Source organism: Adiantum capillus-veneris, chromosome 22 (assembly GCF_014529385.1).
Source record: "Adiantum capillus-veneris isolate H3 chromosome 22, ASM1452938v2, whole genome shotgun sequence".
NCBI classification, from domain to species: domain Eukaryota; kingdom Viridiplantae; phylum Streptophyta; class Polypodiopsida; order Polypodiales; family Pteridaceae; genus Adiantum; species Adiantum capillus-veneris.
In genome coordinates this window covers 37536202-37608290 of record NC_140952.1, presented here as the reverse complement: position 1 = coordinate 37608290, position 72089 = coordinate 37536202, and positions in this window count along the sequence as shown.

The window sequence follows — 72089 nt, the reverse complement described above, 5'->3', positions numbered from 1 at the left end:
TCCTCACCGCTAGGGGGACAGAGGCCTTGGACTCAACAGTTGGTTTCTCCTTCCCCCTCTGTGGTAGGACCAAGATAGAGTGGTCCCTCGACTCAGTGGTGGGATGGTTGCATACACAGGTTCTCGAGTTCTCTCACCACATGGGAGAACTTGGAGTTACAGATTTGGTGCAAACTTTGTGGCCACTGGCCAAGTTTGTGGTGACACCCCCAGACTCAGCAAGATGTAGGCACATTGTGGTGAACTTTTTTGTTGATAGGCAGTGTTTGCCTTGCTATGTATACATTCATGAGGACACCTAGACAGAGGAGGTTGAGTTACACACGGCTCGCTCTGCTTGGGCTTAGGCCAGGCACTCGCTGCAGTCTCGCCTATCTAGAGGACGCTCGGATGCCGATTACTCCCCATCCAAGCCCGCCTCGAAGATAGCCCGTCTTGCTGCTGCGGCAGCATCTATTCTCTCTCGCTCCCCATGAGGATCGTCTCGTGGAACGTGCAGGGACTACGTGGGCCCCAGTTTTAGCGACAGCAGGGCCGATTGCGTGAGGAGCTTTAGCATTGCCTTGTGGGAGGAGAGATTGATCTCCTTATGCTTCAGGAGCACCATTTGTCTGAGAGCTGCATTCGGCGATGTGGTCAGATTTTGCGTGGACGTTATGATACCTTTTGGTCAGCTGCTTTTAGACCTGAAGGCATCCAAGGTGGGGTATGTATGACTATTGCGGACTAATTGTAGCAGGCCATTGTGGGCAGAGGGATTATTGTACCAGGTAGGGCTCAGTGGATTACTATGCAGGTTCAGGGTGGCCTTTAAGGCTTCCTGAACATCTAAACGCCCAATGTGGCGAGTGCTCATGCAGAGTTTTGGTCACAGATTGTTGAGTCTTTGCCACAGGTTGACCATTGGTGTGTAGGAGGGGACTTCAACATGTTGGAGGACCCTTTTGACAGGATCGGAGGCAGCCATGCTACTGCATGCATGGAGTCGAGTTAGCAGCTTGGGAGAGGTTGTGTATGACTTTGAGGGTCTCGGATACATGGAAGCATTCTGGCTTTGTGAGGCCTCGAGAGAGTCTTGTCTTCTCTAGATCGGACCGCAGAGTGGAAGAAGTGAATCTATCGCGGTTAGATCCCTTCTACACTAGTGACCACTTCAGTGACTTGGGGGGATCAGTGGGCATCCTAGCAGGGACATCCTTCTCGGACCATGCACCAGTGATCCTCACAGTGGCAGACAGTCAGAGGAGTGGAAGCACGATGCCTCACATCCCAGAGCGGGTATTGTTGGACTTAGCACTCAGAGAGAGGGTAGAGGCTCTCTGGACAGAGGGCATGGACAGCCATGCTCTACATGCAGACAGAGTGTCCTTAGGCCTAGCTCAGCTAAGCCACTTTTTTCTCCAGGAGTCTATGGCTTGACGGGCTGCAGCGAGAGAGGAGGAGGAGCGTCTCAGACGAGGCATTGCTTCACTACAGAGGATGCAGGAGCAGCATCCAGACAGTCCATGGTTGGAGGAGCAGTTATAGCAGGCTGGACAGGAGCTTGCTTGCATGGAGGAGAGGCGCCATGAGTTTGCCTTTCACCGACAGGCTTCTCAGTGGACTCAGGTGGGTGACAGAGTGACGGTGCTTTCTTTGAGACAGTGGGACCTCAGCACTTGCATGCAAGGTTAATCAGTTGAGGAGACCCGATGGGTCAATTGTTTGTGAGCCCGAGGATATGCGTGCAGTTGCTACTGACTTTTACCGTGAGTTACTATCTGGCTGAGCCCCAGTCCGATAGTAACTCACGGTAAAAGTCAGTAGCAAATGCTTGCTTATCCTCGGGATCACAAAACTATTGACCCATCGGGTCTCCTCAACTGATTACTTTGGCATGCAAGTGCTGAGGTCCCACTGTCTCAAAGAAAGCACCGGTCCACTCTGTCACCCACCTGAGTCCACTGGAGAAGCCTGTCGGTGAAGGCAAACTCATGGCGCCTCTCCTCCATGCAAGCAAGCTCCTGTCCAGCCTGCTATAACTGCTCCTCCAACCATGGACTGTCTGGATGCTGCTCCTGCATCCTCTGTAGTGAAGCAATGCCTCGTCTGAGACGCTCCTCCTCCTCTCTCGCTGCAGCCGTCAAGCCATAGTTCCTGGAGAAAAAGTGGCTTAGCTGAGCTAGCCTAAGGACACTCTGTCTGCATGTAGAGCATGGCTGTCCATGCCCTCTGTCCAGAGAGCCTCTACCCTCTCTCTGAGTGCTAAGTCCAACAATACCCGCTCTGGGATGTGAGGCATCGTGCTTCCACTCCTCTGACTGTCTGCCACTGTGAGGATCACTCTGGTGCATGGTCCGAGAAGGATGTCCCTGCTAGGATGCCCACTGATCCCCCCAAGTCACTGAAGTGGTCACTAGTGTAGAAGGGATCTAACCGCGATAGATTCACTTCTTCCACTCTGCGTTCCGATCTAGAGAAGACAAGACTCTCTCGAGGCCTCACAAAGCCAGAATGCTTCCATGTATCCGAGACCTCAAAGTCATACACAACCTTCCCAAGCTGCTAACTCGACTCCATGCACAGTAGCATGGCTGCCTCCGATCCTGTCAAAAGGGTCCTCCAACATGTTGAAGTCCCCTCCTACACACCAATGGTCAACCTGTGGCAAAGACTCAACAATCTGTGACCAAAACTCTGCATGAGCACTCGCCACATTGGGCGTTTAGATGTTCAGGAAGCCTTAAAGGCCACCCTGAACCTGCATAGTAATCCACTGAGCCCTACCTGGTACAATAATCCCTCTGCCCACAATGGCCTGCTACAATTAGTCCGCAATAGTCATACATACCCACCTTGGATGCCTTCAGGTCTAAAAGCAGCTGACCAAAAGGTATCATAACGTCCACGCAAAATCTGACCACATCGCCGAATGCAGCTCTCAGACAAATGGTGCTCCTGAAGCATAAGGAGATCAATCTCTCCTCCCACAAGGCAATGCTAAAGCTCCTCACGCAATCGGCCCTGCTGTCGCTAAAACTGGGGCCCACGTAGTCCCTGCACGTTCCACGAGACGATCCTCATGGGGAGCGAGAGAGAATAGATGCTGCCGCAGCAGCAAGACGGGCTATCTTCGAGGCGGGCTTGGATGGGGAGTAATCGGCATCCGAGCGTCCTCTAGATAGGCGAGACTGCAGCGAGTGCCTGGCCTAAGCCCAAGCAGAGCGAGCCGTGTGTAACTCAACCTCCTCTGTCTAGGTGTCCTCATGAATGTATACATAGCAAGGCAAACACTGCCTATCAACAAAAAGTTCACCACAATGTGCCTACATCTTGCTGAGTCTGGGGGTGTCACCACAAACTTGGCCAGTGGCCACAAAGTTTGCACCAAATCTGTAACTCCAAGTTCTCCCATGTGGTGAGAGAACTCGAGAACCTGTGTATGCAACCATCCCACCACTGAGTCGAGGGACCACTCTATCTTGGTCCTACCACAGAGGGGAAGGAGAAACCAACTGTTGAGTCCAAGGCCTCTGTCCCCCTAGCGGGTGAGGAACAAAGCGTGGAACCTGAAGCAGGATGCCTCGTGGTTTGCTGCGGAATCGCTGAGAAAGCGAGTGAAACCGTAATCGAAGAAAATCCCAGCGGCGTTGGAGGTCAATGCTCATCAGAACACGAGGGATAGCTGCAAGGGAAGATGTCTGAATCTGCAGAGGGGGGCGCAAGAAGGGTTGACCCTCTCTCACTAGGCGACTCGTGGCAAAGGCGCTGCCAAGAGATCTCCTAGCCGCCAGCGAGGGACCAGTCTCCTGAGGTCGACTGTGGTACTGAAGCAGGAGGAGGGGAAGAAGGGGCTTGGGGGGGGGGGGGGGCGGAGGAGAAGAGAAAAGGGCGGGTAGACAGAGACAGCGGGACGAGGTGGGGAAGTGGGCGGGAGCAGAGGGCGGGGGAGGGGATGAGGAGGAGGAGGGAAAAACTGAAGGTGGGCGGCTGGCGAGGGTGAGCGGAGGTGGAGGCTGGCGTAGGGGGCTCCTCTACTCAAGAGGACCAAAGCGGTTCCCCGTGGGACCAAAGCGGTTCCCTGTGCCCCTCCTATTGCGCCATCGCTCCCCCTAACCCCCCCCCACCCCCCCCTAACCCCCCCCCCCCCACCCCCCCCCCCCCCCCCTCTCTCGCCCACGGGGAACCGCTTTGGTTCCCATACTCGTTAAGTCTTTGAGCTTTCCATTCTTTCCCCCTGGCAATTACAACTGCTTCTTCAAAAGTGGTAGGCTGCTTCAACTCAACTTTAAACTTCAAACTCTCCTTCAAGGTTGCCACAAAACGGTCCTTTTTAAACATGGCGGGAGAGGGTTTTCATTTCCCAATGCTCGGGCCCATTTATCCCAAAGGCGGGTAGAATCCATGACAAAATCATCCACACTTTGATTAGCCCTCTGAGTGTAGCCCAAAATCTCATGCCAAACTTCATCAGGTGCTTCGACATTCCTGTATTGTGCCAAAAATGCCAGCTGCACATAATTATAGTCCAACACAATCCTTGGCGTTTGTGCCTGTGCCGCCTCTCCATAATTTTGCAGCCAAGCTTTTGCTTCATCCTGTAAACTGTATTGCAACAGCCGTAACAGTATAGCCGGATCCTGTATGCCCCGATGCAAGCAAGTAACTTCCAATTTCTCAATAAAAGAGTGCGCATTTTCACTAAGCAATCAATGAAACCTAGGAAACTCGTTTACCATGTTTGATTGCCACACAAACACTTACATGTGACGTCGAAACTGCAAGGGATGTCGATGGATCGCCCCAGTACCTAATCCACCTCACATTAGGTAACCCGGCCCCTAGTGCTCGGCTTCACAAAACCTCACGACCCTCACAAAGGCTGCAATCCAAATTAAATGACCGTCTCACTTGCTGTCCACAAATAGCACATACATAGGCGGTTGTCCATAAGGACCCACATCCCATTTACATTTTCTGTCTGCATGGTATACGAAGTTCGTAAAAATTAGAGCACACGAGGATTTCTCCTCAGTGGGGGCACCAAAATGATGTTAGCATGCAAACGACAAGGAAAACAAGTGCCTCTATAGCTCTGCACGAGTCACACTGCTGGAAAGAAACCCTGTATGACGGTAGAAACCACCAAAGTCGAACACCTGTGAACATGAGCGAGAAACAGCTCTAACTCAAACCATGGCTAAAATTTTAGAAAACCAAGACCATGAACAGGAAGCTTGTGTTGTGGGGATCTCCGTAGAGAATCCATATGCTTGATTCTGATAACCGACGAGAAAGTTACAAGCTTTTGAATATGGAAGGTCTCTCAAAAGCTCCAAAAACCAAGTCTCTGTTAGCAAAAAAGGATGTGCAAGAAAATACAGCTATTAAATGGGGATTCTTTTGGTTCTTATCCCAAGGTATTTTCTCTCTCTTCTTAGACAACTTCATTTCCCTCTTTAGGCACCTTTTTATTGGTCCATTTTTGGCCTTTTTTGGGTAAAAAAATGAACTGTCGGCCACTTTTTGACCAAGGCAAGTAGGGAAAGGGAATGTCAGGTGGACCAAAAAAGTGGCCAGGCGCCTGGGCAGCTGGTGTGGACTAAAAATGGCCCCCTCTCTCCCCAAAGTCCACAAGCCCTCACAAGCATGGCCAAGAAGCTCCATTAGCTCCTTTGATACACCATTAGGGGTACCCACTCCCCCCCTTATACCCTCCAATTTTCACATGCTCCCCCCCATGTGGGGTTATTCCATTGCCACATGGCACCATCCTCCCACCTTCCCTATGTCCAAACCTCAAATTTCTGTTCTGCCCCCAACTTGAGCCATTTTCTCGGAGGCGTAGCGGGTGACCCCGACCACCAAATATAGCGATGTAAAGCATGGCTTGGAGCTTATTACCCTGGCTAACTCCAGAAATTTCTAAACATACCATTGCTAAAAAAAAACCATCAAGTCGGCCCACTTGCCGTCTTCCCACGTGCATCCGCCGCCACTTTTTAAGTGAAAAACCATCCACTTCTAGTGCATGTAACCCATGACGTCGGAGTCTGATTTGCAAGATATCAAGCTCGGCTAGGAATGCTCATTAAAAACTATTTTTTGAATGCTCAACCAACCCAAAACTCAACCAACAGCTTGACCAAAACCAAGCCTTTGTACAAGGTTTTTTACATGGACACTTTCAAAGCTGGAAGCACTATGTACATATATACATGAGGGTGGTCAGCAAGTTTTTTTGGCATCATTTATGGCTTTTGTACTGATCCAAAAATTGCCTGACAACGTCATAGTGATGGGTTGCACCCTACTTACCCATTGGCCATGCATTATAAGTGCGTAGTAGATTTAGTTACAATGCCATTAGGCTTATGGCAAATGAGATACTTAGTGCTTGCACGGGAAGATTCAACCAACCAAATTGAAGATCGTGCTCTAAGACCAAAAAGCACAGAAGGGATATGTAAGTTCCTTTTGGATTATTAATTAGCCGCTATGGCTGTGTTGGGAAAATAACAGCGGACAGGAGTGAATTGGATGCTGACAAAGAAAGGGAGTTTTTTCTCTAGGTTGGGAATTCAGCTTGCTCTCACTATTGCATATAATCCTGAGGGATATGGTAAATCAGAGCATGAGCATCCTCCTATTATTAAATCTTTGGCTAAGGCCTGCAAAGGTAAAGTGGGAGAGTGGCCTAGGTTATTGCCGTATGCTTTATGGGCTGATCTTACAACTCATATCTCAGTTATTGGTTATATGCCTTTTGAGTTGATGTATGGTCAGAAACATATAATGCCAATCGAGGATGTAATTCACACACGGAATGTTTTGCCTTGGGAAGATGGAATGAGTAGGGAAGACCATCTTGCTTTGCGCATACAATAGTTAGAAATAAGGCCTCAAGATATTGAGAATGCAGTAGCACGATTGAAAGATGCAAGGTTAAAGAATAAAGACAGATTTGGTAAGAGGCATAGGCTCAAACCTAAAGCTATTGAGGAAGGTGATTGAGTGTTGGTGTATGACAGTAGTCTTGACAACCAACATTCAACAATAAGAAAGCTTTCAAAGAGATGTTTTGGTCCTTATGTGGTTCAACATGTACATGGGAATGCGACTTACACCTTGCATGAACTAGATGGGACAAAAATAAAGATTCCGGCCATCGCAGGGAAAAGAGTCAAGTTATTCAAAAGAAGAGGTGATACAGATCCCTTTGATTCACAGGAAAGTCAGAAGGAAGGCTCTGATGAAACTGTTATGGATGTGGATGAAGAACGAGAGGATGATGCATTAGATTTCGTTGCAAGTGATGACGAAATTGATATGTATGTTGACTTAAATGAAGATTGAACCTGCAAAAGACATGTGTGGCACATGCCGAAGGATGTGAAAATTTAGAGGGGGTGGATGTCGTACCATGGCACATCCATAATGTGAAATCAAAATATCTACCTCACTGTCAATGCTTTTGTTATGTGGGACCAAATGCTATGATGTACATAGTGTGATATATGAGGAAACGGTTGTCATAATTGCACGCGTATACATACTTTGTCGGGTAGACGAGTCTGGGGACGTGGCACCGACACATGTTTTAACACATTAAAGCATGCCTATTTTGCTTTAGAAGTGTAAAAATGCAAGTGTTTCGAAGTGGCACACTCGTTTTGCCTAGAAAGTTCAATGTGGACAATCTCGGGAAAAAATAGAAGGTTTCATGCACGGGTGTAAAAGACGTGTCCAAAGTGCTTGCCAAGTGAAACAATGAGATTCAACATGAAATTTGAGCCCAATGGGATTTTTCCATATATTTAGGGATTTTTTTTTAGCTCGTTTGGACTTTTTACGGACAAAAAGAGGTATTTTTTGGCAAAAATGATTGAAATGCCCTTAAAATGGTCAAAAATAGCCTACAAATAGCTCAAAATTCCACATCAATGATGGTGTCATCGATGCTGAAGTTGTGTGGAAAATTTTAGGGCCAAGAATGAGCTCATTTGGGCACATGAGCAAGGAGATATAGCCATTCCTTTACAAGGTGCTATTGCAGTCCCGTGCTGCTTCCACTACATGGTTGAGGCTATATATGAGGCCTCCAATTAGGGTTTCCCCTCCTCAAATAACTACTTGGTCTTCTCCAATGAAGTACTGAAGCTTCCATGAAATGGTCACGACGAAGGGTCAAAGCATAAATGAGCACTGCATATGTGCAATTGGGAGAGAGGCTACACCTAATCTTCACACACATAAGAATTTCGAGTTGATCTTGGCTCATTTTCAAAGTGGAGCTTTCATGGCAGGAGTTTTGTTCTTTTTAAGTGTATTTTTGGCTTCAAATAATCTATGCCTTACTTCAATTGGCTACGAATCCTCACAGTCAGAGGCCCGACGCTTTCCTAGTCGCATTGCGCACTTCTTGACACGGCGTCCATAGCCGCGGTTATTCCCGCTCACGCAAATTTTTCTCTCTCCTTTTTCCTATGTTTTTTCGCGGCAATGCTAGCGGTTATAGACAACTCCTCTTATAGTGTAGAAAACTTGCTTGACAACTTCTTCAAATTTTAATTAATGGTATGCCTTGTTGAATGCCTTTTCCTAGCAACAGGTCTTGTCTGAACTTGCCTTACTATTGGGCAACCTTGCATATATGCATCATCTATGCTTAATTAAGTGATAAAAAATCAAATAAGTCACCTTGTTCCCGTCAGGCATATGTTAAGCCATTCAAGGTAGCAAATCTTCTTTTCTCAGTAGCTTCCCCCTCCCCTAAGCTCTGATACGAATGTAAGAACTAGGGACTAGAGCATGCCACTTTCCACCCAACCGTGCCCTATAAAGGCCCTGTCTTGCTAATAATAGGGACCCACTGTAGTGCATGTCTGCTCTCACCCTTGACTTGCCCGGCCTTACCCTAGGCCTGACATTCGCTACACACGCACACACACACACACACACACACAGAGAGAGAGAGAGAGAGAGAGAGAGAGAGAGAGAGAGAGAGAGAGAGAGAGAGAGAGAGAGAGAGAGAGATCTGCCTGCAATTAGCTTGTCCAGACTCCATTTGCAGTCTCCAAAGTCCCTGCAATTAGCCTGTGCAGACTCCATTTGCAGTCTCCAAAGTCTCTCTCTCTCTCTCTCTCTCTCTCTCTCTCTCTCTCTCTCTCTCTCTCTCTCTCTCTCTCTCTCTCTCTCTCTCTCTCTCTCTCCTTCTCCTCTAGAGATGGTTTTAAAAGGAACATTCATCTTCATTGCTTTTGACAGAATGTACCTCTTGAATGGGCGACAAGAGAACCTTGAACTAGAGACGTCAGTTGATGAGTGGAGCTCAAGTGGATGCTCCTCATCCATGGACGAGGAACAGAGTTCAAGTGAAGAGAGTGATAGCACTCTTGAAGTCATGGGCGTCACCATAAAGGAAACTACCTCATCAGAAGACAACCCAAGGATCCAAATGGAGAATGTGTGGGATGCCAGCCTAGAGGAGATATTATCCAAGGATATAAAGGAAGAAGAAAAGGAGGGTTATGTAAATGTTCTCAAGAAGCATGCATCATTGTTTATTTCTGATTACACTCACATTACAGGTGTCACTGCAGTGAAGCATCATATCCATCTAAAAGAAGGGAGCAAGCCAGTAGTACAAAAACTAAGAAGATTAGGAGTTGTGCAACAAAATGCACTGTTGTCTGAGGTGAAGAGACTCTTAGAAGCAGGATTCATATACCCAGTAGAAGATTCAGAATGGGTCTCCCAGTAGTGGTGAGGCCAAAGAAGAATGGTAAATGGCGAGTGTGCGTGGATTACAAGCCACTAAATGCTGCAACAAAGAGGGACCACTTCCCTCTCCCATTTCAAGATGAGATTCTAAATGAAGTAGCAGGCCATGAGAGATACACAGTGTGTGATGGCTACTCTGGCTACTTTCAAATACGCATTGCAGAGGAGGACCAGAAAAAGACTACTTTCATCACACCATGGGGATGTTTTGCATTTCGAGTCATGCCTTTTGGTCTCACCAACGCTCCAGCCACCTTTCAACGATTCATGAACATGGTCTTCCAACCTTACTTTGGTAAGTCCATAAGGGTTTTCATAGATGACTTTTGTATTTACAGCTCCAAACGTATGCTTCTCGGCAAGATTGATGAAGGATTTACTCGTTTAGCTAAGCTGGGTGGACAACTAAACAAGGACAAATGTCACATTGGGGAAAGCAAGGTTACACTATTAGGGCATGTAGTGTCCATTGATGGAATCGAGGTAGATCCTGAAAAGATAGAAACATTGCTAAATCTACCTTCCCCAACTTCCATCAAACAATTAATCTCCTTCTTGCAAAAGCTAAGATATTTGAGTAGATTCATACACTTACTCTCCCAAGTGATATTTCCTCTACAACAGCTGACTCGTCAAGAGACGCTTGTTTGGAGTGAAGAAAGTGAAGGGCATTTTAGAGAGATTAAAAAAATGTTAGGGTCACTCCCTGTAATCCTCCAACCTTGTTGGGAAGAAACAATCTTTGTAAACCCTAGTGTGGGAGAAGAAGCCATTGGTGCTTCCCTCCTACAAAAAGATCCAAAAACCTCCTTTATGAGGCCTGTGTATTTTGCTAGCCGCCTCATGGAAAACACAGAGAAGGCCTACACCCTGATGGAACAGCTAGTGTTAGCTCTCATGTTTGCGGTAACCAAATTTCGGCCATACTTGCTGCCGAAGAGGTTTGTAATTATCACTGTGGAGGATATGTTTCCCTATGCACTACAACATATGGAAATCTCTAACAAAATAGCAAAGTGGGTGGTGCGACTTCAAGAGTTTGATTATACAATACAGGTTGAAAGAACAACTCGAGCATGCTTAGCCGACATTTTAACAAACAAGTGCTATGAAAAAGTTTTCCATTTGAAGAGAAAGGAACTTCCACCACCTCCAGCTCTAGAGGTTTTGGTCAATGCTTATAGCCTCTACTTTGATGGAGCATACAAGAGAACCAAGGATAAGGCAGCTGCAGGCATCGTGGTCTTATCCCCATTGGGAGAGAGGATCCATGGTGAAGGGATCACTCTAGAAGATGTCCACTCCAACAATGAAGCAGAATATCATGCTCTAATTCATGGCCTTTGTTGGTGCCTCGATAATTTAATTAAGAGATTAAACGCTTTTGGTGACTCCATGCTTTTGGTAAGGCAAATGCAAGGTACATGGGCTTGCAAAAATGCCCGTCTCTCTACTAAAATGAGAGAAGCAAAAGCTCTTATGAGGAGATTTAGGGAGGCACAAATACATCATGTGCCAAGAGACCAGAACAAGGATGCAGACCACCTAGCATCATGAAAGTTAAATGAGTCAATAGTGGGAGCAGTGGCCATCAAACTTCCACTTCAGCAAGGCAAGGAGGACTTGGAAGATATTATGCACATTCTGGAGCAAGGAGAGGCTCCTAAACACTTGAATGCAGGGGAAAGGCGATGGTTAGCTAGGAAGGCTACCAGGTATCGCATAGTACATGATGACTTGTATTGTCTTGGTAAGGATGGTGTGCTTAGGAGAGTTCCTTTGAAGAGTGAAATTGAAGAGATTTTAAAAGCTTGTCACGATGATATGTGCGGAGGACACTTTGCACACGACGTCACTAGTAGAAAGGTTCTACAAGCTGGGTTTACTTGGCCAAGTCTTCATCGTGATGTCAAATACTGGTGTCAAACATGTGATGAATGTCAGAAAGCAGGACCACGATGGCTCATAGATGAACCTCAGAACCCAATAAAGGTATATGGGCCCTTTGAGAAGTGGGGAATTGATGCCATAGGGCCTCTACCACGCACTCAGTCAGGTAAAGAGTACATCATCATGGGAGTAGACTACATGACTAGATGGGCTGAGGCTATGCCGACCAATAGAATTACTGCTAAGGATGTGAGTCAGTTCATCTTTGACCACATCTGTTGCCGGTTTGGCACCCCTCTTGAAATACTATCTGATAGAGGACCAGGGTTTAGAGCAGACTTGGTAGGAGAACTCATGAAGAAGCTAAATATTCAGCATCAACACTCTACTCCTTACTACCCTCAGTGCAATGGTTTGGTGGAAAAAGTAAATGGAATCATTTGCAAAATTCTCACCAAACAGGTACATGCCAGGCGCCAAGATTGGGACAAACACCTGAATGGAGCTCTATGGGCCTATAGAACCTCCTTCAAAACCACATTAGGGTACACACCCTTTCATTTGGTTTATGGAAAGGAGGCGCTTTTGCCCATTGAAGTGAAGTTAACAAGTCTTCGAATATTGGGTAGCCAGGTAGGCTCTCAAAAGGAGAAAGTACATCAAAGGATCATGGATCTAGAGAGGCTGCAATTGGATCGTGAAGAAGCCATCAACCACTATTCTCAAGAAGCAGAGAAGCGCAGAGAAAAGTTCAACAAAAAGCTATCATCCAAAGACATCAAAAAGGGATCTCTAGTGCTTCGATATGACAATCGCTTCGACACTCGTAAGGATGGAAAGTTTCTTTTCCGATGGGAAGGCCCGTTCTTGGTCACCAAAAAGTTCAAAAATGGCTCTTACAGACTTCAAGACATTGATGGTAAAGTGCACAAGACCAGGACAAATGGATGGCGTCTAAAGCCTTATCACATAGGTTGAACTCCATAGGTTGAACTCCAGCCTCTATTTGGCTTTCCTCATTTTGGCCACCATTAACCTGTCCATGGACCACTCTTCCATACTCGTTAAGTCTTCTACAGCCCGTCGCATAGGTTGAACTCCAGCCTCTATTTGGCTTTTCTCATTTTGGCCACCATTAACCTGTCCATGGACCACTCTTCCATACTCGTTAAGTCTTTGAGCTTTCCATTCTTTCCCCTTGGCAATTACAACTGCTTCTTTAAAAGTGGTAGGCTGCTTCAACTCAACTTTAAACTTCAAACTCTCCTTCAAGGTTGCCACAAAACGGTCCTTTTTAAACATGGCGGGAGGGTTTTCATTTCCCAATGCTCGGGCCCATTTATCCCAAAGGCGGGTAAAATGCATGACAAAATCATCCACACTTTGATTAGCCCTCTGAGAGTAGCCCAAAATCTCATGCCAAACTTCATTAGGTGCTTCGACATTCCTGTATTGTGCCAAAAATGCCAGCTTCACATAATTATAGTCCAACACAATCCTTGGCGTTTGTGCCTGTGCCGCCTCTCCATAAGTTTGTAGCCAAGCTTTTTCTTCATCCTGTAAACTGTATTGCAACAGCCGTAACAGTATAGCCGGATCCTGTATGCCCCGATGCAAGCAAGTAACTTCCAAATTCTCAATAAAAGAGTGCGCATTTTCACTAGGCAATCAATGAAACTTAGGAAACTCGCCTGCCATGTTTGATTTCCACACAAACACTTACATGTGACATCGAAACTGCAAGGGATGTCGATGGATCGCTCCAGTACCTAATCCACCTCACACTAGGTAACCCGGCCCCCAGTGCTCGGCTTCACAAAACCTCACGACCCTCACAAAGGCTGCAATCCAAATTAAACGACCATCTCACTTGTTGTCCACAAATAGCACATACATAGGCTTTTGCCCATGAGGACCTACATCCCATTTACATTTTCTGTCTACATGGTATACGAATTTCGTAAAAATTAGAGCACACGAGGATTTCTCCTCAGTGGGGGCACCAAAATGATGTTAGCATGCAAACGACAAGGAAAACAAGTGCCTCTATAGCTCTGCACGAGTCACACCGCTGGAAAGAAACCTTGTATGACGGTAGAAACCACCAAAGTCGAACACCTGTGAACATGAGCGAGAAACAGCTCTAACTCAAACCATGGCTAAAATTTTAGAAAACCAAGACCATGAACACGAATCTTGTGTTGTGAGGATCTCCGTAGAGCATCCATATGCTTGATTCTGATAACCGACGAGAAAGTTACAAGCTTTTGAAGATGGAAGGTCTCTCAAAAGCTCCAAAAAACAAGTCTCTGTTAGCAAAAAAGGATGTGCAAGAAAATACAGCTATTAAAGGGGGATTCTTTTGGTTCTTATCCCAAGGGATTTTCTCTCTCTTCTTAGCCAACTTCATTTCCCTCTTTAGGCACCTTTTTATTGGTCCATTTTTGGCCTTTTTTGGGTAAAAAATGAACTGTCGGCCACTTTTTGACCAAGGCAAGTGGGGAAAGGGAATGTCCGGTGGACCAAAAAAGTGGCCAGGCGCCTGGGCAGCTGGTGTGGACTGAAAATGGCGCCCCCTCTCTCCCCCAAAGTCCACGATCCTTCACAAGCAAGGCCAAGAAGCTGCATTAGCTCGTTTGATACACCATTAGGGGTACCCACTCCCCCCCTTATACCCTCCAATTTTCACATGCTCCCCCCCATGTGGGGTTATTCTATTGCCACATAGCACCATCCTCCCACCTTCCCCATGTCCAAACCTGAAATTTCTGTTCTGCCCCCAACTTGAGCCATTTTCTCGGAGGCGTAGCGGGTGACCCCGACCACCAAATATAGCGCCGTAAAGCATGGCTTGGAGCTTATTACCCCGGCTAACTCCAGAAATTTCTAAACATACCATTGCTAAAAAAAACCATCAAGTCGGCCCACTTGCCGTCTTCCCACGTGCATCCACCGCCACTTTTTAAGTGAAAAACCATCCACTTCTAGTGCGTGTAACCCATGACGTCGGAGTCTGATTTGCAAGATATCAAGCACGGCTAGGAATGCTCATTAAAAACTATTTTTTGAATGCTCAACCAACCCAAAACTCAACCAACAGCTTGACCAAAACCAAGCCTTTGTACAAGGTTTTTTACATGGACACTTTCAAAGCTGGAAGCACTATGTACATATATACATGAGGGTGGTCAGCAAGTTTTTTTGGCATCATTTATGGCTTTTGTACTGATCCAAAAATTGCCTGACAACGTCATAGTGATGGGTTGCACCCTACTTACCCATTGGCCATGCATTATAAGTGCGTAGTAGATTTAGTTACAATGCCATTAGGCTTATGGCAAATGAGATACTTAGTGCTTGCACGGGAAGATTCAACCAACCAAATTGAAGATCGTGCTCTAAGACCAAAAAGCACAGAAGGGATATGTAAGTTCCTTTTGGATTATTAATTAGCCGCTATGGCTGTGTTGGGAAAATAACAGCGGACAGGAGTGAGTTGGATGCTGACAAAGAAAGGGAGTTTTTCTCTAGGTTGGGAATTCAGCTTGCTCTCACTATTGCATATAATCCTGAGGGATATGGTAAATCAGAGCATGAGCATCCTCCTATTATTAAATCTTTGGCTAAGGCCTGCAAAGGTAAAGTGGGAGAGTGGCCTAGGTTATTGCCGTATGCTTTATGGGCTGATCTTACAACTCATATCTCAGTTATTGGTTATATGCCTTTTGAGTTGATGTATGGTCAGAAACATATAATGCCAATCGAGGATGTAATTCACACACGGAATGTTTTGCCTTGGGAAGATGGAATGAGTAGGGAAGACCATCTTGCTTTGCGCATACAATAGTTAGAAATAAGGCCTCAAGATATTGAGAATGCAGTAGCACGATTGAAAGATGCAAGGTTAAAGAATAAAGACAGATTTGGTAAGAGGCATAGGCTCAAACCTAAAGCTATTGAGGAAGGTGATTGAGTGTTGGTGTATGACAGTTGTCTTGACAACCAACATTCAACAATAAGAAAGCTTTCAAAGAGATGTTTTGGTCCTTATGTGGTTCAACATGTACATGGGAATGCGACTTACACCTTGCATGAACTAGATGGGACAAAAATAAAGATTCCGGCCATCGCAGGGAAAAGAGTCAAGTTATTCAAAAGAAGAGGTGATACAGATCCCTTTGATTCACAGGAAAGTCAGAATGAAGGCTTTGATGAAACTGTTATGGATGTGGATGAAGAACGAGAGGATCATGCGTTAGATTTCGTTGCAAGTGATGACGAAATTGATATGTATGTTGACTTAAATGAAGATTGAACCTGCAAAAGACATGTGTGGCACATGTCGAAGGATGTGCAAATTTAGAGGGGGTGGATGTCGTACCATGGCACATCCATAATGTGAAATCAAAATATCTACCTCACTGTCAATGCTTTTGTTATGTGGGACCAAATGCTATGATGTACATAGTGTGATATATGGGGAAACGGTTGTCGTAATTGCACGCGTATACATACTTTGTCGGGTAGACGAGTCCGGGGACGTGGCATCGACACATGTTTTAACACATTAAAGCATGCCTATTTTGCTTTAGAAGTGTACAAATGCAAGTGTTTCGAAGTGGCACGCTCGTTTTTCCTAGAAAGTTCAATGTGGACAATCTCGGCAAAAAATAGAAGGTTTCATGCGCGGGTGTAAAAGACGTGTCCAAAGTGCTTACCAAGTGAAACAATGACATTCAACATGAAATTTGAGCCCAATGGGATTTTTCCATATATTTAGGGATTTTTCCTAGCTCGTTTGGACTTTCTACGGACAAAAAGAGGTATTTTTTGGCAAAAATGATTGAAATGCCCTTAAAATGGTCAAAAATAGCCTACAAATAGCTCAAAATTCCACATCAATGATGATGTCATCGATGCTGAAGTTGTGTGGAAAGTTTTAGGGCCAAGAATCATCTCATTTGGGCACATGAGCAAGGAGATATAGCCATTCCTTTACAGGGTGCTATTACAGTCCCGTGTTGCTTCCACTACATGGTTGAGGCTATGAGGCCTCCAATTAGGGTTTCCCCTCCTCAAATAACTACTTGGTCTTCTCCAATGAAGTACTGAAGCTTCCATGAAATGGTCACGACGAAGGGTCAAAGCATAAATGAGCACTGCATATGTGCAATTGGGAGAGAGGCTACACCTAATCTTCACACACATAAGAATTTTGAGTTGATCTTGGCTCATTTTCAAAGTGGAGCTTTCATGGCTGGAGTTTTGTTCTTTTTAAGTGTATTTTTGGCTTCAAATAATCTATAATGCCTTGCTTCAATTGGCTACGAATCCTCACAGTCAGAGGCCCGACGCTTTCCTAGTCGCATTGCGCACTTCTTGACACGGCGTCCATAGCCGCGGTTATTCCCGCTCATGCAAATTTTTCTCTCTCCTTTTTCCTATGTTTTTCCGCGGCAATGCTAGCGGTTATAGACAACTCCTCTTATAGTGTAGAAAACTTGCTTGACAACTTCTTCAAATTTTAATTAATGGTATGCCTTGTTGAATGCCTTTTCCTAGCAACAGGTCTTGTCTGAACTTGCCTTACTATTGGGCAACCTTGCATATATGCATCATCTATGCTTAATATATTAAGTGATAAAAAATCAAAGAAGTCACCTTGTTCCCGTCAGGCATATGTTAAGCCATTCAAGGTAGCAACTCTTCTTTTCTCAGTAGCTTCCCCCTCCCCTAAGCTCTGATACGAATGTAAGAACTAGGGACTAGAGCATGCCACTTTCCACCCAACCGTGCCCTATAAAGGCCCTGTCTTGCTAATAATAGGGACCCACTGTAGTGCATGTCTGCTCTCACCCTTGACTTGCCCGGCCTTACCCTAGGCCTGACATTCGCTACAAAGAAGGCCACGCGGTACATGGAGAACATGGAAGGCACCCAGCGGAATGGAACAGAGAAGGACCAAGAAGACGGCAGAAGCCACCCATGTGTGTTTGAAGCATTCGAAAAGAATAGATAAACCGAGGAGTCTGAAAAAAGCATAGGGAACATAGAATTCAAGATACCTAAAGAAAAGCACTCCGAGTAACACCCTCGTATAACAAAGCAGAGGAACAATGATGCAAACCTCATAAAAGAAGACAAATTTGCATCTAAATGGATTGCTTCCGTTGATCCACCTACCAAGAAGCCCTTCTTTTGTGATTGCAAGCCCTGCCTTCCATGGGAGCTGAAGGCGTTGGCAAGGGGGGGCTGACGAAGACATGATATCTTGCTAACTTTGTAAGCATTATCCTGTATGCACGCTTCATAAGCTAAAGGCTCGTACGCACCCTAAAGTTGTCCTTTTGGATGTTGTCATACTCTTAAAATGGCAATGGGGTCTAGTTTAGTGGTATCTATGTTCGTGGTTGAAAAACCAATTAAAAGAGAGGAAAAGGCGAAAACCCACTTGGAAAATTTAAGAAAACAGAGTTAAAATGCAAAACATGCCGGTTATTTTGAATGATATATCCTATAGGGAATTTTGTATGTGATTTTTCCCGAATCCTGGTCGGTATGGTCGACACTCGATAGGTCCCATAGAACAGTCAAAGCTATATAAAAGACGTATGTGCCAGATCATTTCCATGTCATTGTCCATGTGGACGAGCTTTCCACCTGGCAATCGCGGAGTCCGACACGAATCACGATCCTTGGGTGAGTCTGCGTTCTTGCGTTAGGACTTGAGAGAGAGAGAGAGAGAGAGAGAGAGAGAGAGACAGATGTGTGTCAGAATAGATTTACGTGTGTGAGAGAGAGAGAGACAGAGAAGGAGGGAGAGTGCAATGTGTCAGAATATTCTTGCGTTAGAGAGAGAGAGAGAGAGAGCAATGTGTGTCAGGATTATACTCTTGCGTTAAATACACACACACACACACACACACAGAGCGAGAGAGAGAGAGAGAGAGAGAGAGAGAGAGAGAGAGAGAGATCTGCCTGCAATTAGCCTGTCCAGACTCCATTTGCAGTCTCCAAAGTCCCTGCAATTAGCCTGTGCAGACTCCATTTGCAGTCTCCAAAGTCTCTCTCTCTCTCTCTCTCTCTCTCTCCTTCTCCTCTAGAGATGGTTTTAAAAGGAACATTCATCTTCATTGCTTTTGACAGAATGTACATCTTCTGCAGTGACAAATGGCCCCCGCTGCAAATTAATCTGCAATGCAGGGAGTTGAGATCAGATCCATGCAGTGATCAGTCACTGCAAACATCTGCAGGGCTGGATATTGAGCTGATAGTCGGATCAACGGCCAAGGACAGTGCAGAATTGTGGTCCGTTGAATCGATACTACAAATTAGAACATGAAGCTGCGCCCAAGACGTAGCAGGCCCCCTGCAAGCAATTCAGCCATGGCTCCTGCAATTTCAAAGCCAGGCCGGAAACGTCGTGGCCACAGCAAGAGGAAGCTGATTACTAGCTCGAAATGTGATTCAGACCGCGCAGTGAAGAGAAAGAGAAACCGCGTAGAATTTGCAAGCGAGAAAGAGGAGGTAATCGAGGGTGAAGTTATAATGGAAGCAACCAAGAAAGAGAAGAAGCAAGCAGGAGTAGCAGCAGATCAACGTCTTGAGAATAGTACTGGAGCTGCCATTGATGCATTGAATAAGGAGCAGACTGCAGTCGTCACGAACTGTACAAGAAGTCCCGAACGAAGCCTGCAAGGGCGGGGATCAGAAGGGAATATCTGCATGGCAGCGCCACATTCAGAAGTACCGATGTGTGGCAAAAGTGGGCGAGGGAAGGCAATATTTAGTCAAGGTGCTAGTGCAGATGCAGAAGAAGAAGCGGCCGAGGAAGCCAGTGTTACAGAAATATGTGCAGCATTAATTACTAGCTGCAATGCCATGTCGTCGACAAAGGAAGCATCTGCAGTTAAAGTTTCTCTATTGGAGTGCATGGAAGACAAGGCGCAGATACAGAAGCACGTGGGGCCTCTGCGAGCGAACGGTGACCCTCAGTCCATGTGCTCAGTGTGCGGCAAGGAGAAGTTGGAGTTTTCACCAAAACCAATGTTTTGCGACGAATGCAAGAGAGAGATAAGGGTGGGCGTTGAGTACTACACAGGGAACGCTGTGGCTTTGGATACTATCAATACAGCAACCAGCTCAGACAATCAGGGCAGCAGGTCAATATCGCGGGCGCCGCCGCAGATAGTTCTGTGCAAACGGTGTTTCAAGGCCGCAGGTCAGCGCAAAAAGAATGAGAATGAGGATGCGGATGCGGATGCCAGAACCACCGGCCTCCAGCTCAAAACGCTGGACAAGGCAACAGTGGTTAAAGAGGAAGCGGTACAATATTCTAACTATAGTTCATGGTCTTAATTTGTGTCGCTTATCTTTGCATTGCTGATATGAAGACGTCTTAATGTGTGCAGTGGGTAAAATGTGATGCCTGTCACTTCTGGCAGCATCAAATTTGTGTTCTGTTCAATCCGGAGCTGAATATTGAGAAGGAAACTCCTTACAATTGCCCTCACTGTTGTGTTGAGAAGCTGATCAGCGCCGAGCAGCGAGTGCTCGATGGCGGAGATCAATTAAGAGAGGAACGGCATGATCAGGGGATAGGGCCGATATTGCAATATTGGCCCCGTGCTAAACCATTGCCATGTTCATCCCTCAGTGCCCACATTGAGAATCGCCTCGCTTCTCGACTTGAGCAGGATCGCGCTGAACGGGCCGCCATGCAAGGCCGCTCCACTCTTCAAGTAGCTCCAATATACTCAAATTTACCGGTTTTCAACTGCATTTGTTTCTGATTTGACGCAGCAGCTGAATAATTTAACTGCATTTATATAACCGGGCTAATTCCAGGTAATTGTATTTTGTAACAACTTTTGCTTGAACTGCAGGTTCCCTCCGCAGAGGCCCTTGTAGTACGTGTCCTCTCATCAATAGACAAGATAGCCGAATTCAGCCCCAGGTTTTCTCAGGTTGTCCTGCGTCAGCTTAACATGGAAAAATTGCCAGATCTACCTTACAAGTCCAAGGTGAGCGGGCCACTGTATTTTAAATTTCAAATGAATGCTCTGACATGAATCATCTCCTCACGTACGTTAATTAACTCTTCGATGACGGGCGAGCTGGTTTAATTTTTGGTGCATAGTACAGATGGTGATGCTATTCCAGGACGTGGGTGGCGTAGACATTTGTCTATTCGCTATGTATGTGCAAGAATATGGAAAGGCAAGTATAACGGACAAACATCATCCACCTAACAACAAGGTCACGTACATTGCCTACCTGGATTCTGTACGGTACTTCGAACCAGCAGATGTTAGGACTGCACGCCATGGGGAGCCACTTCGAACCTACGTGTACCACCAGATATTGGTAATCAGGCTAATTTCCTTCATTGTTAAATTGCATCTGCAATTCTGTATGCATGTGAATTTTTTGCTGAGAAAGTCTTGCAGTCTAATTTCCTTCATTGTTAAATTGCATCTGTAATTCTGTATGCATGTACGTGTTGTTCTTCACAGATTGGCTATCTTGAGCATGCAAAGCTGAGGGGATTTGGTGCATGCTATATATGGGCAAGCCCTCCTACCAAAGGCGACAGCTACATATTCTTTTGCCACCCTTCCAGCCAAGGAATACCACAACAAAAGAAGCTTTGCAAATGGTACTTCTCAAAATTAACCATACAAATGCTAGTAGCTGCTACAATCTCTCTCTCTCTCTCTCTCTCTCTCTCTCTCTCTCTCTCTCTCTCACAAGAAGTTTTGGACAAATTCTCACAATAATTCCCACATTGTGACATACCTCAACATCATGAGCTTTTGTGAGGGAGGCACCGCATACCTAGCTAGGTACAACTGGGGGCAGGGGAACGCCGGCCCGGTCGGGGGGACCGGGCGGGTCCCCTGCCCCCAATCGTACCTAGCTAGGTATGCGGTGCCTCTCAAGCAGAAGCTCATAATGTTAGGCATTGCATGAAAAACACTAAAAAAGACTTTGGTTTCCTACATGAGAAAATTTCTAGATCTTCTTGTCTCTCTCTCTCTCTCTCTCTCTCTCTCTCTCTCTCTCTCTCTCTCTCTCTCTCTCTCTCTCTCGGACACACTCCCGCACGCACACATAGAAGCCGAGTTTCATTCTTTTGCAGGTACCAGAGAATGATAGAGCAGGCTAAAGAAGAGGGTGTCGTAGATGAAAGTTGGACTCTATCCAAGGACTGCTCCCAATTGAAGGGAATTGCAGACATCATGAAGCTTCCCTACTTTGATGGGGATTTTACACCACAGGTCATTGATGCCTTAATCTGCAACAAAGGCTTTAACGATCCGGATCAACTGACGGATGCGGTACACCCTGGAAATATCTGAAGCTCGACCCGTGGCTTGATTGTGAATCTGTTCACCACACAAATCCTTCAAACTAAAATCAATTTATAGGGTTTTTGAAGACTCTCATATAATAATCATAATGGGGATTATTATGTAGGTGATTCTGAAATTTGGATGTAAGAATTTGTGCCATTTCTAGAGACCCAAAAAAATGGTAGATATGGATCGTCAAAATCGTAATTAGTAATTTTAACATAAGCATGCAAGAAAGACTGATCAACACATTTTATCTCAATGAGGATAAATAACAATTGCTCACAAAATATGAATATACACTAACTATTTTATGTATGCAATTAATTTGGCAGCTAAAAAGGCCTAGGCTTTGCCCACCTCAGCCAACCAAGGATGCCCTGTGGGGCTCCAACACCGGCACCTCTTGTTACCATAGCCAGGAGTGGCGTTTTGATATGCTATCACACATAGAGATGCCGACTTGGAGCTTCGACTCCACCCACCATGCACCTACCATAGATAGGAGTGTCGTTTTGATATGCTATCACACATAGAGATGCCGCCTTCGAGCACTCCTGCTCTAATACTGCTGTAGGGTTGCGATGGCGATGGTAGGTGCCTGGTGGGTGGAGTCAAAGCAATGCCATCTCTAGAAGGACATGCAAAAACGTAAGAAACAAGAGAGAAGGAGAGAAGAGGATAAGGTTACATGGTAGGAGCAAATAAAAAGAGAGTTTTTTTTAGGTCTTTCATGGATTATATAGGCTTACATAGGGTTCACAATACTCACTGGACACTGAAGTGAGACAAATCTCCCCCAACAAGAATTCATTCTTTACTAATAACAAAATCTAGTCCTCTTGATGCTCCTAGTTATACAACATTAAGCTGCAAAGAAGTCATCAAAATACATAAGAGAGAGAATAAAACATTATAATGAATCATCAAAATTGTTAGGTACGAGAGAATAGGACCTGCGATGGGAGGATGAATCCACGATAGAATTTCACAATTCATATTTGTTTTGTCTTAACACCTTTTTCACATCTTCATATCAAAATTCTTCAAAAACCATCCTCCTCATGCATGTGCAAGACATCAAGACCTCAATGTTGAGTTTTCCTCACCCATCAATATGGAAAAAAACACTCTGCAATTCAATGTAGCTGAGATTCTGTGGACATCAAAATTAATTTGGAACAAAGAAGTGTGTTAATTGGCAATTATCACATAAAGGCTAATAAACAATGCTATAATTTCTTACCTTATTGCTAAACCAAGCAAAGTGACACTGCAAGAGAGAAAGTTTCATGATTAGAACTCAACCTTATACGCAAACTATCTTGTGATAAATTAAAAAATTAATTTCTTAAGACATTGATTTATCACTATAATTTATAAAACCCTCACAACACCCATGCAAGGTAGCAAGTTTTCATTTAGACTCCAACTAAACGTTCATAAGAAAAAAACATGCTTTCATTGTCAGCACAAGTAAGAATTACATTAGGAAATTTTGGAGGTCATTTGGAGGGCCTTCTAAGAAAATGTATTTTTTGCACTCTCTCTCTAGAAAAAATGGCAAATAAAAGAGCTGGGTCTTTCATAGTAAAACTTCAAAAAGTGTACTTTAAGTAGATTCCTTACTCTTCTGAACATTCGTTCGTAGTGATTGAGGGATAATCCTCTTTTCAGTTGCATTGAATGAACAACGTCAATATGGAGGGAATGAGGCTAACATGGAGGGACGAATCCGCAGCCGCTATTCACTTTCCATTAAACTTGCACATTTGGCTAATGGCGCACTCCTCAAATGGCACAAATCTTACCCAGAAACGAGCCAAGTATCACCTTCACATTGATTTGGACAATGAGTACCAACCATTGATTAAGCGCAGTAAAACAAACACACATATACCTCCCGCTTCCATAGACACGCTCAGAGCTCAAGGAGCTAAACATATAGATATCTGGACGAGAGGCTCTCTCTACCCTAAGAATCCAATAACTAATGCGTCTCCACCGTTTGTCAATCCTACAAGCTTATTGACCTTTGCTGGTGATGGAGAAAAGGGTCTTCTGGGTTATTGTAAATCACTTACAAGAGAAGCTGAAACTTACAAGAGCATTCTCCAAGCTCAACAATGTGAGATTGTTCGCCTTTCACATTTACATTCTATAGATCAGGTTACCATTTTGCAACATAAAACAGAGGTACAAGAACTAAAAGGAAAGGTGCGAAGTTGTCAAATGAAGGACACCATCTTGGGTGGTCGTATCCGAAAGAAGAAATTGCGCAATCTTGAAACATTGCAGGTTGCATCAGGAGGTCTCAAGAAAAGAATCCGAGCATTAAGGTGATGCTTCTTGGTTGGCTACATTGTCTTAGTTAAGTAATCTTTTTGTTTTTTCTTGTTATGCATTGTTTTCATGTGCCTAAATAATGTTAGTGAAGCAAATTTTTTGTTATTTACTTATGCATTGTCTTCATGTAGAGATTCAATCTATCCTGACAAGGAAAACATTGACCCCAAAGCCAATATAGGAAAGAGATTGAAGCCACTTATAAGTAGAAGCCTGGCAGCAGATATAGTACATGACAAGAAGTTTAAGGTTCTACAAAGAAATGTAGTGGACCGCTTTATTTCAGAGAACTCAGTGCGTGCAAAAGAGATACAAGGCACACTTGATTCACTTGGTGTAAGCAAAAGAGGATATTCGGCTATCCAAAAGTCTGTCTCATCCATCTTTGTTAGGAAGGGTATAAAATCCAAACTTCTACCATCAGCCTCAAGTATTTGGAAAGAGAGGCTTCAGCTTAACGAGGCACAGGGAGACTATCTTGGACAGCCCTTTCATATTAAAGCAACTTATAGTGGCCATGGAGCGAACATGGCATATGATGAGTTCAACAATATTTTTATGGACCTGCGGATACTACAGAAGAGAATGGTGGAGTTTTACAACATCACATTTGAAGAGTCACGTGGGCTATTACATTTTGTGTTAAAACTGGATGAGTGTGAGCTTGTTAAAGAGAAAAAGCTAGAGCGTGTTACTATTACTTTAATGAATAGAGCCCTCTCAAAGTGTCCCAGTGATGATCCTTTATATTTTAGTGTTCAGTCAGAATCTAACATATGGTGGCTTGGTGCGTTTGAGGTAAGCGATATTCTCAAGTAAGCTCAAATGTTCAGATCTACTTAAGTCTCATTTATTTTGTGTTGCAGGTAAAGAAAGAAGATCATGAGATTCTATATTGGGTGTTCCATTGAACTAATATTCCGGAGGTGATTGATCGACAGACTAACCAGGGAGAGGTACTACGTCTAGATGGAAGGGGAGACTTTCAAGTTCAGTGGCATCTTGTAGGTGACCTTAAAACATTAAAGTGCATGTATAATTGTGGAATGGGTGCAATGGCAAAGTCACCGTGTTTGTTCTGCATGGAGCCTGCAAAGGTCATGGACCCAAAGTGGTGGAGAAAAGCTCCAACACGTCACATTGAGGATCCTGCTTTTCGACCCGTTTTGAAAATACCACTTGTGAATGTCCACATTTGTACAATGCATGCCCTTTGTAGAATTGTGGAGAAATTGGTCTACTTATACATAGGGTTTGCTTGGAAGATTAAGAACTCCGCAGAAGGACAAGTAGCCCTGCAGTGCTTAGAAATGGTACTGTTGGATATGGGGCTTCATGGTGGCAATGTGAAAATCCAGCGGGAGGAAAAGAGATCAACTGCTGAGAAGGATGTCCCATGCAAACCATCCATCGGTGGGGTGAAGGCACGGAGGTTTTTATCTAAGCCCCAAGGTACAAGAGATCCAAAGCTAACAAAACATGGAAAAATATATAACACATCTTATGTTAGCAAGGTAGAGTATCAGAGCTGGAAAAACCTACATATTGCAATCAAAGACCACGAACCAACTACTCGTAACGCGAAGGCTGAGGTTTGGCGATCAATAGACATCCTATTTTTGATGTGCGACAAAGATGACTGGTCACAAGGTGATATGAACAAGTTCAAGGAAAATCTCAACCTTCTGAAAAAATCATTCAAGACAGCATGGACAGACACCCAGATTACTCACTACCTGGTATTATAATGTATTTCTTTCTCTCTTATGTGCAAATATGTGACTGTAAAACATTCTAACTAATCTGTTTTCATATCCAGCACATCATCTTCAATCATTTGCCATATTTTATACAGAAGTATGGGAACCCGGCAATATGGAATACCCAAGGGATGGAAAAGTCTCATTACATGGCGAGAAATGCTTATTTCAGGCACACACGACATGGTGGCTCTCGAATCAAGGCTAACAGTTTGAGAGAACTATTTGAATGGTTCTATCGTAGAATCATTCATCGAATGCAGGCAAAAGAAGTCTTGGAAAATTCAGCAATAGCACAAGCCATCAGACATTTACAACAACAAAAAGCTAAAAGATCAATGGCATACAACAACTCCGGAGCTCGTGAAAGTCAACGAAGGTGGAGAGAGACAATGGTATATGTGAATCACAAGTGGAGAAAGATACTCTGAGTGGATGACATTGTACAAAATTTATGTAATACATGATCTTATACAATTGCTACTTGAAGTGTATCAAGATTTTGCAGGTTCAATTTTTTTTTTTGGCACGTCACCCTTGTAACGAATCATGAGATGTTTGCCATACTCTAAAATTTCATCTGGGTTTTGTCTACCAAGAGCTAGTGCCATTGCTGTGTAGGTGTAGTAATACGCTGCCCGACCACCTGTATAGCCTGGGCAGTAACCAAAACAATCTCTAGCAAACACTTTGTCCACAAGAATGACTTTATCTGCACTTTTGGGCAGCACCGGTCCACCCAAGAAGCGTGATAGTGTCTTGAATGTGTAAGTTGCTATTGAACCCTCTTGTGACATGGAATTGTGAAAAACTACTATCGGCGACTCGCAAAGCTTTGAAAGGTACTGTGCTAGGGCCGCATCCCTTCCTCGATACTCTCTTGTCCGGCGCCGAAGGAAGTCATCCTTGTCAGCAATCCAAGACTGCACATACAATGTCAGAAATGACACAAAGAGAGAGAGAGAGAGAGAGAGAGAGAGAGAGAGAGAGAGAGAGAGAGAGAGAGAGAGAGAGAGAGAGAGAGAGAGTTACCATGAAGCTCTCATCCTGCAGAAAGAGGTTTTCTTGCCACAGGTCTACAAATGTAGTTGACCCCTGACCTGAATGGTTAAACCAATCCTCCACTTCTTTGTTACTTTTCGATGGTCTTAGGCTTTGTCTTATTGCTTGGAAGGTGGCTTCATCAGGTAGTGTCTCCTTGTATTTTTCAGCTTTCTCAAAGCATCTTCGAAGGCATTCCATTGGACTGCTGGATGTTTCCATTGCCTCATCATCACTACTATCCTCTGAAACAAATCCACTCCTCTCCTCTTGGACTCTGGAAATAATAGCCAGGGAGAAATCCTCCCTTAAATAAAACACACTTTGCACATCATGTAAGAAGATATAGGTCCTGTCTCCAATCCTGAAGTCAGGCACAGCAGGCAACATCATCTGAGCATGCTTCTCAGTGAAGTTACTGACATCCAATGGAAGTTTGATTTCTGTGGTTTTCACAGAGAGCATCTTACTTCTTTGTACTTCAATTGCCTCAACCTCAAGGTCGACTGTGTCTTCAACCTCCTCGACTTCTTGCATATGAGTTGTCTCCTCGCATTACTCATCTGGTGCTGCATCCTGCTCCTCTAACACCTCATCAGGATTCTGCATGAGGAATCCAAATAGGCTGTTCAGGTAAATCATAAAGCCAAAGGCTTCCTGAATGAGTTTGCATTCTTTTTTATGCAAAGGGCAGGCTGAATGTCGGCAAGAGGGTGGTAATTCCCTATACTTCTTCACTCCCTGTCCCTTTCCACCACAGTCATTTAAATGCACAAGAGTCATAGTAGGCAGAACAACCCTTCCTACCTGCACCATCACTTCAAACTTATCTCTGTAGGACTGCAAGAAATTACTGTGCTGAGCTAACAGGTCTTCAATGTCAAACTTTGGATTAAACATAGAATGAACTAGATCATACTTGTCCCCAGCACCACAAGATGCTGCAAAATCAAACAGCCTCTCATCAATTGCAGCTGGGTCTTCTAGAGAAGACACATCCTCTTTGTCTTTACATTTAGTTGCACAGGTACTTCCTTCTAGCACATCTGTATCATCTGAGAAGTCTATATTCCTCTTTCTTGTATTTCTGTTCAGAAGTACTGTAGAGGGCACCACAGCCTTGTAGGGTGAGGGATCCTCTTGCCTTGGTGACCTCTCTGATTGATCTTCACCAATTGACTTTTCTTCAGATATGTCCTGACAAAAGTCAACTGTTCTTTTGGCAGATACATTAAGCAATTGAGCCTGCAAGGGTTGAAATCCTGGCACAAGCTCTGGATCAGGTTTCAGCCTCTTCTGCCTACTAGACCTTAATCCTATTCAGCAGGAAACATGACAAGTCAAAACCATCAGGAAACATGACAACTCTGCCAAAACCAAACCATCATGATCTCTCTCTCTCTCTCTCTCTCTCTCTCTCTCTCTCTCTCTCTCTCTCTCTCTCTCTCTCTCTCTCTCTCTCTCTCTCTCTCTCCTAATTAATATATATATATATATATATCTGTCTCTCACCAAAGCACAAACAAAAACACACCTAGTCTCTCTCTCTCTCTCTCTCTCTCTCTCTCTCTCTCTCTCTCTCTCTCTCTCTCTCTCTTTGTATTTTTCTATTTGACTAAAGGCGCGCGAGGAAGGAAAAGTGCGTTTTGCAGCTCTCTCCGCGCGCCTTAAGTACAACTGAGAGAGTCATAACAATACTAACGGCGCGCGGAGAGAGCTGGAGCCAATATTTGGTTGGCTATGCGCGCCGTTAGTAACGTGTACAGAGAGGGTAGGGAAAGAGACAATGTATGGGTGTGTCTGTGTGTATGTGTGTCTCTGTCTCTGTCTATGGAAGTATGGGTATTGAGGTGTGTGTGTTGAACAACAGTCTGGGTTTTTCTTTGTTTAGACACACACACACACACACAATTTGTACCAACTGTTGGAAATACAGAGAGAAAGAGTGAGAGATCACCTTTTGTTGGTGGGGTTTGCAGGAACTCCAAGGGAGGTGTCTCCTCCATTGCTTTTCTGTGTGTCAAATTGACTTTGTCTCTCTCCCTCCCTCTCTCTCTCTCTCTCTCTCTCTCTCTCTGAGAGTAAGGACTCCCTCTCTCTATGTCTCTCTCAATCTGTGTCTCTCCCTCTCTCTATCTCTGTGACAATCTGATCACTCTTTCTCTCTCTCTGTCTCTCTAAGACTCTCTCTCTCTCTGTCTCTCTCTTTCTCTGGCTCTCTCTCTCTCTCTCTCTCTCTCTCTCTCTCTCTCTCTCTCTCTCTCTCTCTCTCTCTCTCTTGTTCTCTCTCTTTCTCTCTCTCAAAATCACACTTATAACGGATACACACGGCGGCGCCCCACATGTCACTATAAATTATAGTATATTTGCATGCTGTCACACGAGTGGTCATTATTGAGACCGTATACTTTTGTACGTCATATAAAGAGGTCAAGAGAGAGAAAAACCACACCTCGTGAAAGAGAGTGAGTGAGAGAGAGAGTGAGTGAGAGAGAGAGAGAGTGCAAGAGCCGTTGTCTGCGTCTCCGACAGCAAGCCCACCCTTCGACATAACGAAGGTCTGCCTCTCCCTCTGCCTTTGCCTCTATCTCTCTATCTCTGTTTCTGTCACCCACACACACACACTCACAAACACACACACACACACACACCCACACACAAACACACTCACAAACACACAGACACACATCTTTAAAATACAAACACACACACACACACACACATACACACCCACACACACACACTCACAAACACACACACACACACACACACACACACACACACATACACACCCACACACACACACTCACAAACACACACACACACACACACCCACACACACACACACACACACACACACACTCACAAACACACTCACTTACACACAGACACACATCTTTAAAATACAAACACACACACACACACACACACACATACTCTCTCTCTCTCTCTCTCTCTCTCTCTCTCTCTCTCTCTCTCTCTCTCTCTCTCTCTCTCTCTCTCTCTCTCTCTCTGTACCAAAGGCGCGCGTAGAGAAGCATACCCGTAGTGCATGTCTCTATGCACGCCGTTAGTACAATGCATTGACCAGAGAGAGAGAGAGAGAGAGAGAGAGAGAGAGAGAGAGAGAGAGAGAGAGAGAGAGAGAGAGGAGTATGTGTGTATTATTTTACCCTATACTAACGGCGCGTGGAGGTGTTTGTTGAGGTAAAAACATGCTCCGCGCGCGCCTTTAGTAATGCGCACTCTCTCTCTCTCTCTCTCTCTCTCTCTCTCTCTCTCTCTCTCTCTCTCTCTCTATTTAGATATGCTAAGCTATAGAAAGGAGAGAGAGAGAGAGAGAGAGAGTCATAGAAAGAGAGAAGGGGATTGAGACTCTTCTTTTGGTGTACAGTGAGATGGCTAGAACAAAAGCCACTGCAAGGAAGGCAGGCAAGGGACCAGGATTAGCATCTAAAGCAAGTAGCAGATCTACAACCCCAAAGAAAAGACCTGGAAAACCAAATAAAATTCTGAAAGGGCCAAGGATGAAGAAGCTGCAAACCTGCATGGGACTTTTCAGAGAAATCAGAAAGGCACAGAAATGTGTAGATTTATGCATACCAAAGCTGCCCTTCCAGAGGATGGTGAGGTCCATATGTGATGAAGCTACCTGGGGCACCAAAAGGTGGAAGGTGGTGGCATTACTGGCTCTACAGGAAGCAGCAGAGGACTTCCTACTAGAGTACTTCAGTGACATGACCATTGTTGCTGCCCATGCCCACAGGGTTACTATAATGGACAAAGATAGTGAGACACTGAAAAGAATAAGGTGGAGGTATGACAAACTGCTGGTCCCCAATGTCTGCAAGGATAAGAAAATGAGGGAAATTTTGTTATACCCCCCGGAGCTAGTGCCACAACTCACAGTTGTAGATGTCACACATGATGTGAATACAAGGGCAAGGGCAGAGACTATTGCTCGCCAAACAGAGGACATGAGGGAAGCAGAGCTTAAGGAGAAAGCAAAAGTAGCAGTGGAGTCCCAGAGGCAAACAGAGTGCAATGTGACCCTGTCTATAGAGGCAAGAAATCAAGAAACTCTACTTTCAATGAAGAATGGTTTGCTTGCAGAGATACCATTTGTAGATGGAGCCAGAAAGCTAGCTCTGGAAAAAGTGGACATTGATTTATTGCAGAATCCAGATGCTCAGATTTCAGACACAATTATCTATGCTTGTCTTAAGTAAGTGTTACTATCTTGCTAGCTTTGAAAACTCAGATAATAGGTTTGCTAGCTCAGGTAGAGTCTCTGCAGCCTGATCAAGGTAGAGTCTCTGCAGCCTGATCAAAAGTCAACTCCCACTGCACACTCACACAGAGGTGTTTCTCCTTGATCCACAAATGTCAGTAATTATTAGACAAAAGAACAGTCCATCTGGGACCTTTGAGAGTTGGTTTCTCCACTGTGCTATGCTGGAAGTTACTGTGATCATCTTTCCATATGAGAACAACCATCACTGGAGTCTCATATGCCTTGATGTTGACCAACCAGCAGTGTGGGTGTTCAATTCAATAAAAGGAACCCACCCTGAAATTAGGTTGTAAGTATTTTGTATCAGAAAGTGTTTCTTATAGATATCCATGTAAATTTGAAGCCTCATGCTAGCATCTTGACATTGCTTTGTGCAGTTGTATAAAGAGGTTGTTGCTTGCCTATGGCAAGCTATGTGGAAGGTATGAACTATACAAGGCCCCAATCAAAGAAGTACATGTCCCAAATCAAACCGATGGGAATTCTTGCGGCTGGAGATGTCTTCTCCATGCAGAATATGTCCTGCAAAGCTACTTTGCATTAAAACCTTTCATGACTAAGGTACCCATTTGGCAATGCATTCAGTTAGTTTTGGTTTAGTCTATAAAAGAATTCTCACCATGTGGTCTTTCAATTTTGCAGAGTGCTTTAAAAAACTACACATATGATTATTTGCAAAGATACCGGGTAAGTTTAATTCAACACCTGCTTACTATGTCTAGCCCTAGAGAGCTTGAAGATAGCGGCTTGGATGAGCGCACTATTGATCTTACAAAACATGATGTGCCACCACGACAAACCCCTACATCCGATACAGTGGAATCGCAACGGGCCGAGGGGGTCATATCAGTAGAAGATGAAAGAGCCGAGGATGAGGAAAGGTCAAATGAACATATGGAAGGTGCTAAGGTTCAACCGGAAGAGACAATGAAAGATCCAAGTCAGCCAGTGGAGGAGCCAAAAGAGCCTATGGCTGAAACCCAAGATGAGGAAAGCAGGCCTATAGATGAGCAAAATTATATGGATGAGGAAAGCAGGCCTAGGGATGAGCAAAATGATATGGATCAGGCAAGGATGTATGAGGCAAGCCGATCAACCGAGGGAGACGAAAAGACCTTGGAAGACACCTTGAACGAGGCAGAAAGAGCCATGGGGAAAACCCCTGATGAAGATGTGAATGATGACTATGAAGATAAAGCGGAGGAGAGCAACAACGACATGAACACTACAGAGACCCAGTATGGACCCTTGCTACCTGTAGATACGGTTGTTCCGGTAATGTCTATTCAAGTATGGCAAAATATGTTCAGCTTCTAACTACTTATCTATACTTGTCAACTTTTACAGAGGTTGATTATCTTGGACGTCAATGGATTGCTGCTGATGCGGGTGCCTCTCGGTGACAGAGGACCCTTTGAGGATTTGCAAACGTTTCGGATGGGAACTTGTCGAGTCGTGGTTCGTCCAGGAACCAAGGAATTTATTCAGTTTCTTCTTCCGCGCTTCAGAGTTGCCATATGGTCTTCAATGCAAAGGCAAAACTTGTCGCCACTAGTTGCAATAGTTTGCAGTCTATGCCAAGCTCACACGTCAAATTTTGCCTTTTTGTATGATCAAAGAAAATGCGTTACCGTTGAGGGCCACTACCACCCTAAAAAACTAGGCTTACCTCTTTTGTACAAACCGTTTAGCCAAATCGGTGTACCCTTTGATGCAACTAATACACTACTAATTGATGATACTCCTGAAAAGGGAGAACTAAATCCGCTGGGAACAACTATCTCACCACCTTCTTTCGAGGGGCATTCCTTCGATTTTTACCTTGAAGACATTCTGATTCCATACTTACAAAAATTGTATCTCAGTCCATTGTTCACGGACGAGTTTGTACTTTCTAATGAATTAAGATGATTCTTCTATCATGTCTTTGTCTTGTCTAACATATATATATATATATATATATATATATAGAGAGAGAGAGAGAGAGAGAGAGATTTGACGTGGTAAAGAAATGTATTTCAAGCACACTTTTTCACAGGGCACAATTGAAAAATGAGATCAATAAACTTCATGTCTTGAAAGTCATTTGTATACACTTGGGTTCACAAGAATATCTGTTACATTGACACTACTTCAACCCGACCATCCAAATCTTTGCACAAAATATCTTTTTCCCTTCGCCGCATCACCTTACGGCCAGCTAAGAAAAAGGAAAAATCTGATAGGTCCTTGTCCATTGACTCTTCAATGATGTCATTTCGCAAATGCTGAAGAGTGCATAGCTCCCTTATTGTAACCACCAATAGTAGGCCATGCTCTTTATCAATCACTTCCACATCCACAGTAGGATTATCTTCCAAACCTGCAGAAACCTGGTCCATAGGAATGTACTTACCATTTAGCATTTGTGATCGCATATACCAAAATGAGAGTAACAGTGATTGGCTTGCAATCATGTACTTGACAACTAGAGTATCAAGCGCGACCTCGCACTGTAAACCAATCTCTTCCTTTGCATACCATCCTTTGTCAAGAAGTTTGTCACAAGATGACTGCTGAAATGACTTGCACATGAACATAGTTTTTGTAACTCGGATGTTGTAGCTATGAAACAGCTCTATGAAGAGTGCAACAGGACAAAAGTTTGCAATTCTAACCAGTTTGGTAGGAATAGAGCTACGTAGAGACCTTTGTATATCCTTGTAGAGCTTACTTCGCATTGCCTCCACCATTGTTTCCTCGGGAACTGGCCAATCCACAGTGTTCCAATCGGTTGGTAGAGGCACTTTCACCAACATGCCATTCTTATTCCCTGAGCTGAGTTGGTAAAAGTGGTCATAAAAAAAGATTCCCTCATCAGCCAGTCTTTTGCTGCTCCTCTTTGAGTACTGTAGAGAACCAATGTGGGCCTGAACAACATGGAAGAGGCCTATTATGCACTCCACAGGTTCCCATTTCTCATAAGAAGAGGGATAAACATCTGCAATATATATAAGAAGAGTTAAACTAAGAGTATCAATAAGTACAAATGACAAATCTAATGTAATTGAGCTGTGAAGAATGGAGACATTACTCATAACAAGCAGGAGAAACATTGCAAAATATATAAGAAAAGTTATAATGAGAGTATCAGTAAGTTCACATGTCAAGAGTACTCACAATTGCAACGTGGTTGATGTATATCTGATACATTTCCACCGTTTGCTATCACCTCTGGATGGGTAAACACATGCTGAACAAGAACTTCCTTTACAGATCTTTTGCCGATTTCAACTTTGAAATCCAACACCCTGGCCTCTTGGGTCTTCTTGGTTGCATGAGGACCCATGAACCTTTGTTTATCCTTTGTCCAACCCATTGGTTCTCTGCACTTATTGAAGCTGGTATTGTAATTGAGGATATGCTACTACTTGGCCTTCTAGGCAAAGTGCAGTTGTTGGTTGTTGGTGTGAGAGACAGTAAACACCTGGAGGCTCTTGGGCGAGAAGACGTGGACGCCATAACTCTCAGAGAAAAGCTTTAGTGGAAGGAGATTCACTTTGAAAGCATTCTAATGGAGGGAAAGTGTTTTAGAATTCCAATATCTTGTGCGGGCTTAATGGTCACCCTCCAGTACGTTAATGACCATAAGAGAATATCAGAAGTGGGACCACATGCAAGCACCTAAAAGCTCAGTAAAAGGAAGGAAATTACTATGCTACAATCTTAGTTTCGTGAAAGTTTTATGCTATTTTCCTATTTTTTGAGTCTTTCCACGTACTTTCCTACGTAACGTAGCCTTCATGTTCATTGGACGCGCTCTATTTTTCTCTCTCTTCATATGGCCCTCCAAATGTCCTCTGAAATTTCCTAATGGCACTATGGAAGCATGAACTCTCAACCATTCTACGTTTTTACCAATCCTTTTTCCCCCTTAGAAGGGCAGGAGGCTCAAACTTAAGTTTAAGCTTGATGGTTTTCCCACCAAGACAAAGGCTTAAAGTTAAGTTTTCCCACCTAGACAAAGGCTCAAAGTTAAGTTTCAGCCTCCCCTTGTTTCTACATGCAAAAGGCATTTAAGATACTTGAAAATTTGCATGGATACTCAACCCCTCACATTTCTCCACTCCTTGTTAGCACTTACCAAGTTTCTTCCTCGGAAGGGATTAGTGCTCATTCTTTCATCTAAGACTCTTGAGATTTTGCATGGAAATTCAAACCTTGTAGTTTTTTTTTACCCCTTCTCCAAGTGGTGGAGGTTTGAACCCAACTTGAATTCAAGCCTCATAGTATTTCCTGCCCCAAAAGAGATTGAGGTTTATTATTGCATTTAGGCTTCCTATGTTTTTCTAGCCCTTCTATCCACCTACTAGTGGTGGAGGCTCAAACTTGAGTTCAAGCCTCTTAATGTTTTCCTCGACTGGAGATGCAAATATTTTCTTCTCTTTCTCACAACTAGAAGGGGTGGAAGAGCCTCAATAGTACTTTCTCCTCCACAAAAGGGTTTGTGGCTTACTTTCACATATAAACATGTGAACTATTTGCACGCAAACATAACCCTTGTGGTTTTTCTCTACACCTACTTTCCAACTCAAAAGGTTGGAGGCTCAAACTTAGGTTCAAGCCTTGTAGTATCCGCAAAAGGGATCTAGGCTCAATTTTAGGTGTAAACCTCTAGATCTTTTGCATGAAGACTTAGCCCTTTTGATTTGTCTACTACCTCTTCTTTCCACCTCCAAGGGATGGGGCTCGAACTTAAGTTTGAGCCTCCATGCTATTTGGAGTTGAAAATGTGGGGCTGAAGAAGGGGTTTGAACTATTTTGCGTGCAAGATTAACCCTTTTGGCTTCTCTCTACACTTGCTTTCCAGCTTGAACGGTTGGAAGCTCGAACTTAGGTTTGACCCTTGTTGTGTTTTCCCCTCCACAAAAGAGATCTAGGCTCAATTTTAGGTGGAACTCTCTAGATCTTTTGCATGGAACCCTTTTGGTTTTTCTACTACCTCTTATTTCCACATCCAAGGGATGGGACTCAAAATTAACTTTGAGCCTCCATGCTATTTGAAGTCAAAATTGTGGCTGAAAAAGGGGTGTGATTTATTTTTCATGCAAACTTAACCGTTTTGGTTTTTCTCTACACCTACTTTCCAACTCAAAAGGTTGGAGGCTTAAACTTATGTTCAAGCCTTGTAGAGTTTTCCCATCCGGAAAAGGGATCTAGGCTCAATTTTAGGTGTAAACCTCTAGATCTTTTGCATGGAGACTAAACCCTTTTGGTTGGTTTACTACCTCTTTTTTCCACCTCCAAGGGATGGGGCTCGAACTTAAGTTCGAGCCTCCATGCTATTTGGAGTCAAAATTGTGGCTGAAAAAGGGTTGTGAACTATTTTGCATGCAAAATTAGCCCTTTTAGTTTTTCTTTACACCTACTTTCCAACTCAAAGGTTGGAGGCTCAAACATAGGTTCGAGCCTTGTAAAGTTTTCTCATATGGAAAAGGGATTCAATTAGGCTCAATTTTAGGTGTAAAGCCTCTAGATATTTTGCATGGAGACTTAACCCTTTTGCTTTGTTTACTACCTGTTCTTGGAGGTGGGATGGAAGTTTGAGCCACCATGCTGTTTGGAGTCAAAAGTGTGGCTGAAAAAGGGGTGCCAATAGTAAGAGGACACAAAATAGTAATAAGAGGGGTGCGAATAGTAAGAGGACACAAAATACTGGGCTGGTGTATTTGTTTAAAGCCGACCACTTTCGGCAATGTGGCATGCAGTTGAGTGCGTTGTGTGTGTGTGTGTGTGTGTGTGTGTGTGTGAGAGAGAGAGAGAGAGAGAGAGAGAGAGAGAGAGAGAGAGAGAGAGGGGGGGGGGGGGGGGGGGGGGGGGGGGGGGGCGAAGGCGTACTAGTTTGTTTAAATCTCTAACCAAACATGGTCAAGCCATGTATAATATATGGGAGCCTTGCCAATTGAACTTTGATAGTACATGTCCATATACCGCTGCTTTGACGTGCATGGTAGGGCGACGCCAATTTGTGCCAAACTGTAGTGGTCAAGCAAGGTGTGGGTGGCTACTAGTTGGAGACTCAGAGGCAGCCTTGGCAGTCAGAGACACCTCATGTCAATGTTGTTTGTCTGACCTGCGCACAATAGAAAGCTCCAGCTTGTCTCAAAGCTACAATGAACTACAATATCGTAGGGTTGGCAGGGTCGTGGGCAGTTGTTAGTGATTTTATGGTGCTGCTAACGGTGTTGATGATACCAACACATGCTGACAGGGTGACATGGTGCGAGTACAAGAACGCGGTTGGGGCGAGATACTCTGAGTGGCCGACATTAAGAAAACCAACAAGGTCGACTATAGCTGGCTCGCATACTCCTTCGAGCCATTCTCCCTCCTCCCAAGGTGCCCTCTGGTTTATGATCTGTGACAATGCCATCGACAACATCATGCCATAGCTTGTCAATGTTTCCAACCACTACAAATCTAGGCATGACAAACAGTAGTGGCACAAGTTCTGTGATGCTACAGTGGCAGATACATCTACATGATCATTAACAGATCCAGAGGGAGCCTACTTCTGCTCCTCTTGTTGGTGTTGTTGTAGGCGTCGGGGGGTCTACGACGCGGGCTATTGCTGCTTCTTGCAAGAGGTGCACAGGCTGTTACTGCTACTATAGATGCAACGAGGGCTACTGTTGCTTCTTACTAGAGGTGTGCAGGTAGCACGAGAGGGCGGTAGTGGCGACTTGGGGCATTGCAGAAATGAAAAAAATGTTCAAGCCCAACCATACAGCAGTATTTAACACCATCACCATCTTTGATTCCTACAAAGCATAAGTGACGGTGGCAAGAAAGTTCACGGCAACTAATTACAGGTATTTCAAATTCACCGTCAATTTCAAATTTCAAACTTGACGGAGAGTTTGAATGGTTTCTCATATGCTTTACACGTTGATGGAGCAAAAGACGTCGTGCGCACACTCACACACCCAGACAACTCAACACCACACAAGGAATTTACTTGAATTCCAACCCACACACAACACCACTCAAAATATCTCTGAAAACTCTACCCACAAGCTCAATTCAAACTCCAAACACCTCGACCTACAAGCCCTTGCCTGCCTGCAGACACTACAAGGTGAGTCTTGGTGATCAACACTTGAAATCACGTTTGATGTGGTGAAAAAAATATACAAGAAAAACCATCAAAAACCCAAAAAATCCAGCCACAAAAGGCCACTCTCAAACCATTGCAAAAGCTTCACCAAACTCCACTCTTTTGGACTCTTTGGAGTAGCGCCAACCCTAATGGCACCGATACAGGGTAACATAGTCTCGCAAAAAGCCGCACCTTCTTCCCTCAATTCCTTGCACACACAGATCCATGGAAACCTAAGAAATTCCATAGACTCTCCCAAGTGCAAAATTGAAGAGAGAAAGCTCTTATTCACTTCTCCACACACTCGAAAATAGGACGTGAACGCAAGGGGACTGCACTAGACCACCTGTAGGAACCTTGCTCCCTCCCACACACAGAGGGGTGAAAGTGTTGATATTTCTCTCCAAAAGTTCTCCCTCATCCTGAACGATCACGGCACCGTGAGTGACGTGGCAATTTGAAGCCATTTCACACCTTTTTTGACCTTTTTGGCCCAATTTTGGCCAATTTTGACCCCCGGCGGGCATTTTTCACGGGAAAAACCCCAAACGGACTCCAAAATTCACCAAAATTTTCATTCTTGATCCTTGATACCCAAATCACATTTCCACATCCCCAAATTCTATTTTTGACCACTTCTAGGGCGGTGCACGCATCACTGCAAATCAGGCACTATAAATAGATAGTTACTGCATGTCCCAAACTTCTTGAGAGGGATGAGAGTACCCATACTTGTTGCTTGCATTATTTACATTCTAGAAAGCTCAAAAACATTCTTGAGAACCAAAATAATCCACCTAGAACCATACCCAAGGGCCCGATACCCTATACGGGCATGTACATGTGTCCGACTACTCTCGCGCGAACCTGACTATTCACAATATGTACACGTTGCATCTTTTTTCGAACTTGAAACCACTTTGAAAAGCTCCCTAATTCATGTATTTACATCCTTTTTTACATATGACCATGCATATAAATGCTACTTTGTACACGCCAAATGCGGTCTATCATCAATGCCCACCCTCTAGGTAGAGTATTTATGCTCAACCAAGAGACTATTTGCATCTGGAACCACACACTACAAGAGCCTATTCATATTAGCGACGCTTATAGCGACGCTCATAGCGACGCTTATAGCGACGCTCATAGCGACGCCAGCTGGGGTAAAAAATTAACCGAGCGTGCCCAAAAACTCAGATCTCAGATCTGAGTTTTTCGGCGCCCTCAAGCAAGGAGCAGGTAACGCTCTCCCTCACTCTCTCTCTCTCTCTCTCTCTCTCTCTCTCTCTCTCTCTCTCTCTTTTTCTTCTCCACACACATACACACACACACACACACGAGGAGAGGAAGGAGAGCCAGGTATGCTCCTTCCCTCTCCTCATTCTCATGTTCCCTTCCCCTCTTTCTCTCTCCCTCTCTCTCTCTCTCTCACACACACACATACACACACACACATAGTGTTTTTGAGAGAGAGAGAGAGAGAGAGAGAGAGAGAGAGAGTGTAAAAACAAAAACAAAAACGCACACACACATACATAAACAAAGAATGCACACACACATTGAGAGAGAAAAAGAGAGAGAGAGCATGCATAAACAAAAAACGCACACATTGAGAGAGGAAAAGAGAGAGAAAACATGCATACGATCCAAAAAAACGCACACACATTGAGAGAGAAAGAGAGAGAAACTAATTTAACGTCGTAGGAAACTAATTAAAATTAAAAGACCTAAAGATCTAGCCGACGAGGAGTTGAACTCAAGACCTATTATTCAAGAGGGAAATGGCATAATCAATCTATCATACTTGGCATGGGTGATAGAAAGGTTATACCATTTATCTCTTTTCATTGGCACACACATCCACACACGCGCACACACACAAGAAGAAGAGAGTTATAACGTCGTAGGAAACTATCTTAAAAGACGTTAAAGATTAGGTTATATGTAGACTTACATTAAATTAGATTTAGGTTTATTTTTAACTAGTATATTTATGTTATATTAGATTAGATTTAGGTCTCCATAGACTGCGATGCCTGCATGAAGCGGGTGAAGAAAGCCCTCAATGGAATATAGGGTATTGCTGCCTTCACTCATGGTGGGCTCCGTCGATCCAAAAGTACTGGTGAAATGTCTTCAGAAGATAGGGAAGAAGGTGGATCTTCAGGGCGGCAAGAGTCACTACATCCTCGACACAATGACCATCTAGACAACCTCTAGTCATTAGACTTACGTTAAATTAGATTTAGCTTTATTTTTAGTTAGATTTACGTTTATTTGGATTTACGCTTATTTACGTTAGATCGAGTCCACGCAAGAATTACTTACGGTTTAGGGTTTAGAGTTAGACGAACAGTGAAAAGATCTACTGTGAAAAGATGTTAAGATGCTGTGAAGTGCTACAGCTAGAGAAGAGGCAAAGGGGTATTGTCCACTACATGCAGTATCATGTAGACGTGGGTGTGTAGATTTCTTGTACCCACAAATATAGGTATTGACCAATAAAGACGAGATTATAACCCGGTGGTTCTGATCTCCGTGCACCTCTAGACCGAGGTGTGCGGGGATTGGACATGACTAGAGAATGTGAGGTAAAGAGAGAGAGAGAGAGAGAGAGAGAGAGAGAGAGAGAGAGAGAGAGAGAGAGAGAGAGAGAGAGAGAGAGAGAGAGAGAGAGAGAGAGAGAGAGAGAGAGAGAGAGAGAGAGATAAGACGAAGAATGCCAATAGAATATTAAATTTGTTGTCCAGGTTATAAGTTTTTTATCCTCATTATGAGTAGCGACGAGGATGTGGGACCGTCCAACTGAAACACCTACCTCTCAACGAGGGTCTTATGTCCTTGTAATCAATGCAAGCATGCTGTGCGACGGACAAGACGTGTTTCTTTGCAGCACGTTCGCGAATTTGGCGAGTTCGATCCATCTATTATAGATCGAGTTGTTGCCAATTATAACTCGTCGGACTCTGACGCTGGCCAACAAGCAGCAATCTTGCAACCCAATAGACGTGTTCGCAGGTGCTTTGGTCAAGCAGCATATGTGAGGCCACAAGATGTAGCCTCTGACAGCTCGGGGGATGATCATGCAGAGCACATTCCCAACGAGGCAATGTTTGAGCCCGAGATTGATGAAATGATCGAGACGATCATGGATTCAGAAAGGCTTATCTATGATGATATGAAAAGTGAAGCCGATACGCCATTGTATAATGGAGCACGTATGTCTAGATTGAAAGCACTCCTGGTTCTTCTCAACATGCAGGCAAAGTTTGGATGGAGTGACACTAGCGTCACAGCGCTTTTCAGGTGATCTATTACAATTAGTTTACTTTAATAGAACTCTAAATGTATAATGATCTGATAGATTTTTACACGACTGTATCATTTTTTATGTTGTGTAGATTGCTGAAAGAGCACATACTACCAGCTGACAATGTGATGCCAGATTCCCAAGATGAAGCAAGAAAGATTTTGCGAAACTTGGGGATGGATTACAATTCTATCCACGCTTGTCCTAATGACTGCATTCTTTTCAGAGGGGAATACATAGACATGGAGAAGTGTCCGAAATGTGATTCCGAAAGATATCGAGTAGATCTCCACGGGACAAAAATTCCACAAAAGGTTTTGCGACATTTCCCTCTGCTTCCTCACATCAAGCATTTCTTCGAATGTAAGTCCATGGCCGCCCTAGCATCATGGCATGAGGAGAATAAATCTTCGGATGGTGTGCTACGAATTCCTGCAGATTGCGTAGCGTGGAAACATATAGATGGAACATGGTCGGATTTTGCCAGGGAAGCTCGAAATTTGCGCTTAGGCCTGGCTATGGATGGCGTAAATCCATTTGGTCAAAGATCAACATCTTACAGTGTATGGCCCGTTGTCATCATCAACTACAACATTCCCCCGTGGTTGACTACGAAGAAGGGGCACCTATGGCTAAGCTTGATTGTGCCAAGGCGATATAAAGTGGGGAATATGGATGTGTATCTTCGTCCACTATTGGAAGAGCTACAACAATTGTGGATTGGCATAGAGGTGGTGGATATGAGCCGACACACAGGACGACGGAATGCTTTGATCAGAGGAATTCTAATGTGGACCATGCATGACTATCCCGGGCTAACAGAATGCTCAGGTGATCTATTGACACTCCTCACTCAGACACTGTAAATCTTGTTTTTTCCCATAGTTGATCTATTATCATGTGTATACATGCAGAGCTTCAAACAAGCGGATACAGAGCATGTGTCACATGTGGACCTAGACTGAATGCACGTAGGGCACCCTCACTGAAGAAGCAAATCTACGAAGGTCATCAAGCGTATCTTCTAGAGAATCATGTGTTACGCGACGGCTTTTTGGGAAGAGAGCCACCAAGGATGTCTGCACAAGCATGGTTAGAGCAGAAGGAGATGTGCGATGACGGATTGCCTCCAAGGATGAAGAGACTATCTCTATGGTACGAGTTACCATACTGGCCCCGACTCATGATCAATCACTTGCTCGATCCAATGCACATATTCAAGAATGTGGGTAATCTACTATGGGACCATTTGATTGGCAAGAAAGATACTTTGGGAGCCAGAGTTGACCTTAGAAATGTGGATCGTATGGAGAAATATTGGCTGCAAACAGCGTCTGATGGATCGATAAAACTCCCTAAAGCACCATGGATTTTCACAGGAGCCCAAGAACGCAAAGTAAAAGAGACCATTCGATCTTTGCGGACCCCCACTGGCGTAATGCACTCGCTCCGAACGTGTTTTACTAAAGAAGGAAAGCTTACCGGTTTGAAGTCACACGATTGGCATAAAATGTGTCAGGTACGTTCATAGTGGACTTTAATATCATTGCATAAAATGTGGACTTTAATATCATTGCATAAAATGTGGACTTTAATATCATTGCTGCACATACTTTACAGTTTATTTTACCGGTTGCCATTGAGGGATGTTTGTCTCTCGACATCCGTAACACAATCTACAAACTTGCAAAGCCGGTGCAATGGATCTCACAAAAGGAGATCAACGTAGACTCCATACCATTCGCCAAACTAAATGCTGCGGAGCTTGTGTGCATGTTTGAGAAACATTTTCCTACTACAATGCTAACCATTCAGGTGCATCTTCTTGTTCACATAGTTGATGAGGTGGAAATAGCTGGCACAGTTCATTCCAGATGGATGTTCTTCTTAGAGCATTTCATGAAAACGCTTAAGGGATATGTGCGTCAAAAGGCACGTCCGGAGGGTAGCATGGTAGAAGGTTGGTTGGTATCACAGTCCCTAGTGTACATTGGAGAGTGGCTAGACGGATTTGATAAATCCCGGGACACGCTATGGCGAACCATAGATGATGAGCGCATATCTGGGATTGTCATGTGCAATCTCGGTGTTGAGAAGAAGATGACGGAAGATCTAGAGGCTAAAATCAACCAATTTTGCAGGCTTCACAATCCAGTGTTGCAAAAGTGGATTTCACAATATGAGGATGCAAAGCAAGAGCGACAAAGGGCACGAATCGAGTGGAGACGGGGAAGACGACCACCGATGCACTATCCAGCGGTTCTGGAGAGCCTACCAACCTTCATGAGCTTAAGATGGTTGCACAACCAATTGAAAAGCACACAACAATGCGGTGACGTACTGCAAGGACGTATGAAGGCTACCATGTGTCAATCACAACGACATCAATGGAGGAGATCAGAGAAGATGCTCAATTAGAAGCGGCTGCGGTGGTGCCAGACGAGCATCAAGATGCTACTACTCTATGCGGGGTGCATGCAGAGGAGCTACAAAATGAAACAGAGGATATGTGTTTAAACGGAGAGCTCTATATAGATATAGGAAGTTATGCTGAGTTATGCGAGGATGAGAGAGAGATCTCTTAAAGCCACAAATATTGTATTTGAACAATTTTGCTCCGTGTTGTAAAAGCTCTGGCTCTCTAAGTACCTTCCATGGTGTATAACGCTCTTTTCTACTCGCGCTCACATCTTTTGATTGAAAATTCTGCTTTTTTGACTTGCCTCTTCTATCACTCAATTCATTGCGTCATTGTATTTATATGCGTCATTACATCATTGTATTTAATGGTCTTTGCGTCATTGTCTACTCTATTCATTCAATATTAAGTTTAAATATTCGTGTGTTTAATGCAGGTATGGATGATGAGGAGTTTCTTTCTTCTTTGTAACCGCAGCAGAGACAGTGGTACGTGGAGCGTCATCGCTCTGGCGCATCATCGCGCGTTCCTACTCCATCCGCATCTCCCTCTCTTTCGGAGCATTCGGCGCGCTCCGAAGCTTCGGCGTCGACGAGACGAGCTTCACACTCGTCTTGACACCGGCGCTCTAGTGGTGGCGGTGGCGGTTGTTGTGGGGATTCTGCCACCGATGCCTCCACACCGCCTCGTGTTCGACGAGGCTCTTTACCCTCCCCTTCTTTGCCCGCCCCCACACCAGCCACAGCATCGCCATCTACGCTAGGTTTTACACGGCTGACTGTTCCTAGAAGCTACACACCTCTACCTACTCCGCCAGGAGCCACGCCACTCGACACTCCTCGCTTCGGGGCCCAGACGCCGATGGAGACACCTGACGTCCGTACCCCCATCGACACGCCGCTAGAGACCCTTGCCAGGACACCCAGGTTCACGCGTCACCGGCCAGAGGGCTTGCCTTACTCCGTCGACATCAGCGGCGGCATCATCATGGATAATGACGGCAAGAAGGTGATCTCGCGCATGCGTGGTCTTTGCTCTCAGCTGTTTAGACACTACATACTAAACAAATGGAGTGAAGTACCAAGTGACTTAAAAAACAGAGTCATCAGCATACTTCATGATGAGTTTCCCATTCCAACACGGGATCAACGCTTCAATGAAGACCTGATGAAGATTCGAATGTGCGAATACTGCAAACACAAGCGTTCCGAAGTGCAAAAAGCAATCAAGAATGGGTGGAACAGGTCAGATTGGCTGGCCAAAGAAGATTGGAAGAATGCGAAGAAAGCAGCGCACGAGAATCCTGACAAGTGGAAGCAACAAAAGGATGCAGCCAGAGCGCGAGTAGAGGCAGGGAGCTCGCACCACTTGGGAAGCGGTGGATGGGCATCATTTGAGGCCGATTTTGTAAGTGTTTTCACATTGCTCTTTATGTTCGATAGTTTAGGGTTTATGAGTTTTTTAGTTCTAACATAATGAAATCTTTGTATGTTTTGACAGTGGTCGATGACAGGACGTGATCCCACACCGTACGAGAGCGAGTACGCAGGCAGGAAGGGCTTAAACGCCCTGATGGACATTCTCAGTTCTCGCGGCGGCATGGTTAGTATTAGGGTTTACTCTTTTCTCTTTTTTGTATTGTTTTATAAATGTCGTTATATGTTTATACTTACTGAAAGCTGTTTTATTGTCTTTTTTTGCAGAATCCGACAGATACGCCGCTTGGACGCGATGAGACGTCTGACTAGACGACGTCAGTTTAGCCGTAGCTAGATAGCATTAGTTTAGGGTTTCTCATAGCTTATGTATCATGAGACGGATTTTATACGTCTTTTTGAACCATGTATATTATTACATTTGTCACCGCAGTTCCTTTTGCCAATCAATTCTTTATGCCTATGATGTTGTACAATTGTCATTATTACATTTGCCAATCAATTCATTTTGCCTATGATGTGTACAATTGTCAATTTTGCAAACAATGCGTCTTGTGGGTGACTATTTTGGGTCTATTATTTTTCCATTGCACTTTTTTTAAAAAGTGAATCAAGTACAATATGGTTGATGGGTGGCAGGGCTTTCAATGCCCTGCCACCAAAAGAAATTTCTCTCGGGCGTCGCTATTTATGGCTTTGTAGCGTCGCTATAGTTTTCTGTGTAAACGTCGCTATATACGTCGCTATAGGCGTCACTATATGCGTCGCTATATAGCGACGCCTATAGCGACGCTCTCGTAGCGACGCTCGTAGCAACGGTTTTAGCGACGCCGGGGGTTATAAAAACCCAATGTATTTCCGTCGCTAACATCGTCACAAGAGCACACAACCTCTTGTAGTGACATCCCTCGCAAAATATTTTTTCAATCTATAACCATTTATTCTGTAGCGCAAACATTCACCACACAATTTTTTCAACTCATAGGTGCCATTAGAAAATACATGCTTTACTCTGTATGGACCCAACCATTTGTCCCTCAACTTCTTCTAAAAAGTAAAATCCAAGCGAGAATCGTACTTCATCACCAAATCTTCTTCTTTGATCTGTTTCTCTGGCAGCCTCTTATTCATTTTCTCCATCCTTGTCTCTGCTTGTTGAAGATAATAACCACTGGCTTTCTCTCTATTCATTCGCAACAACTCTAGAGAAAGAATTCTTTCTTGCAACTTGTCATTATGCTCACCTTGCATTCTACACAACAACTTCAAAGCATCCAAATGCACTTGTATGGGCATAAGAGCTTCTTTTCCATAAACAAGATCATATGGTGTAAACTGTGTTGACACTCTATACGCAGTTCTATAAGCCCACAAACACTTTTCCAAGTCCAAGTCCCACTCTTTAGGATGCTCTCTAGCATACTTTGATAGCATCTTCACAATTTGACCATTGAAATTCTCAACCAATTATCCATTGCATTGTGGGTAGTAAGGAGAAGAATGCCTATGCTAAATTTTCAATTTCTCCATGAGAGCAGCAACAAGTTTTCCCCTAAACCCTGGTCCACGATCAGAAATGATAATCATAGGAGCTCCAAACCTGCAACACACCTGTTCATATAAAAAAGAGGCCACTCTTCCTACTATTACATCTTTTACTGCTCTTGCCGCCACCCATTTTGTCAAATAGTTCACATCCACAAGGATATACCTTTTGCCATTATTTGTCCTCGGCATTGGACCTACAACATTTACTCCCGATTTTGAAAATGCATCAAAAGACATTATAGCTTTTTGAAGATCAGCCAAAAGCTTCCGATTTGCAAACACTTGTCATTCATGGCATGACTTGCACCAAAAATAAGCATCTCTCATCATAGAGGGCCAACAGCAACCTGCTCTCAAAACACAAAAGACAACTTGATCCTTGCCTTGATGGCTTATTTCTTCAGGGCAGTGCTCCCAAATCAAGCCTGTCTCTTCTTTGTACGAACTTTTCTCAAAATTCTATCCTTGCCATAAAGCATGAGATGCTCACATACTGATGTGTAGTTTCTTGCTTTTGCAACTATTCTCTTAAGTCGAACCTTTGGCATGACCTCTGGAAATTGCCCTTTACCAAGAAATACTTCTACATCTTGTAATGATTCCCTTCTTGCATACAAGGCTTCCTTGACCATTAAAGAAGCTAGCAAGGCATCCAACTTGTCCCCAGCCTGTCCCTAGCCAACTCATCAGCTTCCTTATTTTGCTTACGAGGAACATGCTTAAACTGTATCTTCTCAAACTCATGAAAAAGCTCCTTGATGCCATAAAACCACTTCTTCACATTGTCTTTCTTAACATTCCACAAACCAAGCAAATAATTCATGATTAGTAACGCATCCCCCTTTGCAATGACCCTCTTCAATCCAAACTCAACACACAGCTTCAACTCAAGGAAAAGCGTGAGATACTCGGCCTCATTGTTACTTTCAGCTTCATTAAGATCGTAAGCTCTAGAAAAGATTACATCGCCTTTTGGGTTCTTAATGATGAGAGGCGGAAGTGAAAAATAGACCCGGTAGCCTCTACACCAAGACTATGCACAATGGCCTCATCATGGGGGATACACAATAGGGGCACCACCTAGCAAGATATGCAGCTAGGACGCCCAAATGTGGAATGGGGTGGTCGGAGAATAAGGTGAGAGAAGTGGTGAATGAGTGAGAATGGGCTTGCTACTCATGCATGTTAGTAAGGAAGGTAATGAGGTAGGGGAAACTTGCGAGTATGCTCACTTATCATACAAGAGGTGGCAAATCCGCACACCTCAAGATGGAAGTAGCAATATGATAGGAATATGAGAGGGAGAGAGAGAGTGTGTGTGTATGGTGGCGAATCCGCACACCTTTACATAAGCAGAAAAAAAAAGGCAAGGAACAAGCATATACCATACTCACAATGAGATGTATCCAAACTGACACAAAGTATGGCACCAAGATGGAGTGTGTTGATTGCTTGCAAAAGATGAATACAATAGGTAGCGTATGGCAGGAAAATGAGAAGGGGACAAGATCGTAGGAGGCATAATGGAGAGATGGGAGTTGATGGCGAGGAATATCATGAGTGTGTCCACTCTTCTTCTTCTTGAAATTGTGCCTTCAATCCTTAATTACAAGTGGTGTGGAGGTGTGGTGCTCATCTTTTATGCATGGTGATGGTGATGATGATGGTGTTGTGATTATGTGATTACGGTTCATGCTACAAGCATGTAGCACAAGAGTGTGTATGGATAGGTGTGTGTGTGTGTTTTTTTTTAAGTGAGCTCTCATGGCCTCCTTATATAAGGAAGGAGGGGAGGATTTAGCAATATTTCTATTTGAGGTGAGTGTCCCACTTTGGTGACTAGGAAAATGGGGTGCATGTGACTGTGGCTCCCATCTTGTCTCCTCATTATTTAAAATACCAAAGTCAATAGAGAGAGAAGATGAGAGAATGTGGGTAGGATGTAGAGGATATGAGATATTTACAATAGTCTAGCTTTGGCTAGACATAAGCTTATTAGGGAGAGAAGAGAGAGGTAAGAAATTTAAAAGAGAGATTGTCAAAGGTGGATAGTTGTTGATGAGGATGGATCCTCCAAAAATGGTGATAGAATCACTCTAGACTTGCCAAGACCTCAGTAGAAGAGCCTTGTCTCTTGTAATCATGCTTGAAGACTTGTAGAACCATAGACATTCTAGAGGGAAGAAAATTGGGGATGGCCTGTGTCACCATTACACGAGAAAACTGGGGTCCACTACAAAAATCATATCTCCGTGTTCATAACTCCAAAAATTCTGAAAACAATTGAGCTAAAAGTTGAGATCACGAGCTACATCTTTCATGTTGAACGCTCCTTCAGATTCGGGGTTCTTCGCTACTTGAAAAATTCAGCCAAATAATGTATTATTTGTGGCTGCAAAGGTCTTTTGGTGGTCCCCTTTGAGTGGACTTCTCTCTTGCCTTCAAGTGTAAGCTCCTTCATGTGTATGAAAACATGACCTAGAGTTTTGAAAAGATTGGCAATCATCTAGATGGAGGTATTAGTGAAATTTGAAAGTGGGATTGAGGTTTGAAAATGAAAACTCGTGAATAAAATATTTGGTAGGGTGGAATAATATATATACATGAAAAATATATTAGAAAATACTAAACTATATAATGTAATTTAGAATATATATATTTAATATTCACTACAAGAGGCTATTCATATTAGCGACGCTCACACAGCGACGCTAAAAAAAGAATTCCCGGCGTCGCTATGAGCGTCGCTAATTTACAAAGAAATTTGCCACGCTCATAGCGACGCCGACTGGGCTAAAAAAATAATAGAGAGCGTCCAAAAACTCAGATTTTTCGGCGCCTTCAGGCAAGGAGCAGGTAACGCTCTCCCTCTCTCTCTCTCTCTCTCTCTCTCTCTCTCTTTCTTCTCCACACACACACACACACACACACGAGGAGAGGAAGGAGAGCCAGGTATGCTCCTTGCCTCTCCTCACTCTCATGTTCCCTTCCCCTCTTTCTCTCTCCCTCTCTCTCTCTCTCTCACACATACACACACACATAGTGTTTTTGAGAGAGAGAGAGAGAGAGAGAGAGAGAGAGAGAGAGAGAGAGAGAGAGTACAAACATAAACAAAAATGCACACACACATACATAAACAAAGAATGCACACACACATTGAGAGAGGAAAAGAGAGAGAGAGCATGCATAAACAAAAAACGCACACATTGAGAGAGAAAAAGAGAGAGAGAACATGCATAAACAAAAAACGCACACATTGAGAGAGGAAAAGAGAGAGAAAACATGCATAAACAAAAAAACGCACACACATTGAGAGAGAAAGAGAGAGAAACTAATTTAACGTCGTAGGAAACTAATTAAAATTAAAAGACCTAAAGATCTAGCCGACGAGGAGTTGAACTCAAGACCTATTATTCAAGAGGGAAATGGCATAACCAATCTATCATATTTGGCATGGGTGATAGAAAGGTAATACCATTTATCTCTTTTTATTGGCACACACATCCACACACGCGCACATACACAAGAAGAAGAGAGTTATAACGTCGTAGGAAACTATCCTAAAAGACGTTAAAGATTAGGTTAGATGTAGACTTACGTTAAATTATATTTAGGTTTATTTAAGTTAAATTAGATTAGATTTAGGTTTATTTTTAATTAGATTTACGTTTATTTACGCTAGATTTAGATTTACGTTATATTAGATTAGATTTAGGTCTCCATAGATTGCGATGCCTGCATGAAGCGGGTGAAGAAAGCCCTCAATGGAATATAGGGTATTGCTGCCTTCACTCATGGTGGGCTCCGTCGATCCAAAAGTACTGGTGAAATGTCTTCAGAAGATAGGGAAGAAGGTGGATCTTCAGGGCGGCAAGAGTCACTACATCCCCGACACAATGACCATCTAGACAACCTCTAGTCATTCAACAGCAACTTCAAAGTTAGTAACAAGAGCAAGAATGTGGGTAATCTACTATGGGACCATCTGACCGGTAAGAAAGATACTTTGGGAGCCAGAGTTGACCATATTGGCCGCAAACAACGTCTGATGGATCGATAAAACTCCCTAAAGCACCATGGATTTTCACAGGAGCCCAAGAACGCAAAGTAAAAGAGACCATTCGATCTTTGCGGACCCCCACTGGCGTAATGCACTCGCTCCGAACGTGTTTTACTAAAGAAGGAAAGCTTACCGGTTTGAAGTCACACGATTGGCATAAAATGTGTCAGGTACGTTCATAGTGGACTTTAATATCATTGCATAAAATGTGGACTTTAATATCATTGCTGCACATACTTTACAGTTTATTTTACCGGTTGCCATTGAGGGATGTTTGTCTTTCGACATCCGTAACACAATCTACAAACTTGCAAAGCTGGTGCAATGGATCTCACAAAAGGAGATCAACGTAGACTCCATACCATTCGCCAAACTAAATGCTGCGGAGCTTGTGTGCATGTTTGAGAAACATTTTCCTACTACCATGCTAACCATTCAGGTGCATCTTCTTGTTCACATAGTTGATGAGGTGGAAATAGCTGGCACAGTTCATTCCAGATGGATGTTCTTCTTAGAACGTTTCATGAAAACGCTTAAGGGATATGTGCGTCAAAAGGCACGTCCGAAGGGTAGCATGGTAGAAGGTTGGTTGGTATCACAGTCCCTAGTGTACATTGGAGAGTGGCTAGACGGATTTGATAAATCCCGGGACACGCTATGGCGAACCATAGATGATGAGCGCATATCTGGGATTGTCATGTGCAATCTCGGTGTTGAGAAGAAGATGACGGAAGATCTAGAGGCTAAAATCAACCGATTTTGCATGCTTCACAATCCAGTGATGCAAAAGTGGATTTCACAATATGAGGATGCAAAGCAAGAGCGACAAAGGGCACGAATCGAGTGGAGACGGGGAAGACGACCACCGATGCACTATCCGACGGTTCTGGAGAGCCTACCAACCTTCATGAGCTTAAGATGGTTGCACAACCAATTGAAAAGCGCACAACAATGCGGTGACGAAGTGACTGAGGAAGAGTGGGAGTACTCTCGGGGTTGCGCGACCAAGGTAAGTTTGCAATGCACGATTAGCTAGTGACTTTATTTCTAAACGTTTGAACAGCCACTCATAATCTTTGTTCGTTGTAGTATAAGTCATACACAGCAACATGGTGTAAAGGTCGACATTTTAGGGTGGAACGAATCGACAAAAAGCGTTTTACTCAAGATTGTGGAATCATCACAGAATTTGAACAGTCTAGTCGACGACGTTCCTCTGATGCAGATCCTGTGGTGGCGGAACTCACTTACCTCAGCACGCTGCAAGAGATTTTTTGAGGATCGATTACAGAGGATTTTTTATCGACTTGTTCGATGTGCAATGGTTCAAGATAATCATGGAGGGTCGCAACGCTACTGTGCGTAGAGGAGAGTCTGGTTTTCTTGAGCTGGATTCTACTAAGAAATGGACTGACCTAAGAGACACTTTCGTACTACCCAAGCATTGTGAACAAGTAATTATGTAAATAGTTAACATCCCCCTTTTACAAGTTATGTGCTTGAAAGCTCTCATGTAAGTTATGTGGCTCTGGTAGGTAATATTTCATCCTACAAAGTCTACATCAAACTGGTGGTACGTCATAGAGCTAGCCCCTCGTAGTGCAAGAACGTATGAAGGCTACCATGTGCCAATCACAACGGCATCAATGGAGGAGATCAGAGAAGATGCTCAATCAGAATCCGCTGCCGTGGTGCCAGACGAGCATCAAGATGCTACTACTCTATATGGGGTGCATGCAGAGGAGCTACAAAATGAAACAGAGGATATGTGTTTAAACGGAGAGCTCTATATAGATATAGGAAGTTATGCTGAGTTATGCGAGGATGAGAGAGAGATCTCTTAAAGCCACAAATATTGTATTTGAACAATTTTGCTCCGTGTTGTAAAAGCTATGGCTCTCTAAGTACCTTCCATGGTATATAACGCTCTTTTCTACTTGCGCTCACATCTTTTGATTGAAAATTCTGCTTGTTTGACTTGCCTCTTCTATCACTCAATTCATTGCGTCATTGTATTTATATGTGTCATTACGTCATTGTATTTAATGGTCTTTGCGTCATTGTCTACTCTATTCATTCAATATTAAGTTTAAATATTCGTGTGTTTAATGCAGGTATGGATGATGAGGAGTTTCTTTCTTCTTTGTAACCGCAGCAGAGACAGTGGTACGTGGAGCGTCATCGCTCTGGCGCATCATCGCGCGTTCCTACTCCATCCGCATCTCCCTCTATTTCCGAGCATTCGGTGCGCTCCGAAGCTTCGGCGTCGACGAGACGAGATTCACACTCGTCTAGACACCGGCGCTCTAGTATTGGCGGTGGTGGTTGTTGTGCGGATTCCGCCACCGATGCCTCCACACCGCCTCGTGTTCGACGAGGCTCTTTACCCTCCCCTTCTTTGCCCGCCCCCACACCAGCCACAACATCACCATCTACGCTAGGTTTTGCACCGCTGACTATTCCTACCAGCTACACACCTCTACCTACTCCGCCAGGAGCCACCCCACTCGACACTCCTCACTTCGGGGCCCAGACGCCGGTGGAGACACCTGCCGTCCATACCCCCATCGACACGCCGCTAGAGACCCCTGCTGGGACACCCAGGTTCACGCGTCACCGGCCAGAGGGCTTGCCTTACTCCGTCGACTTCAGCGGCGACATCATCATGGATGATGACGGCAAGAAGGTGATCTCGCGCATGCGTGGTCTTTGCTCTCAGCTGTTTAGACACTACATACTAAACAAATGGAGTGAAGTACCAAGTGACTTAAAAAACAGAGTCATCAGCATACTTCATGATGAGTTTCCCATTCCAACACGGGATCCGCGCTTCAATTAAGACCTGATGAAGATTCGAATGCGTGAATACTGCAAACACAAGCGTTCCGAAGTGCAAAAAGCAATCAAGCATGGGTGGAACAGGCCAGATTGGCTGGCCAAAGAAGATTGGAAGAATGCGAATAAAGCAGCGCGCGAGAATCCGGACAAGTGGAAGCAACAAAAGGATGCAGCCAGAGCGCGAGTAGAGGCAGGGAGCTCGCACCACTTGGGGAGCGGTGGATGGGCATCATTTGAGGCCGATTTTGTAAGTGTTTTCACATTGCTCTTTATGTTCGATAGTTTAGGGTTTATGAGTTTTTTAGTTCTAACATAATGAAATCTTTGTATGTTTTGACAGTGGTCGATGACAGGACGTGATCCCACACCGTACGAGCGCGAGTACGCAGGCAGGAAGGGCTTAAACGCCCTGATGGACATTCTCAGTTCTCGCGGCGGCATGGTTAGTATTAGGGTTTACTCTTTTCTATTTTTTGTATTGTTTTATAAATGTCTTTATATGTTTACACTTACTGAAAGCTGTCTTATTGTCTTTTTTTGCAGAATCCGACAGATACGCCGCTTGGACGCGATGAGACATCTGACTAGACGACGTCAGTTTAGCCGTAGCTAGATAGCATTAGTTTAGGGTTTCTCATAGCTTATGTATCATGAGACGGATTTTATACGTCTTTTTGAACCATGTATATTATTACATTTGTCATCGGAGTTCATTTTGCCAATCAATTGTTTATGCCTATGATGTTGTACAATTGTCATTATTACATTTGCCAATCAATTCATATTGCCTATGATGTGTACAATTGTCAATTTTACGCTTGTCAATTTTGCAAACAATGCGTCTTGTGGGTGACTATTTTGGGTTTATTATCTACCCTTGCACTTTTTTTAAAAAGTGAATCAAGTACAATATGGTTGATGGGTGGCCGGGCATTCAATGCCCTGTCACCAAAAAAAAATTCTCTCGGGCGTCGCTATTTATGGCTTTGTAGCGTCGCTATGAGCGTCGCTATAGACTTCTGTGTAAACATTGCTATAACCGTCGCTATGAGCGTCGCTATGAGCGTCTCTATATAGCGACGCTCTCGTAGCAACGCTATTAGCGACGCCGGGGGTTATAAAAACCCAGTGTATTTCCGTCGCTAACAGCGTCACAAGAGCACACAATCTCTTGTAGTGATTTAAGGTCAAAAGAGATATCAACAAAGAAAGCTTACTTATTTATGCTACATCGTGATTGATTAGCATAAGTCTTATTTATTTAATAAAGGCTAAAACTTTTGTGAAAAAGGGAAGAAAAATCAAAAGTAACTTATATAATAGGAAATATTTTGGTAAAAGGGCAAAAATATATGGGGGGTTCCCATGCATGGAAAAGATTGCCTCATTAGCCCTCCCCCCTAAGGCTAGAGCTACCCTGCACAGAAACATCTTGAACCAAATCTTATGAGTTAGAACATTCACCCAAAGAGAAATCTACAATGTCAATTTTATGTCGTGACTTGGACGGCTTTTTGCTTTTCTTCCTTTTGGGAAGATTCAGCATGCCTAGCGCGTTTTACCCCTATGGCATCTACTCCTTTAACACTAGGTTGGTAATGGGACACTTTTATGTCCTGGGACACTTTTATGTCCTGTTAAGTGACCATTTTCCTTGAATTATGTCAAGAGTTTCAAAATGGATTTTGAGGTTTTATCTATCTAGAAAGTTGTCTCATGAGCTGAAAAAAACTCGACATTTTTTTGGAATATCAATTCCATATATCTTTAACATTGTCCTTGCACAACATTTCACAACCTAAACTGTGTGAAAAAACGGGTCCAGTTTTTGGCTTTTTTTAACTTTTTGCAACTATACCACTCTAGAATTCATGTTTGTGAGGTCTATAATGCTAGAGAACTATCTTTAGTAGTCCTCGACATGTCCTAATGCTTCTAGGGAGAACTAAATATTAAAGTTGTAAGTTATGACCAAATTACAAAAATTGTCAAATCCTGTTTTTTAGCCAATTTTAGCTCTTCTATGGCTTTTTTGGTGGATTGCATGATATCCAAATGCATTTTTGATTTTGTATGTCTCATATTGTAACATAAAGCTAACATTCCTTGAGTTTTGGGGCACCTAGTACCCTATTTTGCATAGTACACAACGATGGTTGATTTTTTCAATTATAGAAGAAAACGGAACATTCTAGTATATCAAGTATAGATTTTTCAATATTGTTAGTTTCTTGTGACAACTACATGCATTTTGTAGGTAGTAACCATATCTAGTCATAAGGATCAAATTTGGCTAGATATTGAATAGTTTCTATGGGATTCTACAACTCATAATGTTGAACCCAGTTTTTTCATGTTTGCTGTATTTAACAGTTCATCTTTGTCCCCAAGATTCCCCTTGGTAAGAGATGTATTATTATTTTGACATGCTCCATGGCTCCTTATGAACATAAAGGACAATAGGGAACTAAGAAAACATGCATATATTATTTGTATTGAGCGTGGCTATAGAAACTTTGATGATATGTTTGCAGAATGGTAAAAATTCAACTTTTTTGTACCTATTTATTTTGGCAAAACAAAAAATAGTGAGTGAGAAGCAATCATATGTTCTGATCACCAACCCATTGAAGTTAACTAGGGAATTTATCTCAAGTCTTACAAAAATCCCTAATCTTATTTTTATGCAACAAAACGTAAGAAATGACTGTTTTGATGAAAATGCACTGGTCCATCAACTTTGGAGGCTTGGTGTGACCAAAAGATGACAAATTTTACAAGTTTCTTATTTTTTCCATGTGTAGTAGGCCTTGAACTATAACCTCATGAAAGGATTTTACAAAATGAGTGGATCTACTATGGTTTTGGAGGTTTTTTTCAAAACCCTGAAAGGACACTTTTATGTCCTGTTAGGTTACCAACCTAGTGTTAACTTTGGTCTTATCCTCCTCCACTTTCTCCTTTCCTTTACCTTCAAGACTGATGACGCTTACTGTTTGATTGCTAACTGGTGGTGGGGGTAAGGGTGGAATGAGAGGTTGTGGTGGTGGTGGTGGTTGTGGTTGAATGGGTGGTTGTAGGATTTGCACGGGTGGTGCTTGTTGTGGTGCCCTCGGTGGTGGTGGTCTTGCTCTCGGTGGTGAAACCTAGTTTTGCCTGGCTCCTCTGTTGAAATTCTGCCTCCTTGGGTGTGGACAGTAGTACATGCCATGACCATCCTCCCCACAATTGTAGCAGTGGTATTCTTGGTTTTTCCTTCGTTGTCCCCTCCCTTGCTCTTGGTTGCGATTGTGTGCATGCCCTTGTTGTATCAAATGGACTGAGAGATTCTCAAGTTGATTGGTGATTCGGTTGAGCAGGTCTTGTTGATCTTCAATAATTGGTTCTTGTGGTTGAATCCTCTGGGCGGTTGTTGTAGGTGGTGTTAGAGGTGGCTGGGTCCTAACGGCTTCCTCTTCATCGATATTCCTGGCTTGTAGGCGCAACTTCTTGTCTTTAAGGCGGGCCACTTCAACTTCTAGCTCATACGTAGCAGGAAACCTTCCCTTCACCTTCTCTTTAAGAGTTGGCCATAACCTAGCCACAAACCAACCCTTCTTTAGGAAATTAGGTGCCCCCTCATCCTCTCTTAGCGATGCAACCCATCGCCCCCATAAATCTACAAACTTTGACTCATATGATGCGTATTCCAGCATATTGCCCTGCTTCAACTCTGTCAACAATTGCCATAGCTTCTCTGATGTTGTGTCCTCTCCAAAACGCTTGACAAAGGCTGCTCTTAATAAGTCCCACCGTTCCTTGGTTTCTTGTGCCAAGGCATTGTACCATGATCTTGCCTCCACCTTCATTAGAAGTGGGAAGATGCGCAAGCGCGAAGCATCATCATCTCTCGCAGAGATGACACATGCTATTTCCAAGTTGTCTAGAAAGTCTGCAGTATCCTCACCCACCTTACCAGTAAAGGTTGGAAATGCTACACTTGCCATTGTGAGAGTGAGAAAATTAACTTGACTTAGAAATCTTTAAAAAAAAAAAAAAAAGAGATTCAATACATGGGTGCTCGGTAGATGGAAAACATACTATACAAGGATGAAAATAACTACATCAAAAGACACTTCATGATTAATCATAGGGAGGATAAAGGGTAGAGAAGAGGTGTTTATCTCTTGCACTCGTTCTCTACCAAACATGGTTGTAATGATCTGCTGATAAAACATCTTGCGGTCCAAGATTACTTTGATTGATTGAATTCGTTGTGGTGCATAAGTTTGGTTCCTTGCAAAAGGTTGATGCACTGGGTCCATCACATGATAATTCGGAAAGGCTCTCTCCTTCGTGGTGGAAGGTTATAGTCGGAGGTGTAGAGATCTTGGTAGTCAAGGTCAAATTTATAGTACCACAGGACAAGGTTGTCTTCGTCTTCTAGCTGTAGGAACTCCCCTCTAGAAAGATCTTGAAAAAGCTTGAACTCTCTCTCTTTGAGCAACTTCACTTTCCTGCAAGATACAGTGCCATCTAGTGTATACACAGGTGTGATGAGTTAGGTGGTGAGTCTTACCACTTGTATTAATCCAAGTTGGATGGATACATAGCAAGCTGTAAAGTCGTCATCATAGCCTTGATTCACAAGCAACACCCCTTGAAGGTGGAGGGTCTTGTCTTTCCGCCAAGCAAAACCTGTGTCAAAGACCTTGTCGATGACAAGCTCCGCCACTTCACTCGGTAGACGACGTAGAATCCATGCTGCTGTTTCTAGTTCCTGGCTCATGAGATGAGAGTGAGGTATAGAAAGACTTTGGAGGATTTACCCTTTTGTTTTGGAGACGGGGCGATTGTCGGCGCTCGAAAACCCTTGAATCTTTTGGTGCAAGGGAGAGGGAGGGGCCACGCGTTCGTAGTAGCTTCCTCAAGTTTTGAAGGCTTGTTGTGGATGTAGGTGGAATAGGTGGCAAAGATGGGGACGTAGATGTAGAGAAGCCTGGTGCTACTTGAAAGCCTACCGTTGTGGAAACGCCTGTGCGGATGTCGAGGGAGAAAATGATGGCCTTTTCTTCACTTTGGGTTGCACTCATGTCGAAGGTGCGGTTTTTGGCTACAATGTGAGCATGATGCAGCTTGTGCCTTGCTTTTATGCTTGCGGGGATGATGAGAAATGTAAAAAATCTGAGTAGGGAAAGAGGGTCTTACCACTTCTTCTATGCTAACAATACAACACCCTGGCAAGAGTGTCTTGATGACTTGTGTCAAACCTGCTTGAAGCTCCTCCTCTTCAGTGGTCCAATTAGAGAATTCAAGAAGCCACTCGTCCATTAAGAGAAGTAAACATGTCAGCCTTGTAAACTGAAGGTTTCAAGAGCCCTCCTCCGTGGGGGCACCAAATGAGAGGCGGAAGTGAAAAAAAGACCCGATGGCCTCTACACCAAGACTATGCACAATGGCCTCATCATGGGGGATACACAATAGGGGCACCACCTAGCAAGATATGCAGCTAGGACGCATACATATACACAATGAAGCATGCCATGGAAAAAAATTTCAAGATCCACGCCCAAATGTGGAATGGGGTGGTCAGAGAATAAGGTGAGAGGAGTGGTGAATGAGTGAGAATGGGCTTGCTACTCGTGCAAGTTAGTAAGGAAGATAATGAGGTAGGGGAAACTTGCGAGTATGCTCACTTATCATACAAGAGGTGGCGAATCCGCACACCTCAAGATGGAAGTAGCAAGATGATAGGAATATGAGAGGGAGAGAGAGAGAGTGTGTGTGTATGGTGGAGAATCCGCACACCTTTACATAAGCAGAAAAAAAAAGGCAAGGAACAAGCATATACCATACTCACAATCAGATGTATCCAAAGTGACACAAAGTATGGCACCAAGATGGAGTGTGTTGATTGCTTGCAAAACATGAATACATTAGGTAGCGTATGGCAGGAAAATGAGAAGGGGACAAGATCGTAGTAGGCAAAATGGAGAGATGGAAGTTGATGGCGAGGAATATCATGAGTGTGTCCACTGTTCTTCTTCTTGAAATTGTGCCTTCAACCCTTAATTACAAGTGGTGTGGAGGTGTGGTGCTCATCTTTTATGCATGGTGATGGTGATGATGATGGTGTTGTGATTATGTGATTAGGGTTCATGCTACACGCATGTAGCACAAGAGTGTGTATGGATAGGTGTGTGTGTGTGTGTGTGTGTGTTTTCTTTTTTTTAAGTGAGCTCTCATGGCCTCCTTATATAAGGAAGGAGGGGAGGATTTAGCAATATTTCTATTTGAGGTGAGTGTCCCACCTTGGTGACTAGGAAAATAGGGTGCATGTGATTGTGGCTCCCATCTTGGCTCCTTATTATTTAAAATACCAGAGTCAATAGAGAGAGAAGATGAGAGAATGTGGGTAGGATGTAGAGGATAGGAGATATTTACAATAGTCTAGCTTTGGCTAGACATAAGCTTATTAGGGAGAGAAGAGAGAGGTAAGAAATTTAAAAGAGAGATTGTCAAAGGTGGATAGTTGTTGATGAGGATGGATCCTCCAAAAATGGTGATAGAATCACTCTAGACTTGCCAAGACCTCATTAAAAGAGCCTTGTCTCTTGTAATCATGCTTGAAGACTTGTAGAACCATAGCCATTCTAGAGGAAAGAAAATTGGGGATGGCCTGTGTCACCATTACACGAGAAAACTGGGGTCCAAAAATTCTGAAAACAATTGAGCTAAAAGTTGAGATCACGAGCTACATCTTTCATGTTGAACGCTCCTTCAGATTTGGGGTTCTTATCTACTTTAAAAATTCAGCCAAATAATGTATTATTTGTGGCTGCAAAGGTCTTTTGGTGGTCCCCTTTGAGTGGACTTCTCTCTTGCCTTCAAGTGTAAGCTCCTTCATGTGTATGAAAACATGACCTAGAGTTTTGAAAAGATTGGCAATCATCTAAATGGAGGTATTATTGAAATTTGAAAGTGGGGTTGAGGTTTGAAAATGAAAACTAGTGAATGAAATATTTGGTAGGGTGGAATAATATATATACATGAAAAATATGTTAGTAAATACTAAACTATATAATGTAATTTAGAATATATATATTTAACATTTAAGGTCAAAAGAGATATCAACAAAGAAAGCTTACTTATTTATGCTACATCGTGATTGATTAGCATAAGTCTTATTTATTTAATAAAGGCTAAAACTTTTGTGAAAAAGGGAAGAAAAATCAAAAGTAACTTATATAATAGGAAATATTTTGTTAAAAGGGCAAAAATATATGGGGGGTTCCCATGAATGGAAAAGCTTGCCTCAATGACTACCCCACCACTTGCCTTTTAAAGAACTTTCCTGTATGCACCATCAAACATCATTGCATACGCATCTGTAATATCTACTTCCTCTTCATGATCATCCTTGTCAACCCTTGGGTAAGATGGAAGCTCGCCCCCCTTATGTACCACTATGTCTGCCAAGTGAGCTTTAACAGAATGATCCACTTTAAACTCAAACTCATACTCTTGAAGCTCCAAAGTCCACTTTAAGATGTTGTACTACATGCGGCAAAAGACTTGATGTGGTGAGCACATAGAACTTTTGGGGCAACAAATAGGTTTTGAACCTCCGACAAGCAAGAACCAAGACGAATACCCACTGTTCCATTTACGTATAGGAGAACTCGCTTACATTCTTCATCTTGCTCTCAAAATAAACTGGCTTGAAGTTCCTTCCTTGCTTTTGTAAGAGAACCGACCCAAAAGCTATTGAACCCACACTAATAGATACATAGAAAATCGACTGCAAGTCGGGAGGACTCACTGTTGGTAAAGCACACAATACCTCCTTGCATGTTTTCAATCCACTCAAACCCTTGAACTCTTTGACTCAATTTCTGGAGAGGATACACATACTGACATAGCATCCAAAGAAAGCGTGACAAGTACTTGAGCTTATGCACAAATGATGCCAAATACTTTGTGTTGTTGGGTGGATCCATAAGCAATAAAGCCTTAACTTTCTCTAGGTCAGCTTCTATTCCATTTTGGGAAACCACATGTCCTAGAAAATAGACTCTGGCATGAGCAAACTTACACTTCTTTGGGTTGAGTTGCCCACCCTCTTGCTGAAGCCTTTCAAAACTCAACCTCAACTTCTCCAAATGTGTGACCCTCAAGCTATAACACCCAATGTCATCCATGAAAACACGAATGAACTTACCCAAGTAGGGACCAAACACTCTATTCATCCATCCTTGGAAGGTAGAATATGCATTAACTAGCCCAAAAGGCATTCAAAACAACCCCAAGGAGTTATGAAGGTCTTCTTCAATTGATTTTCAATCGCTATCAGGATCTAAAAGTAGCCAAAAAATCCATCCATGATTGAATAACGTTCATGACCTGTAACCTGATTGAGGATTTCATCTACGAAGGGTAGTGGATAATGATTTCTTTTTGTGGCAACATTCAAAGGTTTGAAATCAACACATATCTTAAATCTTCCGTTCTTCTTGGGCACCATAACAACTGGAGAGACCCATTCAGACTCCTCCACTCGAAAGATGAAATCTGCTTCCAAAAGCTTCGTCACCTCTTCATGAATGACCCACAACCTCCTAAGCTTTTGAACCTTTGGCTTGGCTTCTTTTAGATTGATTCTATGCTTGACTCCTTTAGCTCCTTGCAACTCTGTATATTTAGTGGCGAATAGCTTTGGAAATTCCTTGAACATGTCTTCATACTCCTTTTTTTCTTTTTTTGTCAAGTCCTCTCCTAGCATGCTCCTTACATTCACTTTGGCAGGCTCTACAATTGCTTTTGGACTATCCTTCTCCTCCTTGACCTTCACATCATGCATCGATGCTTCCTTTTCAACACTTATCCCAAAAAGATCAGGACATAATTCCATCAAGCCTTCCTCTACACTTTATTCTAATGATGTAGATGAAGCATCACTATCATATGATGTGGTTTCTGTAGAATCCGTATCTTGCATCTCCACTAGGGGCTGTGTACGGCTCCCGTGTGTCTTCATGTTGTAGACAATGGTACTTCCTTTCTCTTTGTCGGGGATGGTGATCAAGCCCATGCCCCAATCCTGCTTAGCACCAATGGTTATAAGCCATGGTCTCCCTAAAATGATTGGATACTCATTCTCACCCGCTTGCATCACGTAGCAATCAACCAAGCACTCAATCCCCAAGACTTTTATCTTCACATCTTCAGCTATTCCAAGACACCTTGCCTTTTTGTGGTTGGCCATCCTCATACGGATCAAAGCATTCACTAAGATCTTAATGCATGCTTCCTTCATGATAGCCTCGGTCATGACACACACCTGGGCACCACCATCCACATGTGCTTTCACTTCCGTCTTCTTTCCCAGCATAGCTTCAACTATTGGCATCATATCCACTGGGTGACCAACCCTTAAAGATGACACCATGCTTCGAGGCTGTGAGCAGGATGAAAACACACACAGTGCCTCTATAACGACCCGACACACACTCTTGGGAATATACACACACACACACTATGGGGCACCACTCGGCTTAGACAACACACCTGACCGAGACAGGGAACACACCTCTGGAGTGAGAGGAGAGAGACTATCCACTTGCCCACTCCACACATACACACACACACACACACACACACACACACACCCAAAAAACTCAGCTCAAAAGAGGAGAATTTCTGATGTTTAGATAAAATTGATCTTGGGCCAACACCAATGGGGCAAATAGCTCACACAATATGGGTAAAATAAGCCAGATACAATCACAAACTAGAGCAGAATCTTCGCTCATAGGAGAAACTTCCACAGAAAACCAGCAGGAAAAGAGTGAGGAATTTGGAAAAATGGACAGCGCCATCGTGTCCAAAACGACCCAAAACCCCAGTCTACAATGTCAAAGTGCTCAAATCCGACCTCGGATGAGCAGTTTACGGCCAAAACAGGCTCCAAAAACCCCAAAAACACACCTGCGACTGTTCCTCCTCTCTTCTCTACGTTTCTTCTGGTCTTCTCTCAGGTTTTTCAGTTCCCACACTTAGCTTTTTTAGTTGGGCACCCTTGGCCTTTTAGATGACCTCAAACGGATCCTGAACAGGCCAAAAGCTGACCTCGCAGTGCATAGTTGTCACCTTTTTGCATCATCCGCACACCTGGCACTCATTTCTTTTCAATAATGTGTCTCGCAACCACGTGAAGTGGCCCCAAAAAGTGGTCCTAATGATGAAATTTCTGCATAACTCTCACAAGAAAACACCCACGTTGTGTCCGTCCTCATCCGCGTGCAAATATTGACCTCGTTCGCCCTCCTGACACCACTAGATGCCATCTGACGCACCTGCTTACCTCATGTCATTGGCCCGCGGATAGCTTCCTCAAGAAGTTTTACGCACTACCAACTCCTCCTTATTGTAGAAAAAACACAGTGGTACTGGTAATAGTGAAAATCGATGCACTATGTACACCCTGTCCTACCTGTACACATGTGGGCCCCACGTAACCGCGTGGCTCTGAAAAATGGACAATTCTTTATTTGATGCACCATACATGTATATGTACATATGCGCAATCCCTTGCTCCAAAAAACTCCTGACATAATTTGTCCATCCCCTAGCCTGCTAGATCATTGATGATCAGCAGCAGCAAAGAGAGATATGAGACTCGCCGCATCACAGGTCTCCTCATCCCTCACCAACATTGCTTGATCCACAGACAACTCATCTTGCTCCACCATCATCAATCTAGCATGATACAATTTAAGACGCAATCCATTTACCCTTGACTTATGTAGAACACCATCCAGGTTAGCCAGCTGATATGTGCCATTTGGAAAACACTCCACTACCTTGAAAGGGCCTTCCCACTTAATTTGAAACTTCTTTTGGAAGGTGTTGTCTAGCTTACTATTGTAGCGCAAAACCAAGTCATGTTTCTTAATACCCTTAGTTTTGACGTGTTCATTTATCTTTGCCAAAGCCTTATCCTGCATCTGCCCATAATGCTCCAATGCGCTCATCCTATCCAACTGGACCTCTTGTAACTGCAAGAGCCTCTCTTCGAATGCATCACTAGGCAGCCCAAGAAACTTCTCTAACATCTTGACCACAGGCAACTCTACTTCCACAGGCAATAGTGCTTCTTTTCCATACACCAAATGAAATGGAGTAAACCCTGTACCTATCTTCACCGAAGTACGGTAAGCCCATAATGCCATTAGGAGATTTCGGAGGTCTTTTGGAAGAGAGAGGAAAATAAGCTCCTCCAATGAGAGAAGAGCCTACGTTACGTAGAAAAATAGATTGATATTAACAAAAATATAAAAGGTGTCCCTCTCCTCATTTAATAATCTAGTGGTCCTTGAAGACGATCACTCTCTTTCATTTAATGCGAGCACCTTTTTCAGAAGGTAGATGCAGTGCATTTGATACGGGTTACGTCATAACTAGAATTCAAAAAGTTACAAAACTATCAAGTGGTGAAAGATTTTGAAACTTTTGATACTGTCAATGCGTCCGGAACGCCCAAATATCCTAGAAATGAATGTCCAATTGCCTAGCTCTGACATCCAAAGAGGCAAAGAATGTCAAAAACCCCTAAAAGAACATTTTACTAACGGCGCGCGAGGGGGCATTCCAAAATTTTGGAATGCCCCATCGCACGCCGTTAGTAAAAAGCCCCTTTTTTCCTCTTTTAGAGAGATTTTTGAGAGAAAAATGTCAAAAAATCTCTAAAACGGCCTCCATCTATCACATAGGTTTTTTCTTCATCATCTTAGCCTTAGAGATCATAATTTCGGGTCTATAAGAGTGAGCACACACACCCATTGTTACAATTCTACAAAGTGCATTTTGATCACACACACAGAGACAGACAAATATAACATACACACAAACACACAGAGACACAAATATAACATACACACACACACACACACACGAACACAAAGATCCCCTCTCTCTCTCTCTCTCTCTCTCTCTCTCTCTCTCTCTCTCTCTATACTATAGGCGCGCGTAGAGAGGCACAACCGGTGTGCATGTCTCTATGCGCACCTTTAGTATTGTGCATCCACCAGTGTATGTGTTTATGTGTGTATGTGTGAGTGTTATAGAGAGAGGAAGTAAGGCGGGGGAAAGAGAGAGAGAGAGAGTCTTTCTGTTACCTTATACTAACGCGCGAGGAGGTGTTTTTTGAGGTCAAAACATGCTCCACGCGCGCCGTTAGTAATGGGAGTCTCTCACTCTCTCTCTCTTTAAATATGCTAAGCTATAGAAATGAGAGAGAGAGAGAGAGAGAGAGAGAGAGATAGAGAGCATGGTGCAAAAGTGCAATAGAGAAACATGGGTAGGCTTTCTTGAAAGATAATTGTCCAAAAATCACTAAAAGAAGCTTTGTACTAACGGCGCGCAGAGAGGCATTCTAGCATTTTAGAATGCCTCCTCGCACGCCTTAAGTAAAAAGCCCATTTTTTGGGGTTTTTGACATTTTTTGCCTCTCTGGATGTCGGAATGAGACAAGTAGACATTCGTTTTTAGGGTATTTTGGCGTTCCGAACGCATTGGTGGTGTCAAAAGTCTCAAAATCTATCACTATTTGATAGTTTGTGACTTTTCAACTTTCAGTGATGACGTAAGCTGCCTTGAATGCGCCGCACCTGCCTCCTGAAAAAGACGCTCACATTAAATAAAAAAGTGACCGTTTTCAAGGACAATTGGGAATATAATTCTACTTTTTAAAGTGTCTGGTTGTCCTTTTGGACGTACTCACAAGGTGCAAGTACATTTTAAAAAGAGTTTCTAGAGAGAGAAATACAATTTCTTACAAGGCCCTCCAAATGACCTCCGAAATTTTCTAATGACTAGGCAATTCCAAATCCCAATTCTTTCCTTGGTGCTCTGTCACTTTCGAAAGAATCGGTACCAACTCACCATTGAATCTTTCATTTAAGCCATTACACTATGGGTAATAAGGAGTGGTATGCTGGTGCCTAATCTTCATCTTTGCACATAAAAAATCTAGCTGTTTAGCTCTAAAGCCAGGCCCCTTATCTGAAAGTAGCTCTAGTGGCACCCCAAACTTGCAATATATTTCATCATACACAAATTTTGCCACATCCTTTGCAGTGATGTGTTTTACTGCTATAGCCTCTACCCATCTAGAAAGATAGTCCACTGCCGTCAAAATATAGCTTTTGCCCTTGCTTGTGATAGGTAACGGGCCTATTGCATCAATCCCCCACTTTTCAAACACATCAAACGCCATAATGGTTTTTCGTAGCTCTGGCTTCAACACTCTCTTCCCGAATGCTTGACACCTATTGAAAGACCTACACCAATGGTGAACATCCTTGTGCAAACTAGGCCATACATACCTCTCTTGCAAAATCTTATGCAAGGTGATCTTTAGAGCAAAATGGCCACCACATGCGCCTTCATGATTCTCTTCCAACACTCTGTAAAGCTCCTCCCGCCAAGGTACACGTCTCAACACGAGATCAGCCCCTTTCATGTATAAGACATCACCAATCAATTTGTACCTGTATGCTCTACGCATAAATCCATACTTCTTAGACTTCTGAATCTCCTTTGGAATGATTCCTGTTAGCAAAAACTCCTCTTCTTGATCCAAACTTTCCCGGCCATGATAAAGAGGTAAAGTGGTCCTCAACACAAATAGCTCCCCAATCATGCCTTGAGCTGCTTCATGTGCCTCTCCATTTAGAGCACGTTCAATGTGTCTGATGATCCATGCTTCGAACTTTTTTAACAGGCCTTTAACTCTGAAGCACATTTCCTTCAATGAGGTGTTCTTGCTCTTCCACACACCCAGCACTTCACCACTAACAAGGCATCACCTTTTATGCTCAACCTTCGACCCCATGCTTCAAACAAATGTCTAATCCGGCTTCCAGAGTAGCATATTCAGTCTCATTGTTACTATGAGCATCCAATATGAACCCTCTCTTGCATACTAGCTTCCCCTCTGGATCATAAAGTGCTATACCCCCTGAAGCTGCATCATGGCTCTTTCTGTATGAACCATCAAAGAACAACACATGTGCATTGTTGATCTGTGGCACTTCTTCAACTACCTTTCTCACCACCTCTTCCTTAACAATAAGGGGATCTCCTTGTAGGTCAACAAATTAGCTAGGGTAGCGCCCCTTGTACTATCTTCCACTAGAAAAGAGAACTCAAACTCTTGCAGCTCAATTACCCATTTCTTCACCACATTTGACATGTTAGTACCATTAATTAACTGTGGCAAAAAGGCATAACTCGTCAAGAAAACAAAAGGCCGTGGTAGCAAGTAATGACGAAATCGTCGACAAGCAAATATTACATTGGCCATCACTAGCTCTACTTCCGAGAACTTTCTCTCCGCTACCAACTTCACTCGGCTTGCACAATACATTGGCCTCATATAATGGCTGCCCTTCCCCTTTTGCAATAGCATGGCTCCAATGGCATCATCCCCTACTGAGGGATTTACATAAAAAACTTTCTCCCAATTAGGAGCCTGCATGGCTGACAAACCCCCTAACACCTATTTCACCTCTTGAAACACTTCTTCACACTTGTCATCCCATTGTAATGGATCATGCTTTGCCACTTGTTGTAATGGATAAAGAATCTGAGAAGACAATGGAATAAACCTTGCCATGTACTTCACTTTGTGTATAAAGGTTGCCAATTGCTTCGTACTTGTAGGTGATGGAAGAAGAATAATAGACTTAACCTTATCTAGATCAGCCTCAATGCCATTTTCTGACACCATATGGCCCAATAACTTCACCCGTGGCTGTGCTAGATGACATTTCTTTGGATTTAGTTGTCCTCCACATTCATCATATCGAGCCAATACCATCTACAGCTTCTCATGGTGTTCAACCCTATTGCTATAGACACAGAAGTCATCCATAAAAGCTTTAACACAACTACCAATGAATGGTTCCAACACCCAATTTGCTCTCTCTTGATAGAAGGAAGGTCCATTTGACAACCCAAATGGAAATACTGTGTAGCAATAGCAGCCCCATGGCGTAATAAAAGTTGTCTTTGTGCGGTCTTTAAGAGAAATCTTCAATTGAAAATAGCCTGAAAAACCATCACACACACTGTACCTCTCATAACCTGCCACTGAATCCAAGATCTGATCAATGAATGGAAGAGGATATGGGTTCTTCTTAGTGGCTGAGTTTAAGGGTTTAAAATCTACACAAATTCTCCACTTCCCATCCTTCTTTGGACTGACTACAACTAGACTCACCCATTCTGTGGTCTCCACAGGGACTATGAACCCTGCCTTCAATAACTTGTCCACCTCTTCTTGCAAGGCGTCCATTTGCTCTTGACCCATCCTTCTTAGCCTTTGCCGCACTCGCTTAGCACCTTCTTTCAGCTCTATATGCATCTCTTCGCCCTTGAACCCTCTGATCTCTTTATATGAAGTAATGAACAAATCAGGAAAACTAGCCAGCATGTGCAAATATATATCCTTCTCCATAGTTGAGAGGTCTCCACTGATCATTTGTGTCATCAATTCCTGCTTCTTTGACAACTCAACCTTGGTTTGCATCATCCCTTCAATCACTTCATAAGGCCCTTCACTTTCATCTTCAACCTCATTCGCAAATGCAACTAAACCAAACTCCTGTATTTCTTTGTCCATCGAAAGAAATGCAACATCATCATCCTCATCACTGTTGGTAGTGCTATCACTGTCCTCATCTATCACCGTGGAAGAGTCTTCATCACTAGACTCATCCTCATCTTCATAAAGCTCCTCTAATCGTTTCCTTGTGTCCATATTATAAAGTTTCTTGGTACTTGTCTTTCCATAGAGGCTAATTGTACCATGTCGCCAATCTTGAACATCTCCCACTGCACGTAACCATGGTCTGCCCAGTATAATAGGATATGCTCCCAACCCTGCTGGCATCACATGAAAATCAACCACTGCCTTTGTATCATATGCCTCCACTTCTAAGCTCTTTACAACACCCAAGCATTTTACTTTTTGATGGTTTGCCAATCTGATCCGAAAACCTGACACCCCAGCCACTGTGAGACCCATCTTCTCAACGCATGAGTGTGTTATGACGCATATTTGGGCTCCGTCATCCACATAACCTTGTCCCAAATTTTTCCTTTTATGCCACACATCTACTATTGGACAAATGTCTGGTGGCTCATCCATCGCCAACACCTTCACTGAACCTCTCTCTGGTTCTTTCTCCATTGGGTTAACCATCCTCTTCCACTGTCGCTTTAGCTTAGGCTCCATCTCTATAAGCTGCCCAAAAGTAACATCTGCCTTCCTGCTCGTCAGATCCTCCTTCAAGTCATAGCTTAATTGCCCATCCCCTAGTGCAAAATATTAAACATGAAACTTTCGACGAGCTCTCCTTTTCCTCTTGGCCTTGACATCCTCGCCTTCATGGCTCTTTCCTTTCTTCTTACTAGGACCTGGGGCACTTCTTCCTTCCTTTTCCTCTGTGGTCCTCTTCCCAATAGGCATCACTAATATATCCTCTAGCTTTGATGCCTTCTCCAAGGTGACTAGACTTAGCACTTTTGTCTTTCCTTTTTCCTCCTGGGTCAATCCATTGGTTCCTTCGTCTCCCTTTATTTCGATTCCATAATCATTTGACCTAGTTAACACCTGTCTTGGCAATGGATACATGTCTCCCCCCATCCTTGGTGGCTTATCACATTGCGGGCTGATGTGACCCAACTCTCCACAATTGTAACAAGTGGGTGTCTGCCTCCAAAACCTACCATTGCTTTGTCCAACACCATTCCTAGGTCTTTCTTCACCTCCTGGCTGATTTGCATACCTCCCTCGACCTCGATTATTTCCCACTTGACCTAGCATGTTTAGGCTAAGATTCTTCATCAAATCTACCATTTTCCTCATGTCTTGCCTTATCCCATCATCTTGCACTTCTGTAGTGACCACTGCTGGCATAACCTGAGTAGTAACAGGAACCACCTGTTCGTGATGAACCCCTGACATGCGACCTTGTAAAGATTCTATACGCTGAAATTCAGACCTCATTGGCAAAGACTCCACCCCTAACTGGCTCATTTTCCTCAACTTCCACTCTTTGTTCCTTGCTACCTCTAGTGCATCTTCATATGTCCTAGGCTTCTTTAGCTCCACTCTCCAACGTATATTCTCCCAAAGATCATCCAAGAACCTGTCCTTCTTCATCATGTCAGGCGGGGGTACCTGTGGTGCTAAGGCCTTGCACATTCGCTCCCATGCCAATGAAAGCTTACATATGTACGCATCTACTGGCTCACCTTCCTTCTGCACCAAACCTTGTACTTCTTGCCACACTTTGTCAGGATCTTCTATCTTCACAAACTCCACTTCCAATCCATGCCTTGGATTGTGCCAACTCAATCTTACAGGTGGATCTGCTGCACACAACTCCTCTTCAAATGCCTTGGACCAAACTTGTGCATCACTCTTCAAAAAAATTTGTAGAAGGCGTAACATTTGCGTAGGGTCATGAATCTGGTTACTAATGCAAGCAACCTCCATCTTTTCCAAAAATTCTTCGACATCTTCATCACTTCTTCCATGAAACTCCGGATAAGAGAAAGCCATGGCTACCCAAGTTTCAATTCTTTGAGAACCCCTTTGAACACACGTGCAAGAACCCAAAACTTTTGACTACCCAATCCCCAGAAACTTCAATGGAGCTCAACTTTAGATAAGGACAAACACATGCACATCAAATGAGTTTTCATAGTTGATCATCGGAATTACAACAGGCAAAGGACATTCCAAGATCTCTCATAATCTTCTTGGCCCAAACATAAAGACCATGTGTTGTTGGAAAAAAAATTTCCTGGACACATGAACATTTATCTGGATTCTTTGAG